This window comes from Gastrolobium bilobum, unplaced genomic scaffold (genome assembly GCF_033153095.1).
Source record: "Gastrolobium bilobum isolate Gb01-03AN ecotype WA unplaced genomic scaffold, APGP_CSIRO_Gbil_v1 utg47561, whole genome shotgun sequence".
NCBI classification, from domain to species: domain Eukaryota; kingdom Viridiplantae; phylum Streptophyta; class Magnoliopsida; order Fabales; family Fabaceae; genus Gastrolobium; species Gastrolobium bilobum.
The window spans coordinates 55513-127601 of record NW_026899971.1 but is presented as its reverse complement, the minus strand read 5'-3'; the positions used below and the strand labels follow the sequence as shown (position 1 = coordinate 127601).

General features: G+C 36.9%; 6 protein-coding genes across 8 annotated transcripts; 2 read left to right on the top strand and 4 right to left on the bottom strand.

Annotated features, from left to right (window-relative positions):
• Positions 1 to 17028: 17028 nt before the first annotated feature.
• LOC133294590 (thioredoxin-like 3-2, chloroplastic) lies at positions 17029 to 25099 on the bottom strand. Of its 3 annotated transcripts, none has more exons than XM_061493291.1 (5): positions 24605 to 25099; positions 23644 to 23718; positions 19549 to 19615; positions 17481 to 17498; positions 17029 to 17404 (listed from the first exon to the last, which is right to left on the bottom strand). In XM_061493291.1, the coding sequence occupies exons 1-5, from the start codon at positions 24907 to 24909 to the stop codon at positions 17300 to 17302; spliced, it is 570 nt and encodes a 189-aa protein (XP_061349275.1). In that variant the 5' UTR covers positions 24910 to 25099; the 3' UTR covers positions 17029 to 17299. The 3 variants fall into 3 exon arrangements, with proteins under 3 accessions (XP_061349275.1, XP_061349277.1, XP_061349276.1); XM_061493293.1 differs by having other exon boundaries at positions 23644 to 23750; positions 24605 to 24741; XM_061493292.1 differs by lacking the exon at positions 17481 to 17498.
• A 1566-nt stretch (positions 25100 to 26665) lies between these two features.
• LOC133294591 (21 kDa protein-like) lies at positions 26666 to 27289 on the top strand. Its single transcript, XM_061493294.1, has one exon. The coding sequence runs from the start codon at positions 26666 to 26668 to the stop codon at positions 27287 to 27289; it is 624 nt and encodes a 207-aa protein (XP_061349278.1).
• A 3075-nt stretch (positions 27290 to 30364) lies between these two features.
• Positions 30365 to 30781, top strand: LOC133294589 (21 kDa protein-like). Its single transcript, XM_061493289.1, has one exon. It carries the CDS (start codon positions 30365 to 30367, stop codon positions 30779 to 30781), a length of 417 nt encoding a protein of 138 aa, XP_061349273.1.
• Positions 30782 to 40694: 9913 nt separating this feature from the next.
• On the bottom strand, positions 40695 to 42268 carry LOC133294588 (glycine-rich cell wall structural protein 1.8-like). Its single transcript, XM_061493288.1, has 3 exons — positions 42143 to 42268; positions 41910 to 42038; positions 40695 to 40850 (listed from the first exon to the last, which is right to left on the bottom strand). The coding sequence occupies exons 1-3, from the start codon at positions 42266 to 42268 to the stop codon at positions 40695 to 40697; spliced, it is 411 nt and encodes a 136-aa protein (XP_061349272.1).
• Positions 42269 to 50671: 8403 nt separating this feature from the next.
• On the bottom strand, positions 50672 to 54448 carry LOC133294587 (serine/threonine-protein phosphatase 7 long form homolog). Its single transcript, XM_061493287.1, has 6 exons — positions 54407 to 54448; positions 52343 to 52504; positions 51648 to 52252; positions 51471 to 51552; positions 51146 to 51388; positions 50672 to 50887 (listed from the first exon to the last, which is right to left on the bottom strand). Exons 1-6 carry the CDS (start codon positions 54446 to 54448, stop codon positions 50672 to 50674), a joined length of 1350 nt encoding a protein of 449 aa, XP_061349271.1.
• A 794-nt stretch (positions 54449 to 55242) lies between these two features.
• Positions 55243 to 56376, bottom strand: LOC133294586 (delta(12)-fatty-acid desaturase FAD2-like). Its single transcript, XM_061493286.1, has one exon. It carries the CDS (start codon positions 56374 to 56376, stop codon positions 55243 to 55245), a length of 1134 nt encoding a protein of 377 aa, XP_061349270.1.
• Positions 56377 to 72089: the final 15713 nt, after the last annotated feature.

The window sequence follows — 72089 nt, the reverse complement described above, 5'->3', positions numbered from 1 at the left end:
GACAGGGATGCTGATGCTGAGTACAACCCAATGCCTCATGCTGACCCAGGATCCGATCTGCTATTTTCTGATGATGAGGAGTCGACTGACTAGACTCCTCTTGTTGTTCTTTTTACATATTTTCTGTTTTTATGGTTTTATTTTGGGTTACTATAGCTACATTTTCATATTGTTTTTAATTTTGTAAATTGGTAAAGTACATTGGGATTTTCACTGTTTTTGATTGATGCACATTTTGGAATAGTACTGATGCTATTTGATGATATATGAATGTGTTTCAGTGCTCAACTGCTGTTTTAGATTTAAATTAGTTGCTGGGGACAACAACGTTTAAATCTGGGAATGGAGTGTGAATGAATGACATGCAAATATCATGGAGATGTCACACAGTTTGATGAGCCACAAACAGGGAAACATCTCAATCCTTTCTTTTAAGTTTCTTGTGTGATGTAGTTTAGGTAGTTGTTGTATGTAGAGAATTTGGATTTTGAGTTGATATGATGTGAAATTCCATGAGGATTGGATGATCAAAGTTTTACATGATTGATCAAATTTTAGGATACAATCTTGAATCTTTGCATGTGTTCTAAAATGATATGATTGCATGACTCATTCTATGTGAAGAGTAGAGAGATCAGTTTTGATGTATATAGAGGTAGTTAAGCATGCACTCTGAACTGTGAGGAATTGAGCCTATACAAATTTTTTTTTTTCAGAGAGCACTTCACTTTATGATTAACTCTAGAACTTGCCATGTTTCTTGCTTGAAATGGTTCATGATTTGTAGGGTAGAGTTGATTGAGGCATTCTCTTTTGAACCAAATGTTCCCATTGCATGAAAATCTTGAGCCTAAGTTTGTTGTTGATAAAATCAAGAGCCTGCATCTATCCCAGTTTTCAGATTACATGTTTCAGATAAAAGGTTAATGGATGAAAGTTCTGTATGGAGAAAGGTGTTTCTGCAATGTATAAAAACACAAAGTGTTGGAAATTTGGAGAAAAAGAAGAAGAAAAAGGGAAAAAGAAAGTAAAGGCACAAAGTGCTTGGTTGAGGAAAGGAAAAGAAAAGGAAACAAGGGAAAGGGGGAATTAAAAACACAAAGTGTTTGGAAGAAAAGGAGGAAGAAAATTCAAGAAAAAGAAAAGATGTAAAAAAGGTGGTGTAAAGAATGAATGAAAAGAAGAAGAAAATGGGAAGAATTAAGGAGCACATAGATAAACTCAATTGTGATCCTCCTCTTATCTGAATCTGATTCATCTAATCTGAACCTTTCTGCAACATTAAATCCTACCTTTAGCCAAACCACATGCCAAGCCATGTTCCTCTTCCTATACAGAATCCTATCCCTAGCCAAGCCATACCACCAAAATCTCTTTTGATCTACTCTATGGATTGTTATCACTGTGAAAAGTGAGAAGATGGGCAAGTTTATGGTAGTTTAAGTACAATGAAGATTGAGTGATGAGTACACCCTTAGACACTAGAGTGCAAGAGAGTTTAATTCTCACAATTTTTGAGAAGTTCCTAGTGAGGGGGTGTTTTGTGTTGAAAGTATCTGTATTTCATCTTTACTGATATGTTGAAAGTCATATGATGAGGTTGGGCAAGTCATGGGAAATGATAGATTGCTTGGTTGTAAGATTGTATCGTGGAATGTTGATCTGTCATAATTCAAATCAATCCTCATAAGTTTCATTTGTAAGGAATCTCAAGTCCTTCTCTGTTTTTAAAGTTATTGCTGAGGACAGCAATATTCAAATCTGAGAATTGTGATAAACCCTTAGTTCATCAGGTTTTTCAGCATGAATTAGTATCAATTTGTGTGATTAAATGATGGAAAAAGAGGTTAATGTCCTAGAATATCCTCAACTACAAGTTCAAGAAGCTTTATTGAAAATTTGCATTATTCTTGTAGGAAAAGCAAGCCTAAAAGGCAGCTGGGAGAAGGAAGAAGATTTTGAAGAAGAGAAAAATTCTAAGTGTTGAGCGCTAAAACGTTTATCCAGAACGTTTTAGCGCCCTGCTGCAGAAAGAAGCCAAAACTTGATGGTGCTGAGCACTAAAACGTCCACACAGAACGTTTTAGCGCGCTGCTGCAATCCGAGGACAAAACGTTGCTGGTCTTGGGCGCTAATCCTGATCAAGCGTTTTAGCACCCTACTATTGGAAAAAGACTATGGTCTCCAACACTAAAACGTCCAAACCAAGTGTTTTAGCGTTGGAGTCAGTTGGAGACAGTTAAGCTTTCACCGGACATGGACGCTAAAACGGCCATTCATGAACGTTTTAGCGTTCAAGTTAGTTAAAAGCAGTTGGGCATCCGTCAAGCATGGACGTTAAAACGCTCACTCATGAACGTTTTAGCGCCCATGTTAGTTTTTCTGTTTGAATTTGTAAAACTATATAAGGCAAGGGCCTTCACATTTTCAGATATCTGGATTTTTGTCTCTCTCTCTTAGATCAGATTCTCTGATCTGACTTCTCTCTAAATTTCTTTAGGACTTAGTTCTTGTATTAGTTAGTTTCTTATGTAATTGTACTTGGAGATTGAAGACTCGCTACATGGCAATGGAGTTTGATATTTCTTCTCTTGTGTATTCTTTAGTTATGTCTGAGTAGAGTCATTGTAGTCTGAATTCAATGGAACTTAATGATAATCTTATGTATGTTTGATTAATATGATGAATTATTTTTCATGTGTTGATATGAGATTTTCTTATTCAATTCTTTCTACTAAGGGAGTAGTGTAGAACAGGAATGTTTACACTACTCCTATATCTGGCAATCTCATCATTAGGATTCTAGTACTCAAGGGATTGATGCTAGAGTTCTGATGTAATCTTAAGACCTTAGTGTTTAATGTATGTATTAAGAAAGGAATTACCAAGGGATTGAGGTTTCTGATTAATGTATCTATCAGGGTAGTAAGGGATTACATCTTGATGATAAGTAAAAGGTTGATTAACATCACATGAAAAATACTTCATCATATTAATCAAACATACATAAGATTATCATTAAGTTCCATTGAATTCAGACTACAATGACTCTACTCAGATATAACTAAAGAATACACAAGAGAAGAAAGAGTAAACTCCATTGCCATGTAGTGAGTCTTCAATCTCCAAGTACAATTACATAAAAAACTAACTAATACAAGAACTAAGTCCTAAAGAAATTTAGAGAGAAGTCAGATCAGAGAATCTGATGTAAGAGAGAAAGAGAGAAAAATCCAGATATCTGAAAATGTGAAGGCCCTTGCCTTATATAGTTTTACAAATTCAAACAGAAAAACTAACATGGGCGCTAAAACATTCATGAGTGAGCGTTTTAGCGTCCATGCTTGACGGATGCCCAACTGCTTTTAACTAACTTGAACGCTAGGACTTTCATGAATGGCAGTTTTAGCGTCCATGTCCGGTGAGAGCTCAACTGTCTCCAACTGACTCCAACGCTAAAACACTTGGTTTGGACGTTTTAGAGTTGGAGACCAGAGTCTTTTTCCAACTGCAGGGCGCTAAAACGCTTGATCAGGAAGTTTTAGCGCCCAAGACCAGCAACGGTTTGTCCTCAGGTTGCAGCAGCGCGCTAAAATGTTCTGTTGGATGTTTTAGCGCTCAGCACCAGCAAGTTTTGGCTTCTTTCTGCAGCAGGGCGCTAAAACGTTCTGGATAAACATTTTAGCACTCAACACTTAGAATTTTTCTCTTCTTCAGAATCTTCTTCCTTCTCCCAGTTGCCTTTTAGGCTTGCTTTTCCTACAAGAATAATGCAAATTTTCAATAAAGCTTTTTGAACTTGTAGTTGAGGACATTCTAGGACATTAACCTCTTTTTCCATCATTTAATCACACAAATTGATACTAATTCATGCTGAAAAACCTGATGAACTAAGGGTTTATCACTCTTCTGACGATCCTGAGCTTTCTTTAATCTATCTCTAATCTTCTTAACCTGATCTGTGATTTCTTGAACCATATCTGGTCCATACAACTCTTTATCTCCAACATCTGACCAACAAGTAGATGTACGACATCTTCGACCATACAAGGCCTCCTACGGAACCATACCCAAACTAGCATGAAAAACATTGTTATATGAAAATTCTACCAAAGATAGATACTTGTCCTATGATGTACTATGTTCTAAGGAACATGCCTGCAACATGTCCTCTAGAGTCTAAATAATCCTTTCAGTCTGACCATCAGTCTAGGGATGGTAAGTTGTACTCAATCTCAATTGCATATCGAAAGCATCCTGTAATGCACCCCAAAATCAAGAAGTAAACTTTGGATCCCGATCACTAACTATTCTCTCAGGCACACCATGAAATCTCACTATCTCTTTCACATAAAGTCGAGCTAACTGCTTTGTAGAAAAAATAGTTTTCACTAGTGAAAGTGAGAAGACTTAGTTAATCTGTCCACTATAACCTATATTGAATCAAATCATGCCTAAGTCCTTGGCAAACATAATACAAAATCCATTGAAAAACTGACCCATTTTTATTCTGAAATATCCAATGATTGAAGTTTACCAGAAGGTTTCTGATATTCAATTTTCACCTTCTGATAGATAAAACACTTATTTATATATTTTGCTATGTCTTTCTTCATACCCTTCCACCAAAAAATTCTTTTCAGATCTTCATACATCTTAGTGGCTCCTGGATGGATAATGTACCGACCTTTATGGGCTTCAGTCATCACTTCCTTCACTAATTGACCCTTAGGCACTACAATCCTGTTTTGATATAACATTAAACCATGTCTATTCCAATGTATACCACTCTGACCTTTCAAAGTCTTTAGATATCCACTGGGTTCCTGAGCCTTTTGAATCCTTTAAAGCAACTCATTACTCACATTCACCGTTTCTTTTTCAAGTAGTCTATCACTAACCAAATTACTTAGTCATAAATCTCTGTAATTTTTGATCAGATCATAATCTATCATCATCATACTAGATAAATTCACAGTTTTCCTACTTAAAGCATCAACTACTACATTAGCTTTACCTGGATTATATTGCAATTCAAAATCATAACCCTTCAGATATTCCATCCATTTCCTTTGTCTCATATTCAGTTCTTTATGGTCAAAAAGATACTTCAAACTTTTATGATCACACTACAAAGCTAACACCATATAAAAAAAGTCGCCATATTTTTAAGGCAAGCATTATGGCTGCTAACTCTAAATCATGAGTAAGATAATTCTCCTCATGTGGCTTCAATTGTCTCCAAGCATATGCAACTACCTGCTTGTTCTACATCAGAACCAACCTAAACTAATCTTTAAAGCATCACAATATATCTCAAATTCACCCTCAAGATTAGGTAAAATCAAGACTGGAATCGTGTTTAATTTCGTTTTCAAATCTTCAAAACATTTTTCACACTCATGAGTCCAAATAAATGGAATACCCTTTCTAGTAAGACATGTTAATGGTAACACCATCCGTGAGAAATCCTTAATAAACCTCCTCCAATAACCAGCTAACCCACAAAAACTTTGAATTTCAGTGATATTCTTAGGTCGTTCCTAATTCATTACAACTTCTATTTTACTTGGATAAATTGTCACTCCTTCAGAAAAGATGACATGACCCAAAAATTGCACTTCAGAAAGCCAAAACTCACACTTTGATGGTCTGGCATACAATGGTTTCTCTCTTAAAACCCATAACACGATTTTCAAACGATCTGCATGTTCTTCTTCACTTTTTCAATATATCAGTATATCATCGACGAAGACTACAACGAACTAATCTAAGTAAAGTATAAAGATCTTGCTCATATAATCCATGAAAATTGATGAGTCCGAACGGAATCACCAAATATTCATAATGGAAATATAACACCTCGGATTTCTATATTGTATGTTAATATATTAAAATTGAATTAAAGGGAAGGATTAGTGAAAATTCTAAAAATCAGGTCAAAATACAAAGGAAGGGTAAAACGGTAATTAGCCAAACACGCAACCCTAGGAAGGTAAAATTGAGTAGGAGATCTCAGATGATAAAAATAACCCTGGAAAAGGATTCAGAACGAAAAATTGAGTGGTTAGGCAAGTTTCAGAAAAATTGGTAAATAGTATTTTTACCGGGTAAAACTACCGCGGTACAGTTGCACCGTAAAACGTGCTGATTGAATTTTGAGCTCTAGGTTTTGAATACAAGTTATAAATGGTATATAGGACTAGGAAATATGATTTCTGATGAAAATTGATGGAAATTAGTAAGTTTGCAGAAGCGTGCCTACAACACTCGTAACAGCTTAAAACAGCATTTTCTTCGAACGACCGGAAAACTCAGTATTCATCTGATCAAGGATAATTAAAGGACAATGGTTAATGTTACAAATTAGAGTTTCTAAGTAGGTTGTGAATTTGTGGACATTTAGTGGAATCGGAAGAAAATTTGAATCCGTTTGAAATCGCGTGAGGTAGCAGTGGGGCCCACCTCACTTAAGTTAAAAGGTGTCAACTAAGCCTAGTCACTATTCACTCATCCCCTCCCCCTCTCTCTCTCCCTAACCCGTGGCCCCCATGGTTGGTGTGCAAGTTTTTGCACAAAACTACTCAAGCTTCTAACTCACACAATACTCCACCAAATCAAGTAAAATTTGTCACCAAACTTGTGGTAAATCATCATCCAAACACATTGGTAGTAGTCTTAAGCCATAAATCCCTCTATATTTTGAGAAAAACCCTCCCAAAAGTCGCGGCCCTTTTTCTTAGATTTGTGTTCATGGTGTTGATTGATTCTCCAATGGTTTAGTATGTCTTGGAGGAGCCTTGTGCCAAGCTATTGAGTAAGTTTCCTTGCATTTTAATGGTTTGATTCATGAATTTGGTTTCATGAGCCCTAAGCTTGTTTTGGTTGATTTGTGTTGTTAAAGAGCTCAAATAGAAAATGTGTATTAGATGATTATGTCTTAGAATGATGTGTTAGAGCTATAAATGCAACAAAAATTATTGGTGAAAATGTGATTTTAACTTAGGAAATTTTGGATGATGCTATGACTTTGTGTTAGGATTGTGTTGGTGAGTTGTTGTATGGTTGTATGATGTTATAATAGAATTGTATGGGGTGTGGAATAGTTAAATTGGATTGAAAATCTTTTGAGGTGTGCCTATGTACAATTCGGCCTTAATGGAAGAAATGGGGAATTGATATTGTTAAAATTATTTGGATGATGTGTTGTATGTTAAATGGTAATTAGTAGGATTGTGTGATGGATGGAAGGTTGGAAAAGCAATGGAAATATTGGGTAGTGTGAAATGGTGGAATTGGACCTAGAGCAAATTATTAGGCAAAATGATGTTTGAATGATGTAGGATGCAAATTGGTACATAAAATGGTGTTTTGGTAGCCTAAGGATGCTTAAGAAAATTAGAAAGAAAATAAAGAAAAATAATTTGTAAAATTACATTATTATGGCCGAACCTACCTAGGTGTGAGGGAGGATTCTGACGTTTTTATTTTTTGATAGATTTGTCGTGTTCTGACGATCCGTATATGGTCGTTGTAGGTTACCGTACGTGGATTTGAACCTCGAACCGTGAGCTTGGTGGGTTTCCCTTGGTCTCGAACCAAAGGGATTGTGGTGAGTATTTTAAATCATGCATTTATGCTTGATGATGGACATGTAATTGTTGAATGGGAGTTGATTGGGAATGTCCTCTGTGTAGGCATTTATGTTGTGTAACGAGCTCGGAATATATATTGCATTGGAGCCACGTGGAAAGGATTATACAGGTAACCTCTTGGTACTGGGGCTTGATCCCCTTGTGTGTTCCACCATGCCCGTTGAGGGTGATGGTAGGAAGTGTATGTAAGTAATGTAGGATAACATGTTCATGTATATAGTATGCATGTTGGTACATAGGATGTACCGTGTCTCTAGCCAGTAGACGTGTTGCCTTCAGACGTTACGGACTTCCACTGGATAGGTCTCCGTGAGGGAGTTCCAGTTGACCTGGGGTCGTGGTGTGTGATCTGGATAGGAAGTTTCGGGTGGTATTGGATGAAGGGTGCCTTGGTTTAATGTTCTGGGAACACACCTTGGTTGAGACCCGTAGGCTTATATGCCGAGGCCAATAGGCTGGACGTTGCGTGGTTTTGGCATCGACCAATCCAGCTTCGTCGTATTTTGTATCCCTATGCTCTCATATTTCTCTAAATCCCTTGTTTTATCCCATTTTACTGATGTTATGTTATGTTATTTATATGCATCGAAGTGAACCATTGGGCAGAGTATTCTCCAGAACCTCTGGGTTACTGAGATATATTCGTATATCTCACCCCTCTTTGGGGACTTTATTTCAGGAGGTAGTAGTGGTGCTAGAGCGGTGGGCAAGAACCCCGTAGGGTGATTTGGACTTAGGATTTCATATTTTGTATTTTGTTGGCTATTAGGCCTAGGCTAGACTTAGCTCATGAAAAATGCATGTGATTAGGATTATAAGTATCATTTTGTTCATGATGCATTTTGCCTAAGTTTAGTCTCGATTTATCATGTTTATTTTGGAGTATGTATTATGTCATTTGAAGGTTATGATTTGTAAAGTGTAATATGTTATTTGAAAGATTTGTAATTTGTACATGAATTGATGTAATATGGAAGTATGTAATATAATGAAAGGGCAATAAGTCTATTCTAGGCTTGATATATGTTTTATGATGTAAAGAATGCATGCAAATGGATTATGGTGATTGAAATATGTTAAGTTTGAAAATATAAGTAAAGTGATGGAAATTGAGTGGTTTGATATAAACTGTGATGGGTTGTAAGAGCCTCAAGGCATTGCTGGACCTTGTGTGTTCCACCCAATGATTATTAGGTACAATTTGAGGTCGTAGATCACTTTTGCAAACTTGGGGATTATTGGAAAAACAAAGGAAACTCTGGCGAATTTTCTAGAAATTGACATAATTTAGGCGAATTGTTGGAGAGCATATCTCCCTCCACAGAGGTCCGATAGGGACGTTCCATACTCCGTTTTGAAGCTTGGGATATCCTCTATCTTGTGTCAAAATTTGAGGAAATTCTAGGTTAGGTGTCAGCCAGTAGGAGGCAGAGAACACGGACTGTTTAGTGGACTACTACACATTGGGCAGTTCTGAACCGAAATTGGGAAATTTATTCCCACTTCGTTTCTTGGTCAAATTAGTTGTACGATATATCAAATTGAATTTTGAGGTGTCTAGTTTGTTGTATAAAACTTTGAGAGAAATTGGTTGAGCGGAGTTTCTGCAGTAACTGATTTAGTGAAGGATGTTTGGAGCTGTTTTGGGGTTGGCTGGCAGATTTGCTTGTCCAACTTCAAACAGCGATATTCGGAGAAAATAAGAACTTTATAACTCGTGTGATAGCTTTCTAGGAAGTTAATTGAGTCTAGAATAACATAATAAAATATGAGAGACTTGTTATATGCGGTTTGACCGCATAAAGTTAAGGAGCGAACCATGTTCGGATAGGTAGAAAACGTAAAAGTGAGATTTTGGCTATGTGGGTTTATGGGAACCCCTTAGTGACTTCAGAGATGTAAAATAAGTTATAAAAGTAGTTTAAATAGTTATTCCGCAAAGAGTTTACAGTTACGGTCACAACTTTTATTTATTACGCTTTTTATTGTTTTAAACGCTCGCGTAATAAACGAAAAAAGTTTACTCGCATTTTATAAATGAACGACTGTGATTGTAACTGTGCTTAATATCATAAATAATGTTAACAATACCGGTGTACAACGGGCTGTTACAGCCATAACAAGATCTAAACGTAGTTTTAGGCACATCCTCCGATTTAATTCGAATCAGATGATACCCAAATCGAAGATCAATCTTTGAGAATATTGAAGCACCCCTTAGTTGATCTACCAAATCATATATACGCGATAAAGGGTACCTATTTTTGACAGTCACTTTGTTTAGCTGTCGATAGTCAGTGCATAATCTCATACTTCCATATTTCTTTTTCACAAATAATATCGTTGCTCCCCATGAGGATACACTTGGCTTAATAAAATTATTACTTGAAAGATCTTCAATTTGCTTTTTCAATTCTGCTAACTCTAGAGGTGACATTCTGTGTGGAGCTATAGAGATAGACCCTACACTAAGAAACAAGTCGATAGTAAATCAAATCTCCTTCTCTGGCGAAAATTGAGGAAGTTCATCAGAAAAACGTATTCGAAATCACAAATAATAGGAATATCTATAATCGACTTTCTATTGTTACCTACCAAACCTCCCAACAATAAATAACCTAGATCTCCTTAATTCAAGGCGTTTTTAACCTGAAGTACTGACAGATAAGGAGAACTTTTCAAACTATCATTTGAAGATACGATAGCCTTCTTACTATAGCAATCGATCATCACATTATTTTTCATCATCCAATCCATACCTAGGATAATCTCCAGACTTATGTTTTCCAAAATAATCAAGTCAACAACATAGTTATGATCTTCATATATAAACTCAACATCTTTCTACATCATAGAGCTAGAACATTTCTCACCAGTAGCAGTCTTAAGCACCATTGGAGGAGACACTTTATACAATGGCATATTGAGTCCAATTGCAACCAAACTCGAAACAAAAGAATGAATAGCTCCTGAGTCAAACAAGAAACTTATATCATAATTATCAATATAAATCGTACCTTTCACAAGGTTAGGGGCTGTTCTAGATTGTTGAGGATCAAGAGTAAAAACTCGACCCATAGTTAGAGTATTTATTCTGTACTATAGATGGATTTTGAATTCCCCGCAAATGAGCGGCCTGAAAAGGAATAGCCTGAAGAAGAACAACTTGTAAAGGAGTAGCATGTATCACTTTCTGAGGACAATCTTTAATAAAATGGCTAGGCTGACTATATTTGAAACATACGTTCTGAGATTTCCAGCAAACACCAAAATGATTCTTACCATACTTGGTACATTTTGGAAGATTTATCACAGACGATTTCACTTGAAGATTCTTGCCTTTATTCCTCTTCCATAAAGGAACCTTACTAGTATTAGCTTTAGTATCAGCTTCCTTCACATTAGTTGGTTTCTTATACGAACCATAAACTTCTTCCACGAACTTGCATTGCTTAGTTAGAAGAGGAAAATCTCTAGATGCATAACCTGAAACTCTTTTTACTAACTTCTCTTACAAACCCCATTGAAACTTCACTGCTTGTTCAGCAGGAGTAAGCAATGTCTTCCTATAATGAGCAAATTTCACCAATTCATTAAACTTTGCTAGATACTGGTCAACGATCATTGTTCCTTGCTTCAGCTCAAGACACATTTTCTCTTTACTTTCCCTAGCCTCCCTAGGAAAATACCTGTCTAAGAAAAGACCTTCAAATAGCGTCCAAGTAATATGCTAATCTTGTTGCTCCAAGGTTTGTGAAATATTCTCCACCAATCATTAGCATTGTCCTGTAGCATGTAAGTAGCAAATGCTAACTTCTATGGGTCTCTGCACCTCACAACCCTGAAAATCTTATCCATAGCTTGTAACCATCTAGCAGCCTTAGTCAAATCATAGCCTCCCTTAAAAGTGGAGGTTTATGCTTTCTAAAAGCATTCAACCTTCTTTCTAAAGTTTCATTATCTTCTATTTCTTGATATACATGTGGTTGTACAGTACCAGCATGATGACTAGATTATTCATGATATACACTGCACTTTTAATTTTTTTAATATTAGTCTTTTCTATCAGTATTCTAAATTTCCAATATAATGACCCACACCATTAAATCTTGAAATGATAAGATGATTTTGATGATGATCTGTAAGTTTTGTACAAGTTAAGTAAACTTTTGATATGAGTTTTTATGAGTTAATCGTGTGATTGACATGATAATAAGAATCAAGATACAATTTATGCCAAACAAGTCAATTAGTACCCAAATGATGTTAGTATAAAAGTTTGTGGTTCAAAGAATAAATATGTGAAAATTTAGAGACTGTTTTACAATTTGGCAACTTGGCCTAAACTTGATTTTGATGATGTAATTAAATTCTTTAGCAAATTTATGAGTTATAAATGGTCTTAATTTATGTTAATTATGATTAGACTAATTAAGAAATTTGAGTCAAAGTTAGGAAAATTATTAGCCAATAAGAATAGTTATAATTGATTACAGTCAACAAAAGATTTTCTCAGCAATTAAGCTACCTTTTCTTCTTCTCCAAGTTGGTCTTGCTCTTTTTATATCTTCTCCATGCAGCTCTTGTTTTCTTCTTTCTTCTTCATGACCGAACTCCATCTCAGAAAAAGAGCAAGCTTGATTCTTCAATTTCTAGTCACTCTTTGCACTAAGTCTATTTCACAAAACTTGAAGCTTATGATCTTGTGATCATAACCTATGCCTTAGATTTTGTTGAGGAGTTGATTCCTCTTTTGAGCTTCGACCTAGGATCTGCCTTAGTGAAGAAGAAGAGTTGTTTTCATGGTTCAAGGTTTCAAGAATGATTTCTAGGTCTTTGTGAACCTATTCAAGGTATGAAACCCTAATTTCTATGGTTAAAATTCATGATTTAATCTTTGTTCTTCTTGATTTTTGATGATTTTTCAAGGAGTTTATATGAACTTGTTTGATGGAGATTGATGATGTCTTAGTCTTAATGTTGGTTAAAAATGTTAAACTATCAAAGAAAAATGTTGAAAACTTTGAAAAGGATGACCTAATTCTTATGTGTATATTCAGCTATATCATGGGAAAATCATGTAGCTCATGTTTGATGTAAAGTGATAATGGATTGTTTAACTTAGATGATGATATTAATGGTGATAATTAGTTGAAGATTGAAGAGAACTCATGAGACTTCCAAAGAGGCCATTCGGCCTTCATTAGTTGAAATGGCTTAAATGTGTTGTTTTGTTATGTTTAAAGGTATTTGATGTCTCTTGAATAGGATGAAGATAAATGAAATGTGAAGTTGTCATAAGAATTTTGAAAAGCTTATGTTTCCTCTATGAATGCCAATCGGCCATATTGGAGAAAATAATGCAAGAAGTAAATTGATGATGTGATGAATGATGGAAGTTTGTTTGAAGGTTATTGCAAGTATATTAGAGTGATTTAACCTCACTTTGTATGAAGTTTCTTTGGTGAATCACTAGGTCACATATTTGGCCATTATAGAGTTAATGGGTTTGAAATATGTTAGACTTTTATTTGTATTTTGTAAGTTATTCTGTTGGCCTTGTGAGTCTTTATGAGGTTCTAAATGCCAACTTTTAGTTGGTGGGTTAAGTAAATTAAGCTAAGGGTATAATTCTTGACTTGTGGTAAAATTGTTAAAGACTTGTGTTTTGGCTTGAATTGATACTTGAAAGTGTTACATTAGTGATGTGTATCACCATTCTTAAATTTGGAATTAACATGTTAAAGTGTTGATTTCTTGAAGTTCAAGTTAAGTATGCTTGGTAATTTATGGTGATTGTGTTCATTTGTACTAGTGAACAATCAAGTGAGCAAATGAAAGGAAGTCAATCAATGGATCTTGATTTTAAATCTTTGATGGATCAGGATTAGGAAGTCAATCAACGGATCCAAGGTGTATTGCGGGTGCATGGATCCTAGTGTACTGTTTACACATTTACAATCATTTCTATTTGTCTTTAGATATATGTTACTCTTATGCCATGTGTAACCTTTTCATGCAGGAAGTGAATTCATAGGAGGAAGAATCCTCTCAAACCCTACGTTTATTGAGATGTTTATCTCACCCTGTTTGAGTTTCATATTTCAAGTACTCCAGTTGAAAGAGGTGGGACCTCACAGGGCAAGAAGCCCGTATAGAGCATGATGACTCTTTGGTGTGAAAATCTGATTATATGATATTGTGTTTGAGGATTATATTGCATTGCCATGCACACTTTTATAGCCAAGTATTTTTGGACAAATTTGTATTATTTGATTCAAGGTTTTGAAATGATGGCATGTATGTCCTTTATGTATTTGAATATTTACTTATATAATTTGGATAGTCAAATAATGTACTTATAAATCGTATGACATGTTCATGAAAATGTATGTATAAATAAGTAATTGATGTAACGTGATTGCTCGGAACCTCTTATGAAAATCTATGTATGAATTCTAAGTTTAAGCTGGTGAATAGCTTGAATTATTCATGAACTTAATAAATTGTCAATAAGTTATTATATGAAATTGGGAAGCATTCCAAATCCTTAAAATGCAGCTAGGTGTTGTCCATTTTGTTTCTAACCAAGGTGGTAGGTGATTACCATGCTTCGGTAATTAATTACCATCACTTATGGGTGGTAAAGTACGAAATGTAAAAAATGTGAGGTATTAGAAGACATAGTATATGTTGAGTAAACATGAAATAAATGAATTGTAACGCAATACATAAGAAAGGGAAAAAAAATTATTACGTATTTTCACGAGACTAATTGTGATACTACAAATGTAGTTTCCGCTTTATTATTAATTATGTTGCGCTTAGTACCATATGCATGATAATTGATAATGGATATTTTATTACATTTATTTACCACTCTTGATTAATGTTTTAGGATTATTTGAAATGAAAATAATGATCTTTTGGGTTAAATTAGATTTTTGATTGTTTATTGGGTTTAATTTATTTTTGTCATTAATTTCCAGCTTTACGTTACTTTAGTATTTTAACTATATCTCACTCCACAGGTATCTGCTTGACTCCGTTCTTGTTGCGTTTTAAAGATAATTCAAAGGGCTACAAATGTTGTGCAGACTTGAAAGCCCATTTCAGACAAGCAGATGGTTGAAATTAGAGCCTAAGTCAGAAACGAGTTGCTGGAATTTTATTGATTTAAATTTGTAATTAGAACTTAATTATGTTGAGGCCCAAGGCCATTGTTTTGTTTTAATTCTGTTTTTATTTTTTATTATTGTGGGCCGAAATCAGTTAAACCCTAACCCGGTTTGGATGTGGGTTAAAAGGGTTCGTTTATGAAACTTGTCGGCAATCTTCGTTTGAGAGTTTGTACGACCGACAAATTGTCTCTGGAGATTTCAATTCAATTTTCTGTTCTTCTTCTTCATCTTTTCTTTTTAATTTTTTGAATTATGTTTACCTTAGCCATGTAAGGCTAAGAACCCTTTAATCAACCTAAGGGTAATGGATCCTATGGAAGAGTCTAGAGGATCTGCGTTTTTCCTTTGAATCAAATTTGTTTCTCTTCCAAACTCATATTGATATCGTGCGATTGTGGATATCAATCTCAGATTCACGATTGCGATTATGGAAAGAGATTGATCATCATATTTGATAATTAGATTGATTAACCCTATGACCTTAAGACAAAAGGGCTAATACTCTGCGATTGTATGAGTAGAAGCACCGTATTTGACCAAAGGCTAGGCTAGGGTCGGCAAAACAGACCAACCCGACTCGACCCGGCCCAACCCGTTTGCAACCTAAAAAAATGAGTCGGGTTAGGGTTGGCTAAAAAAAAAAATGAGCCAGAAAATCCAACCCAACCCGACCTGAGCCGGGTTAGGGTTGGCTCGCGAGTTAGCTCGAAAAAATTTGGGAAAAAAAATAACATAGTCGTGAGGAAGCTATGGGTTTTGATTTCGGTGGTGAGTCGAATAGTGGCCAAGGAGAGAGATTGGCAAAATGGTCTTAAAAGGAAAAGGGCTTAGTGGTGAAGGAAGGCGGACCAGGGGTATCGAGCGGTTTCCATGGACTTTGAGTGTTGTGGTGGCCTGTGGTGTTAGATGATAATGGAGGAAGGGGTTTGGAATGGTGAGGGTATTTGTGACTATCGGTGGGTGGAGTTTGTGAGAAAGTATAGTTCAATATGAGTGAATGAGTTTGGTGGCTGGGTATGGACTGGTTATGGTGATTGGGAGAAGGATGCGGTGGTGCTCTTTTGTGAGAAGATGACAAGTTGGTGTGGGGTTTCGTTTGCTATTCGACGGTGAGGATGTGTCTTCGCCGATGGTGGTTTCCAAGATTTGTTGGATCGGTGATGGTGGTGGTCCCGCGGTGGTTGTTGGCCGAAGAAGGTGGTGGAGCCGGGGTTTTGAAGCTTATGGGTCTTGGTGGTGGTGCAATGGCTGGTCAGTGGGTGTGGAGATGGTGGGCAGCGACGGCTCAATAATGGTGTTTTTTAAATTAAAAAAAAAAAGATAACTCGCGAGCTGACCCATTTGACCCGCAGGTTAACTTATTTTTTTCGAGCTGACTCGGGTCGGGCTGGCTCGGGTTGTCAGTTCATTTTTGCCAACCCAACCCGGCTCATTTTATGTGAGTTACGAGCCAACCCGACGGGTTGGCTCATTTTTGCCATCCCTACGTTAGGCGATCGCTTAGAGAGGGGTCTCAATTGAATAGAAGGATTCCGATTCGATTGAGATCAATCATGATTGGTATCTTTTTCTCTGAGAAAAGATGTCCTAGGAATCCTAACCTTAGGTTGGTTATTTCCATTACAAAAGTTCAATTTCAATTTTCACATTCTGTTTTATTTTAATTTAAGCGAACAAAATTTCCCCCTCTTATTTTCTGTTTTTAATCTGCGATTTTAATCCTTGCAATTTCCGTGTGAGACGACTCAAGTTTGCACTATATTACAAATTTTTTATAAACCTGATTTATTTATTTATGCTAGTTCGACAGCTCATGTCAATAATACACCGACAACAAACGAGATGTTACAATATTTATTTAATATTTATCCTCTCTTTTTTGCAATTATTAGGCAGCCTTTGTTTCAGTACTTTTGTGTGCGTTTCCTCTATAGTTTGCATATTCTCTTTTCTGATATACATGTTCAAGTTTCTGGAAGAATCATAACACAATCACTTACCAAAATAAACAGAAACAGTTGAGGAGATGAAATAAGAGGCTAGGAAGAGATAAGAAAGTATAGTAAAAGGTATCTGATTGTTTAATGTGCAAAATATTTCATTGAAATACATTTCTGTCATTTGCATGCAATTCTCACTCATTCCAAAATGAATAAACCATGTATAAACCAAAAGAAAAAGAAAGAACCAAGTTTTAGAAGATTATTTGTAACCTCAATTTTTACATTCTCCAATCCTCAGCTCCGTGGGAATATACAGAAGAATGGAAGTAGACTACAGAATAATATTTGCCAAGATGCAAAGTGTTAGTGGAAGTCAGGTTCTTTGGTTGCTTTAAGGGAACTAACTCCTCAAACTAGCAATTACCACACGTGTGAAGTGTAAACTTTTAGATCAAATATATTACAACCATTTAATAAGATATATTAAAGTAGAGGAGAATTTGTTTGCTGCACTAAAAACTCACATATTGCACTCATTCTCAATCATCTCCTGAACCTCATTTATTACCAAATATGCTTTATGGCCACCGATGACTTCAGCTTGTTTCTTGCCATCTTTCCATAGCTGCAATAGGAACATTTAAATCACTGGCTGGAGAAGAATATAACAAATTTATCAAATCAAATACAATGGTGCTTACTTGTATGGTTGGCATTTTCTGCAATGATTCCCAGACCATACAAATACATGTAAAAATTACAGATAATAAGTGTCAAGCAAAAATGTCTAAATAGTTAATTTAATTGAAGAAAATACAACAATCAGAATAACAGGGAAGTCGAGAGAAATGGTTGAATATTTACAGAGACTCATCAAGTAGTGGTATAATTCAATTATCACATATGCCTTTGCTAGAGGTTTATAAAACCAGCAAATCATTCAGATGTTACTAATATTCCGTGCCCCTCCAGTAAAAAATTCCAATAACATCAAAAACCAATCCCCATCTGCCCAATCACAACAAACAATAACAAAAGCTTTTTTTTACTAGGTGGTATTGGTTACAAGGATCAAACAACATCATTGTGCTGTGTCAAAAAACAAAAGTTTATGGACATGCCAGTTAGATCAAAGTCTTTTAGTGATTTCTCCTATTAGAATTTTCCCTGATCTTCATCTCTCTCTCTTATTATGTTCCATTTGATCAACTCTTCTTACTGAGGACCCTATTGGTCTTTTGCAAATCATACACCAAATAAAAGATACCAGTACCATTTTCACAAGGCGCAAGCCACATATGATGTGAAGACATACCATATAATACATCTATCCTTAGTTCTTATACAATTTTCTATATTATTTCTGATACATTCAGGGAAATAAGGGTTCCAAAGCCTTTTAAAGTCTATACTAGAGGCTTAGGACAATTGAAAACTAAGAAGATAATTATTATGTCAGTATATTGGTGTATTAATTAGTCAGTTATGCAGTTACTGTTCTGTATGACAATTACCGGTAGTTATTGCTGTGTAATAAGAGGATCTCTCCTGTTATTACATAGTAATAACGAGACCCTCTTATTACATAGCAATGACTTCCAGCAAGTGCAACACATAATACCAATTGTCTCCTCTTATTACATGGTAATAACTCCCAGTAAGTGCAATACAGAACAATTGTTTAATAAGGAAATTATGTTTAATAAGACAGTTACTGGCAGTCATTTCTATGTCACAATAAATTTTCAATTGTCGTAAGCTTCCTATTATAGACTTTGAAAGGCTTTAGGTCCCTTATTTCCCTGAACGTATCAATTTCTTTCATTTCAACTTCTTCAGTCATTTTTTGTACTCTCTTTCTTATGGGACTTAGGACAGAAGAATAAAGGAAAATGAGGAAAAGAAGGAAAGGAGCCTCTTATATCTCATTTTAATATGATCAGGTCATATGAGAAGATCTCAGTCATTCATAACTTTTAATGACAAATCAATGGTTTACCATGTGAGAAGATCCCTCTCCTTTTTTAATATTTTACTTTTTTTTATTTTGTCTTGTTTCACGAGAATCAATAACTGCAATTTGATCATCTTCATCAACTTTTGGGCTATATCTTTAATGGAAAACATTGATTTGTTTTTAAAAATTATGAATGACTGAGATAATTCCATATGACCTGATCAAGTTAAAATGAGACATTAGAGGATCCATTTTTGAGGCTAATCCGTTAGAGTAGTTACAGAATTGTTTAGGTAATTAAAGGTAGTTAGAATTGGTTAAGTGGTTGAAGTTATCGAGAGCACGAGCTTAGCAAAAAATAGGAGACAGGTAGAAGAGGATTACTGCGGAATTGTTAGTGTTGGGAACCAAAGCAGTAGCTCAGTTGTAGAAGGGAAAACTCTTGAAAGGAGAATTCTCTCCATTGTTCTGTTTGTCCTCCAATCTACAATCACAGCACTGTTCTTTCTTTTTCTCTCCTTTATCTCTCAGCTCTCTTTCTCTTGGGTCTATAACACTTTACCATTCTCAAGTCAATATTTATAAAATTTAGATGGTGACTTCTGTTTAAGAAAAAGAAATGTGACACGCATAAATGAAGTACTTATTGCTGAAGTACCCCCATGGCTACATCGGCTTGTGAAAGAGACACTGATACGTTAGAGATGTGATAACATACAAATTTCAATATATTTTGCACACATTACTGTCATTACATTAAGATAGCAAATGAAAAAGAACGAAAAATAATGTGTAAGCCATGAGGAACTTACAGTCACACCGGCACGAGCAACAAGTTTGTGTGGAACTGTATTTACATCAACACTGTAGAACCGCAATCTACATGAAACCCACATAAAACATATCCATTATTACAAAATTAACAAACCGATTAATATATTAACTGAAATCTGAACTAAAATATCATGACACATAAAACAATTACACGTGAGATGTCCAAACTATGCTCTAAAATCATTTAGCTTCACTAATATATTATAAGTTAGTTGAAAGTATTAGGATACTAGTCTACATTCATTAGCTTATTAGTAGCCTAGAATCATTGGCACATGTCAAAATATTAGTCAACTATAATTATGTTATGGTTCATAGCTGTTTATTAGCTCTATAATCAATACTGTCTTAGTTCCTTTACTTAATGCACTCATAGTGTAAATTGGACTGTGTGTACACAATACACCCAATTTCTCCCGGTTGCTCTCTATATCACTAAGGTATTAGAGCCTCACCATCCACCATGATCGGTCAATTGTCTCCCCTGCAGAGTTCCCATGGAACTCCATTGTTGATTGCTTCCTTGGTTTTCCCTTTGTTTCTAAGTCTAAGTCAGAATCAGTTTTGTGCATACTCCATAGTTGTTTTCTGTTTGTGTATGTTCGGTTGCATTTTGGCTAGTTCGTGGCCTGGTCTCTGCTAACCCATAGAGCTTGCTGCTTAGGCAAGTGAGAGTGTTGTAAATAATAATATTTGTTTATTTATTTTCATTCTAGAATCTTCTTTGGGCTTAGCCCATTAGGTTATTTAGTTTCTTTAAATAGAGAGCAATTATACCGATGTTATACACAATTTTATCAATAAGACTATCTCCTTTTTCAACTTGGTATCAGAGCTCCCGATTCTGAGAGCTCTGCTTCTGCAAATCACCGCCTTTAAAAATCAAACCCTATTTACCTCTCGCCGCCACCGGAAAAAAAATTTCCGGGGACCTTTTGAACCGTGAGGACCCCTGTTTCACTCTGTTTTCTCAGATCTATTATTCTACGGAGGTTTCTTTTTCATCAGACGACCGGAACAGCTCCCAACAAAAAAAACACTGTTCACGGTATTGTTCACCAGTACTGTTCACGAGTACTGTTCACGCAAAAAAAAAAAAAAAAACTTTTCCTGCTTGGTTTTGTCTCCTCTTTCCAGATCTGTGTTTTCTCTTCGGTCAGACATCATTTGGATTTGCGTTTGTGTGATTTTCACCTCAATATTATGGCGGGTTCAAATGGTGCATCTTCGGAATTTATTTCTATTCGCCGAGATGAGTTGGAGCAGATTCATACTATGCTTGATTTTCTGAGTAAGCCATCTAATACTAGTGCTTGGACCATGACTGGTATAAGCTCCACTACTCATTCTTTTCTTTCTTCTTGTACTGATTTTAAACATTCTTGGATTATCGATTCTGGTGCTACTGATCATATGACTTGTTGTGCTGACTCCTTTTTTTCTTATAACCCTACTATTGGCACCCATACAATAGCTGTAGCTGATGACTCACACACATCAGTTGCGGGTTCCGGTAACATATATTTACAACCTTCCTTACATCTCCAAAATGTTCTTCATGTTTCCAAACTCTCCACAAATCTTCTTTCTATCTATAAAATTACCAAAGATTTGAATTGCACTGCAACTTTCTTCCCTACTCACTGTGTTTTTCAGGATCTCGCTACGGGGAAGACGATTGGGGGTGCTAAAGAGCAAGGTGGGTTGTACTATCTGGTGCCAGAATCTTCTGCAAAGTATGCTAAAGATCACACCTTGTTGACTCAATCTCAGTCTACTGCCGACTCTTTGATTTGGCTCCATCATAAACGCTTGCGGCATCCTCCATTTCGTTTGCTTAAGTCTTTATTTCCATCATTATTTTTGTCTAAGTCTGTTGAGTGTTTTCATTGTGATGTTTGTGAGTTTGCTAAACACCATCGTGTCTCTTTTCCTTCTAGTACCATTAAAAGTGTTGAGCCTTTTGATCTTGTTCATTCTGATGTTTGGGGTCCTTCTAAAGTTCCTCATGCTTCTGGTAATAAATGGTTTGTTTCTTTCATTGATGATTACACTCGGGTAACCTGGGTATTTTAATGCATGAAAAATCTAAGGTATCACAGTTATTCTTTCGATTTTATAAAATGATTGAGACCCAATTTGGAAAAAGAATTAAAAGACTAAGGTCTGACAATGGTACCGAATATGTCACCTTAGAAATTTTCTCTTACACATTTAAATTTAGGAAAAATTGACATTTTGCCTTATGACAACAATATGGCCGCGATTTGCGATCGCAATGGCCGTTGTTGCGTTCCGATGCGGCGCGGAGCGGTTTCTTGCAGTGAGGCACCACAACGCCCATACGGCGCGGCTCGCGGCGCTATTGCGGCGCAATTAACTACTATCGCTGACCATTGTTAAATGCAAGCTAAGGAGAAGAATTTCCTTTCTCCATTAGGTACAAATCATAGTCAAAGAGAAGAAAAAAGATCCTCTAGCACTTACCTTGCTCTTAAATACTAAAAGCAGGGCTCTTCCAATTCTTTTTCCCCTACAATTTTGGTCAGATTTCCCTCCCTTGAACAGAGACCAAAACAAGTACGCAACAGCTCCAACACTGTCCCTTGCACGGCTGGAGCTCCATGCAACCCAGGAAATTCATGGTGAACAACCTTTCTCTCAAATTCTTGCTGGTATGGCTGAAGCTTTAGAGTGCAAATTGAGGGGACTTTATTGGTCGAACAAGGTTGATGGTTCTCAAATTTCGATGGGTGCTGGTGATTGTAATAGATTTCTAACTCTCCTAACCAAGCTCCTAATGGTTGAAAGTTAAGAGGGGTCTTTGGGCAGAATTTTCATCAAGCAAACACAGGTTGGGATTTTCTCTCTGAAGTCTTCAGCCTTCAGACATATATTATTATAGTTCAGAATTCTGTCTGGGCAAGTTCATTGTAGGAGCTACGGGCCTGGCACATGTAGTCCTTGATTTCTCATCACACAGTGATGGAAAAATGGGTGCAAACAATTTGTGTGAGCTGTTCCACACCTAAGCAAGGCCCTAATCAGATTTAAATTCCATCTTTGACCCTAAGTTTTCCCAATTTTACCAAATTGGCACATTGATTAATTATAATTTAATTACACTAACACTTACACCTAATCCTAGTAGCATTATATTTTTGGGATGTTATACCTACATCTACAGATGAGAAGATATCAAATTCACTGTGGCTAACATTATATTACAATTTTTGAACGGAAAAGCAGCAAACCATTTCCCATTGGTCTTACAACTTTTTTAGACAATGATGCAAACCTTCAACAACAATACTCGCAATTTCATCTCTCTCATTCTCATACCTCAAACAAATCCCTAATACAAGTATTTATATCTCACAAGAACTTGCTTGATAAACAACCACCCTTCTACTCTCTTTATCAATTAAGGACTTCCCTAGTTTCCTATTTAAAAAAAAAAAAAAAAATCTCACATATCTCTCAATCATCATATATAATGATTACATTTAGAATTCGAATTTACCAATAAAATAGCAAACTATCAATATTTGTCAAAATAGGCATTTGGGTCAAGCCCAAATTTTTGTTGCGTGTTTACTTATTTGTAAAAGTTAAGAATTGACAAGCTTTAGCTTGAAGGGTAGTGTTAGAATATTGGTCTAGATTCATTACAATATTTAGCACATGTTAGAATATTAGTCAACTAGACAAGTTCTTGATTAGTTCTTACGCTTGATGCACTCCTAGTAGTATAAATTATTTGGAATGCATGAACACATGACAGAGTTTCTCCCAACTACTCTCTATTTCAACAGAAAGAACACCAAATAAGAAATTTACGAGGATTTTTACTGGAATAGACCACATTAAAGCCAGAGAAAAATTTCAATCAATATTGAATGGATGTTAAGGGATTATAAAGGAAAAGTCCCACATATCAAATGGCTCAAGGAAAGTACCAGTATGGATTTTCCATTGGTTCAAGGACAAGAGAGCGAATCTGCGAATCACTGATATGCTCTGAAGTTATTCTAGTTGTGCTTGACAGTCATAAAAACAAAATGGAATCTCACCTTGGATAATAGTCTTCTGCCAACTTTTCCAATTTTGGTTTTAAATATATACATTTCCTGCACCAAGTTGCCATCCTACAAACCACGTAATCTCACCTCAAATCCCACTAGGTAAAAGAGTTATTCACTAATTAGATAAAAGAAAGAAATAAAAGTTTTTCATGAAGTATCATGGACAAAATAAGATATCCAAATGCTTAAGCAAGCCATCAAACTCAAATTACCATAATATAAAAAACAGTGTTCTGATCATATCAGGGCCTTCATCCCACGGTGTCACTAAATAATTTCTAGGAGGTCAAAACGCTCAATAGCTACAAAAAAAGCTTGTGTACTCTTACTTCCAAAAAAAAAAGTTGCCATTAATGACAAATTTGATAATTTGGACTGCATAAACCACAATTTGGCTACCTCAAAAACATTGCAAAAATCATGATAATGAAGTTTTCATTGATGAATTCACTTACACCAAAATAAAATAAATTAAAACTAGAGTCATGCTCAATCAAGATGATGAAAATTTTCTTTTAAGGCCACAGACATTAGGATAGGCCAGAGTGAAAGGGAACCTTGTGTCATGTTCATTTTTCCATTTTGATCAAAACAAATCTATCTACATATAGGGAAGTATCAACTTACACTGACGCAGTTATAAGAAACGTTATTTTCAATCTTAATTCACTAACAAACAAAAATTAATAACACAGGCTGGTAAAAGAGAAAAACAAGTGAGAGAAACAAATTTCCATATAATTTTTTTTTTGGAAATAAAGGATGTTATAGATTCGTCCTTTATAAAAACAATTTTGCTTACAAGAATTACTTCCACCACAAGTTCGCTAGTCGAGTTTAACGAGGAGTGGTTTTTTGTTTTTTGTAAAAGATGTTATAAATTCTCCTAAATTTTGTTCTATTTATTTCAATTTGGAAATAAACACAAACGGTCAAAAACGAAACCTACCAAACAATAAGAAGAGAATGACGGAGCTGCTGAGCCTCGGCAACGACACGATCGAAGTGGGTTTCGCTGAGGATGGGTTGAATGTGAAGGAAAACAGGGTCATCCTCCAAGAACCCTTGCTGTCTCAACGGAATAGCTCCTCCTATTGAAGGGGTTTCGTTGGCACAGTCACAAGAAATTGAAATTAACGGTGAGTTAGGGAAAGGGAAACTGGATCTGAAACAGCAGAGAGAGAGAGATTTTGATTTGGTTGTTGGAGATTTTAAAGAGAATGGTGCAGTGTGAATGCTAAGATGTTGTGACATTGCTGGGTGTCGTAGAAAAACTAACCAATATTCCAAAGAGTATGAAAAAAGTGAGCGTGTTTACGAGTCAAACCAAAACACAGTACTGGTTTGTTGAAGGGTGAACGAACTACCAAGGGATTTTCCGATTCTTAATTCTAAACGTGTTAATTTGGTTAGCTTCTTTTCCTCTTTGAGAATTTTGTTGATGGTCATCATGTTACTTTTTATTCCCAATCATTCGTTTGTGTTTTGTTAGTTATATACTTTTAAAAACATTTTCTATTACTTTTCGGCTCGCTCCCATTATATTCATTTTCAGATTTTTTGTGATTTATCATTTGAGGTGATTTTAAATTTATCATTTAGATCTACTTTACTGAAATAATTTATCATTTAACTCTCTGTGATTTTAAATTTTCACTTAAATCCTTTGTGGTGGTTACAATTTTTTTCATTTAAACCGCAATGGTATCAAATTTTCACTTAGATCTTTTGTGGTTACAAACATTTTCACTTAAACCCCTTGTGATTTAAGAAACAAAACTTTTAAAACAATATTTAAAATAAATTTTCTGTCTCTTTTATTTTATATCCTCATATAATACATTCAGGATTTGAAAAATATTTTAAATTATTTATTCTGAAATTAATTTATAAATTATCTTAACTTTTTTTATTTTAAAAATATATTTGAAATTAGAAAGATTATTTAAGATGAAATTAAAAAAATATTATTTATGATAAATTAAATATGTATTATCTAAGATGTTTACTTTCTTTAAATAGATAAAATAAAAATATTTGATTTGAAATTATTTTCTTGATAAAAATAAGTTAATTTTTTTAGATTTTATTTTTATTTTTTAAACTTTAAATGCATTAGCTGAGGATATAAAATAAAAAAGAGAGAAAATTTATTATCCTCTTATTTATTTTTTAAAAATTTTATTTTCGTAACTAGGGGTCTAAGTGAAAATATTTTTAACCACAAAGAATCTAAGTGAAAATTTGAAACCACGATGGGTTAAATGATAAATTATTTAAACACAATAGATCTAAGTGATAAATTTAAAACCATAGGATCAAATGATAAATCACAAAAACACAATGAGTGAAAATGAAATTTTCCCTAAAAAATATACCGATAAATTAAAATACAATAAAATCTCCCTTCAACTTCAATAGAGTTTTTTTTTTAAAATTTATATGGCTGTAACAAACTTGCAACTCATGGCATTGAAACAAATCGTATAAAATATCTTCTATATTTGCAAATAAGGTCTGCGTTCCTAATATGAAACAAGAATATACTCAACAATGAAAAAGGAGAAATGAAATATTAATTTTTTGATCTCTATTACTTTAATAATAATATACATTAATAGAACGATCTAGTTGGCTTTAACAAACCTACATCTCATTGCACTATATAACAGAATAGTTGGTAACAAATCATGTAAAGTCTTCAATATTTACGGCGTATTACAACTCAATCTTCATAAACCGTGAGAATTTTTTGCATGCGTACTGGAGGCTAAATTTAGACTACGCAAAACTTGTAAGTTTAGAAATTCACGTTGTTAAATTTTTAACTGCATGATATTTTTCTAAAACAAACTATTTCAAACAGAAAAGGTAGGATGGCATTCTCGTTGTTACAGCCAAAGACAGCGTACATATAGTAGTTTCACGCGAATCTGTTGCCTACATAAACCGCTCTCACTTGCACAAACAGACAAATCGTAACACAACGGAACCAAACCCAAACCAAAAAATGAGAACCCAACGACCTCTCCATCTCCTACTGTCCCTCGTCTTCTTAGCAGCCGCATTCTCAGCGGCCACCGCCATAGAAAACGGCCGAACCACCGGCAGTGACGGTAACACTGATTTCATCCGGACGAGTTGCAACACCACGCTCTACCCGAAAATATGCTACAGTTCCCTCTCTCGGCACGCCAACGCTGTCCAACAGAACCCTGGCCAGCTGGCTCGCGTCGCCATAGCCGTTAGCCTCTTGAAGGTCCAAAGCACGACCTCCTACCTCTCTAACCTCACGCGCGAAGCCGGTAACTCGCCCGCAGTCGAGGCAGTCCATGACTGCTTCTCGAAATTAGACGATGCCGTCGACCAAATCCGCGACTCACTGGAGCAGATGCGGCAAATAGGATCCTCCGGCGCCGGCGATGGCACCAGCTCGTTCCGATTCCAGATGAGCAACGTGCTGACGTGGATGAGCGCAGCGCTCACCAACGAGGGGACGTGTATGGACGGATTCAACGACGTATCAGATGGTCTGGTGAAGACGGATGTATCCCGTCGGGTGACGAAGGTGAAGAAGATAACAAGCAACGCTTTGGCGCTTGCGAATAGCTATAGCAACAAGGGAATGCCTTGAAGTTTCAGATTCTTCGGTCTTATGTGATGTTGCACAGAAGATTAACATTTATAACGATGATCAAACTAACTAACTGATTAACATTTATTTTTCAAACAATTCACCAAACTCGTGTATTGATTGAATTAATGCAACATTTTCAGGATTTAATTTTGCTACAATGTTAATGTACTTTTTTATTATTATTATCATTTAATCTTGTATGGACAGGACACTATATATAACAAGGTTTTATTTTTTTTAGAAATTTTATTTCCTACTCTCACTTGGATTTTCGTGTTCTGTTTTTTTCTCGGATCACATCATTTGTTGTGAGAGTAGGAGAGAAAATTTATCTTATGTGACATAAAAAAATAAAACTCATATAATAAATGATTTAATGTTTCTACAAAGAATGTAGATAAATTATCTACATTCACTTCCAAAATGATGTCGTTTTGGGTTAAAAATTAAAAAATTATAATAAGAAAGACTATTATAACCCTGAAATAAATTATAATTACAAAAATACCTTGATTTTCGTTCCAAAATGACGTCGTTTTGGACTCAATATAGATAACTTATCTACATTAAGTATAGAAAAAATGAACCCTATAATAAAATTGACTACATTAATAATTGCATAAAATCTCAAATCATTAAAAATGTGACAGTATATCTTTCTTTTTATCTTAACTTTTAAATTTTATTGGACCAACTTATTTTATTCACTAACTCGAACGAATTAGAGGGAGGATTGAATCGTTGATTTGCATTTATTTCTTGATTCTGTGAGTTCGTCTAAAATGACGTTTGTATTTACTATTGAATGGATGAGTACAATCTGTTCGAAGTATATCCTTAACTTAATGATTTTGCTCTCTTTATGTTTAGTATAATATTTCTGTGAATGATCATATTTTACTTCTACTTCTCACCTGTTTCTCCCATTATATTTTTGCGCAGAAAAAGAGCAGCATATATGTTATTCACTATTCATCCTCTCTTGATGAGCTTAAATTACATTGATAGGAATGGTATACATTTTTTTTATAGTTTTTAAATATTAATCAACAGCCTTTCATAATGCTCATTTATTAAATATGGTGAATATGGTTTGCTATGATAGTTTGTGGGCTGCTATGGATTTATGTTTTAACATATTGCAACTAAGAGAACTACCCTCTGGCTGGCCTCATGCACGCTAGTGAATTGAAGTTATTTTTGTCTTGGAAAAAGTGTATATCATTTTAAATGACATAAGTTATGTCATTTCATAGGTAGAGTGGGATCCACACCTCTTTGTATCTATGAAATGACATAACTTATGTCATTTAAAATGACATACAATTTTCCTTTTTGTTTTCTATCTAGGGACTAATTCTCTTTTATTTACATATGCATGTAATAGCGAGTCGGCACTTTGGTCATCAACAAATTTATCATACTTTAATTTCAAGATACAAACATTGTGCAAACAATTTTAGGATTTAATATTTCACATTAAATCTTAGTCCCATCGGCACCTAGTTCATGAATATTGTCTTAAGGTTGTTAGGAAAATTGATGTTAAAATCAATGAGAGAGGATAATCTATGTTAGAGACATCAATTCAACAATATTCACATTTCCATGAAATACACACCAGAAAGTTAAAGCGTACCATACGAAAATATATGAATGAAATAAGGGAAAATCCCAAACCAGTGTTAGACGTTGTGTCTTTAAGACAACTTTGCCCTCTCTATGGTGCCCAAGATTCATGGATAATTGTCTCCCACAATAGAATGTATTACCTTTATTCTTATGGCGACACTTCCATATTAAATAGCTCCATCGAACTCAACGTATGTCTGACCAATCGCACTGGAGTATAATAATGCAAATGCAAAGAATGTGTATAAACCAATATGGAAAACCATTCTCAAAAATCCTAATTCTCTATATATATATTTATAGGAAACGTAAGATCATGATTCAAAAGTCACTTATTCGTCAATGAAACAACACATCTGTTCAACATGAAAATACACATCCGTTCAACGAATTCATAAACATAATTAATTCAAAATTAATTCCAACAAGTTTAAAAAAGGAAAAGAGGGTACAATGAAAGATGTTGGTTGGTAATTACTATGTTATATCCAATTGATGTTAATGATGCTTGATTTAGAAATAAAAATTTCATAAGAAAATTTACTTTCTTGCTTCTTGCTATACTTCTGTACAATATGTCATAACATTTATATTAACTTGTGATTCAACCGATGTTTTGAAAGTGTGGCAGAGCCTATCTAGTAGGGCTTATATGAAATAATGCGATTACATATTGCTTATTAGAAAATCATAAGTAATGTCAGAAATGATGAGGATAAATGGAAAATGTCTAAATTATTTAGTGTTTAAGCAGCATATTGCTCCAATGGTGCATTTGGTTAGACACATTGTAAAATTATGGTTTTTTATGTCAGGCATTGAAGAAGCATGATTCTCTCTTTGCTGGACACAAATGTCACATACATTAGGCTTAGACAACGCGATCTCATTGGCTTTTGAGCAATGTAAGATCCAACATTTTTATCTTTCTTGAAGTGGTTTAAGGCCAGCATAAGTTTTGCATGGGATGTCAAGTTGTCTCTATGTTTGGTATGAAGCCTAATATTATAAAGGAAAAGGTTAAATATTCCTTATGTTCTGACTCATATGCAATAACATATCGTTTTGAAATGACGGTGCTATTAACATATTATATCGTTAGCATATTTCCCCTGATATATTTGTGTCTCTGATCCTCCAGAACGAGTGAAGTTCTCTCATTTTCCCTGAATTTCTCATTGAATTCCTTATTTGACTAGAGGCTATATTAGTCAGGTTTCTTTGTTGGATATCTTGATAGATTTTGGAAGCTTTGCTTACTTATATGCCTTTATTTAGGTGTTTGGGTGGTTTCTGTAGAGAAAAAAGAGACGAAAGGAACATTAAAATAAATCTATACATTGAATTCATTCAGGAGAGTACAATATATAAGGAAACATTACTGCGCTTAGCCCATACCTAAACTAAATCCTAATGAAATAAAGAAATAGATCTTTACAAATGATAAAAATATTCTTTCCAACACTCCCTTTCTCTCGGCATGCCAATGCTGTCCGACAGAACCCAGGCCAGCTGACTCGCATTGCCATAGTTGTTAGCCTCTTAAAGGTCCAAAGCGCGACCTCCTACCTCTCCAACCTCGCGCGCGAAACCGACAACTCTCCTGCTACCAAGGTGGTTCATGACTGCTTCTCGAAATTAGACGACGCCATCAACCAAATTCGTGACTCACTCGAGCAGATGCAGCACATAGGATCCTTCGGCGCCAGCGATGGCACCAGCTCCTTCCGATTCCAGATGAGCAACGTGCTGACGTGGATGAGTGCGGTGATCAACAACGAAGGGACATGTATGGACGGATTCAACGACGTATCGGAGGGTCTGGTGAAGACGGATGTATCCCGTCGGGGTGACTGATAAGGGCTTATCAACAGAAGAAGAGGAGAAGAACGTTTATGGGGGAACAGAGGAAGAAAACGGACATCAAACAACAGAGGAAGCACCACGTCGAAGGGGGAGTAGGATCAGGGTGCCAGCTAAGTGGGCAAAGGACTATCTAGTCGAGACACGTGGCCCTTAGGTGTCGGTAAGCAGAAGAGAGCACATGGGTGCAATAAGGAGAGCACATGGGTGCTGAAGATTACAATTGGGCCAACAGGCCTGAAACCTTTTGAGTCTAATTTTCTTTCTTTCTTGTAAATGGGCCAGTAGCCTTAAGCCCATCACTTTCATTCTGTTTCAGTATATTAGGAAAGAGAGGTGTGAGAGGGGATTAGCTGATATCTGTAACAAACTTGTCTTCTTCTTGAACCTTCATTTCTGGAGTAATCAGCAAACTCGAATTGCTGAGCTATAATATCGCTACTTGAATTTTCCATTTCTTGTGAATCAATAGCTTAAGGCTATCATTTTGGTGCTTTCGTTGAGATGCAACTTCTGAAATTGTAATGGCAGAAGGAACTCGCAGCTCTGTTAAACACACAGCAATGGACGAATGTCTGACTCGGTTAGCACATCATGATGATCAGTTCAACTCGTTGAGCAATCTGCTGAAGGAGATGAACTTGAAGTTAACTATGGTGGAAGCAAAATTAGATCAAACCCAGAAAAGTAAGGGGAAAACAGTAGGTGCATCGCACGGAGGATTGGGTGATCTATTTGGAACAAATGCATTCAAATCAGTGAAACTTACCATACCACGCTTTGCTGGCAGCAACCCCGAGCCATGGATCCACAAAATCCAGCAGTTCTATGGGTTTCATAATCTCACTGATGTAGAGAAATTCACTCTGACTTCGTTCCACATGGATGGACCAGCGGAGGAATGGTACCATTGGATGGATCGCAATGGCAGATTACGCACGTGGGACCAATTTTTGGTAGCACTCCGCGCAAGATTTGGGCCTTCCCGCTACCGTGATCTGAGAGGAGAGCTTGGGCGACTAGCTCAGGTGGCTACGGTGACGGAGTATCAAACGCAGTTTGAGCAATTAGCGAATCAGGTAATTGGGATTGATGACATCAGTCTTCAAAGTTTTTTTGAGTCAGGTCTTAAACCTGAAATACGTAAAGAAGTCCGTTTACACTTACCTGCATCGTTAGAACAGGCCATTGATTTAGCCAAGTTAATAGAAGATAAAATAAATGACAAAAGTACTGTGAGGTCCTACTATAACAGAAACACAGTGGGATCTACTAGTGTTAACCAACCTGGACTTTTACCAGCCCCACCACGGTCGACTACTTCGGGCATGATGCCAAAAAAAGAGAACATTCCCATCAAAAGATTGTCCTCAGCAGAAATGGCAGATAGGAGGGAGAAAGGGTTGTGCTTCTATTGTGATGAGAAATACAACAGGAATCATATATGCAAGGGGAAGATGTTTATTTTGATAGTACAGAACGAAGGGGATGACAACATAGAATCCAATGGGAATGAACTGGAACTGGAACACGAAGTCAGTAATGAAAAAATTGGGGGTGATGACAACTCCATGCCTGAGATTAGCCTGCATGCCATGGCTGGTCAACACTCAACAAGTACCCTGCGGGTCAAGGGGAGGATCAACAAGACAGTGGCTCAAATTTTGGTGGATGGGGGTTCAACTCATAATTTTATACAGGAACGCTTGGTGAATTTTATGGGATTGGAAACTAAACCCACACAGAAATTCCAGGTACTGGTGGGGAATGGGGAGGTAATGAACTGCTTGGGGGTATGCTCACATGTGCCACTCGACATACAGGGCCATGTTTTTTATCCAGATTTGTATGTATTACCAATTCAAGGGGCTGAAGTCGTTCTTGGTGTGCAATGGCTATCTGAATGGGGGGATGTTACCATCAACTATAAACAGCTGCTGATGAAGTTTGAGAGGGATGGTCAGTTGATAGAAATACAAGGAGAGTCTAATATAGCTGTGGAGGCTATCCAATTAAATCAATTATGCAGGCTGACTTCTTCACACTCGGTTGCATACCTCTATCAGTTACAAGCTATTGAGCAATATATAGAGCATCCACCTCAGGGAACCGAGAAGTTAGACATCCAAGTGCAGCAGCTTCTGCATGACTTTGCAAATATTTTTGAGAAGCCCTTGCATCTACCACCCTTTCGAGAAGAAGATCATCGTATACACCTTGCACCTACAACCACAGCAATTAATGTCAGACCATACAGATACCCACATTTTCAGAAATCAGAAATAGAGAAAATGGTAAAGGAGATGTTAGAAACAGGGGTGATCCGCCACAGCCTTAGTCCGTTCTCATCCCCAGTGTTGCTGGTCAAGAAGAAGGATGGGACCTGGAGATTTTGTGTAGACTATAGGGCTCTTAACCAAGTAACCATAGCAAATCGATTTCCAATTCCAACAGTGGACGAGATGCTTGATGAACTTGCAGGGGCCACTGTGTTCTCCAAAATAGACTTAAGGTCTGGAAACCATCAAATCCGTATGGCTGAACCAGATATCTACAAAATCGCCTTTCGCACTCACGAAGGTCACTATGAGTTTGTGGTTATGCCATTCGGCCTCACCAACGCACCAGCCACTTTCCAGGGAATCATGAACTCAGTCCTTAAACCCTTCTTGCGAAAATTTGTAATTGTTTTTTTTGATGATATTTTAGTGTATAGCAGGACCCTAGAGGATCACTTGGAGCATCTCCGGAGGGTGCTACAATGTTTACAGGACAATCAGCTCTATGCCAAAAGAGAGAAATGTTCCTTTGCCCAATCTGAAGTGGAATATTTGGGACATGTGGTGGGAGAAAATGGAGTACGTCCGGATACTAAAAAAATTCAAGCCATCAGGGACTGGAAAACACCCATGACAGTGAAACAACTAAGGGGCTTTTTGGGACTGGCTGGGTATTATAGGAAGTTTGTCAAAGGGTTTTCTCAACTGGCAGCCCCTCTCACCAACCTTCTTCAGAAAGATGGATTCCAGTGGAATGATGCTGCTTCCCAGGCCATGGACCAACTGAAAGAGGTGTTGTCCAACCCTCCAGTTCTGGCCTTACCGAATTTCAGTGAGCCCTTTGTGCTGACGACTGATGCACCGGAATTGGTATTGGATCTGTGCTTAGTCAGAATAACCAACCCGTTGCCTATTTCAGCCGGAAACTATCACCCAAAATGCAGCAATCATCAACTTATGTTAGAGAACTGTTTGCCATCACTGAGAGTGTTACAAAGTTTCGCCAGTATCTGTTGGGCAGCAAGTTCACCATCCGGACGGATCAACACAGCATCCGAGAGTTGATGGCCCAGGTGATTCAGACACCAGAGCAACAACGTTTCCTTGTCAAGTTGTTGGGCTTTGATTATACCATCGAGTATTTCCCAGGAGCTGTCAACAAGGTGGCCGACGCATTGTCCAGGGTGCATGAGGGTGAGAAGAAGGATATTTCTGAGCAAACTGTACTATTTACGTTGTCCACATTAGTTAACCCTCTGCTGGATTCCATAAAAGCCGAAGTTAACAGTAAGTCAGAATTAATAAAATTAAAGAAAGCCATAGAAGAACAAACCGAAGGGTACGAGCATTACTCTCTCAAAGATGACTTGCTCTTTTACAAAGGGAGAATCATTTTATCCAGCACCTCCGATCTACGCGCTGCCTTGCTTCATGCATTCCACTCCACAGTTATAGGAGGACATGGAGGTAACCGTAAGACCCTGCATAGGCTTTCCACCCATTACTACTGGGTTAATATGAAACATGATGTTCAGGAGTTTGTTCGTACTTGCCCTGTGTGCCAAGTCACGAAGTACCAACCCTTATCCCCAGCGGGCCTACTGCAGCCTCTAGCCATTCCTCAAGCGGTGTGGGAGGACCTCTCGATGGATTTCATAGTTGGGTTACCTCCATCAGAGGGAAAGACGGCCATCATGGTTGTTGTCGACAGGCTTTCTAAGTATTCTCACTTCTCAGCTTTACCGAGCAATTTTACCGCTACAAAGGTGGCAACCGTGTTTGTTGCAGACATCTGCAAACATCATGGCGTCCCTAAATCGGTTGTCTCAGATAGAGACCGTATCTTCATCAGCAAATTCTGGCAAGAATTATCTCGTCTAAGTGGAACCCGCCTTCACTTCAGTACAACCAATCATCCTGAGAGTGATGGTCAAACAGAGGTCACCAACAGGGGATTAGAACAATATTTACGCTGCTATACAATGGACAATCCACAGAGCTGGGTTCAGTACCTACCATGGGCTGAGTTCTCCTATAACTCTTCCTACCATTCAGCCATCGGAGCAACTCCCTTCCAGATCCTCTACGGACGTTTACCCCCAGCGTTGCAACCCTATGATGGAGAGGCTTCACCCATTGAAGCTGTGGATGCCCTGTTAACAAAAAGAGATGTTGTCATCAGAAATCTCCGCGAAACATTACATCGCACACAACAGAGAATGAAAACCCAAGCGGACAAGCACCGCCGCGACATCCACTTCGCTGTCGGTGACCAAGTATTGGTCAAACTTCAACCCTACCGGCAGAAATCAGTTCGGAATCAGTCTTACTCCAAACTGAGACGCAGATACTATGGGCCTTTTTCCATCACGGCACGCATCGGAGCTGTTGCATATCGCTTGGCTCTACCGGACGGCTCACGCATCCACCCAGTCTTCCATGTGTCTCTACTGAAAGATTTTCGCCAAAATGGCTCCTTTCATCACCAACCACTACCCACAGTAACCTGGGACGGTCACCCTGTGACAGATCCGGTGGCGATTTTGCGTTCCCGTACCCTAGCAAGTGGCAAAGGTTCGGACTTGCAAGTCCTTGTGCAGTGGCGCGGCTTGCCCTTGGAGGACGCATCGTGGATCTCCGCCTCGGAGTTTTGCTAGGCCTTTTCTCAGTTTGATCTTGAGGACAAGATCGATCTTTTAAGGGTGGAGGAAATTGATAAGGGCTTATCAACAGAAGAAGAGGAGAAGAACGTTTATGGGGGAACAGAGGAAGAAAACGGACATCAAACAACAGAGGAAGCACCACGTCGAAGGGGGAGTAGGATCAGGGTGCCAGCTAAGTGGGCAAAGGACTATCTGGTCGAGACACGTGGCCCTTAGGTGTCGGTAAGCAGAAGAGAGCACATGGGTGCAACAAGGAGAGCACATGGGTGCTGAAGATTACAATTGGGCCAACAGGCCTGAAACCTTTTGAGTCTAATTTTCTTTCTTTCTTGTAAATGGGCCAGTAGCCTTAAGCCCATCACTTTCATTCTGTTTCAGTATATTAGGAAAGAGAGGTGTGAGAGGGGATTAGCTGATATCTGTAACAAACTTGTCTTCTTTTTGAACCTTCATTTCTGGAGTAATTAGCAAACTCGAATTGCTGAGCTATAATATCGCTACTTGAATTTTCCATTTCTTGTGAATCAATAGCTTAAGGCTATCAGTGACGAAGGTGAAGAAGATAACAAGCAATGTTTTGGCGCTTGCGAATAGCTATAACAACAAGGGAATGTCATGAACTTTGACAATTATGATTTTCATATTGTGATGTTGCACCCAAGCCTTCAATGTAAAACCCATTTATAGGGATCATCAAACTAACTAACTGATTAACATTTATTTTTCAAACAATTCACCAAACTCGTTTATTAATGGAATTAATGCAACTTTTTCAAGATTTAATTTTGCTACAATGTTAATGTATTTTTTTTGGGAAAACTTAATTTTCACTCATTGTGGTTTTGTGATTTATCATTTGACCCCCCGTGATTTTAAACTTATAACTGTGACCCATTGTAAGAACTCGCATCATTAAATTAGGAATTTAAATAATTTAATTATGAATTTAAGAAAGAGATAAACTATTCTTATGCTACATGTGATAAATTTCTCTCCTACACACTCTTCGATAATTGTGCCACCTTTTTCTTTTCTTTTCTTTTTATTTTTCAGGTCATGGAGCCCACAAGTTTATCTCTATGACATGAGATAACTTATCTCCTTTAACATGAGATTAATAACACCCTTTATGAAATAATTCCATAATTGAATTTGGATAAATATAGAAAGATTATAATAATTACCGAGAACGTCAAATAACGCTTAAATCTCTTTCTGATGAAAAGTGCGGATATCGGTTCTGCTTCATGGTATAAATGCGTACCAGTGAAGTGTTCCGAAAAATTATAATAAAAAAATAAATATTCCTAGAAAAATATCTAGGCCAAGGATATCAATTTTGGAGTAAAGATAATGAGCGGTGATGTCTGAACTAATACTGACTATGTGTAAAAAGCATACAAGTAAAGTGTCTCGAAAATATAATGCAAAAATATGATAATTCCTAAAAAAATGTCTACGTTAAGAATATAAAATCTTAGAGTTAAATGAAGAGCGGAACTAATTAAACTAATATTGTTAGTTTAAGTGAGTGCACCTATGAATAGCTAATGGCACTAAACCTTAGGTCAAAATTTATAACACCCATGTAGATACAGCATCTCATCCTCTTATTTCTGCTACCCTTTGTTCTTCATGAAAGACAAAGCCTTTCTTCAAGAAAAAGTACCTAGGTTCATTATTTCTTCATCATTGATCATTCCACCCATGTAAACACCTTGAGTTGGTGAAGTTAGTGAAGAAAATGAGCATCTTAAAATAGTGTGCTTGCTGCCTTAGTGGATGAGGAGTGTATCCTTGTGTGTTTTGTGGAGTTGGAGCCATTTCCACCTACTTTCAAGCTTCAAGATTTAACTTTTGTAAAGAAAGAACCAACCTTGTGATTTTCGTGCACCATTTGGGCAGTGGCTTGTAGCATCTTCAAAGCCCTCAAAGTTCCCTTATTTATCTATTTTTGAAATTCCTAAGGTAACCTATCATCATTTCCTTTGTAATTTCATGAACAAATCTTGTTTTGAGTCTTTTAAAAAGGGAAACTTTTATGATTCAAGTAAAATGTTGTTAAATTAAGTGTAAAATGGTAGTTTGAACTTCTGTTTGTGAGTAAATCGAAGGTGGGAACCTTGGGACGCCATTGGAGCTCAAATTATGTAGAAAAAACCTGCATGTTTGTGTTCTGCACAGGTGGTAATCGATTACCTTATAGTGGTAATCGATTACCATGAATGGTAATCGGTTACCGCCTGTATGGTAATTGATTACCTAGTGCAATTGTGACAGCAACACACTATTTTAGTAAAATCGCGATATCTCAAGCTACAGAGCTCCAAATTGAGTGAGGTTTGGACCTATGTGAAGCTAGCACGTAGTACTACAAATCTGTAAAATTTAGTATCCATTGGATAAGTGGTTTGATCACAGTATTAGTTTGAAGTCGCATCTTGGTTGTTGGAAATTTAGTTTGCAGCAGTCACTTTGCAAAAATCATAATCAGAGTTATACAACTCCGATTGAGACATAAAATATGTCGTTGGAAAGATGGAGATGTCCAGTTTAACATATTAAAATCTTAGAATTTTTGGTAAATATATCCAACTGAAATTTTAAAAATGGTAAAGACAGTTTGTGCTTAGGGGCTTTGGGAGAAGCCTGCAGTACGCTAAATGAGAAAGGAAACGTATTCCTTTTGACTTGAAATTATAGAGCATAAGTGTTGATGATATTTATGTTATGAACAGACCTTGATCCTTCTATTTTGTGATCTGTGAGTTGCTGTTTGGATTTTGAGCTTGATTATACTACTTGACAGGTAAGTTTCGTATTCTCAGGGTTAATCCCTTTTTGTTCCACCATACTCCAAGAGGGGGATGGTAGTTTTATGTGGTATATGTGCTTATCTGTTATTTGAGATTATGAAATGATGCACTCTTATATATGTATGTTATGTGGTGTATTACACTCAAGATGGTAATCCCTGAGTGTAGTGTGGAGCTGCACAAGATGGTAATCCCTGAGTGTGGATATAAGGTAGATGCCTTATGCTTCTTATACGTGTAGTAGACGTGCGTAAATCATTCTTTCTCCGGCTAGTAGACTTGTTAGCACACATGCATGATATATATATGTTGCTGCATCATGTGAATATGCTATTACTGTTGAAATGTTATATTTGAACTGTTATACCGAAGTGAGCTTGGGGCGGAGGAACTCTTCGAGAACCCTTACTTACTGAGATTTTTGTTTAGAGATCTCACCCCGTGTGGGGCATATTTTCAGGTACAAATGTCCATGAGATGGATGCTTCCTGAGGCAAGAGGCCGGAGTAGAGTTTATTTGAGATGCATGTTTTATTCAGAGTATTATGAATATGATTATTGTACCGTGGCATGATTATTATGACGTTATGTTTTTACCAGACTATGTATGTTTTATTTGTTTGTGAGCATGTGGGTTGTCCATGCCTTTGATTTATTTGTGTTATTGTTGAACATGTGTACTTTGTTACGCCATGAGATATGGACGTTGGTCATGACTACGCGATGTAGCTTCATGACTTAGTATTTTATTTATGATATTTGAGGCATTTCAGGAACTCTAGTTTGGTTTGGCAATTACATAAGGATATAGATGGATTTTATATTGCCATGTTAATAAAGAAAAAGTGATCTTGCATGCCTAATAACTGGTTTTATTTTAGCTTCCACATTTAATTGAGCTGTGCTTAATACCGTAATATGACAACAATTCGGGTATACACAGGGTGTTACACTCATTGTGCTTAAATAATTTATCATTTAACCCCTCGTGGTTTCAAATTTTCACTTAGACTCCTTGTGGTTAAAATATTTTCACTTAGACCCCTTATTACAAAAATAAAAAATTTTAAAAAATAAATAAGAGGAAAATAAATTTTGCCTCTTTTTTATTTTATATCCTTACCTAATGCATTTAAGGTTTAAAAAATAAAAATAAATTCTAAAAAAATTCACTTACTTTTATCAAGAAAATAAATTCAAATCAAATATTTTTATTTTATCTATTTAAAGAAAGTAAATACCTTATTTTGATAATACATATTTAATTTATCATAAATAATATTATTTTTATTTCATCTTAAATAATCTTTTTAATTTCAAATATATTTTTAAAATAAAAAAATAAAATAATTTATAAATTAGATTCAGAATAAATAATTTAAAATATTTTTCAAACCCTAAATGCATTACATGAGGATATAAAATAAAAAAGAGAGAAAATTTATTTTAAATATGTTTTTAAAATATTTATTTTTTAAACAACAAGGGGTTTAAGTAAAAATTGTATCCATAAGGGGTCAAAGTGAAAGTTTGAAACCATAGGGGGTTAAATGATAAATTATTTCAGCACAGCGGGTCTAAGTGATAAGTTTAAAACCAAAGGGAGTCAAATAACAAATCACAAAATCACAATGGATGAAAATGAAGTTTTCCCTTATATATATATATATATATATATATATATATATATATATGAGAAAAATATTTCTCAAGTTGCTTGAGATATATTTATCTTCGACCAGCCCAAAACTACGTCGTTTTGTTTATTTATTTCCTTATATTTATTGATTCACCTTTGAATTGTTATGATTTCATTTTTCTCTCTCTTCCTTTATCACCATTGATCCATCTTTGTACAGTTATGATTTAGGGTGTGCATGACAACCTTTCCAGAATCTTTTTTTTTTAATTTCTGCTCCCGGGAACGAAAATGGATAGAAAACTCATTTGGTAAAATCGATTTATTTTTTTGTTCCCAGGATGAACCGGTTTAATTTTTGTGCTGGGGAACAGAAAAAAGAATCAAAAATAATTCTGCTTTTTTGTTCCCGGGCACAAAATAAGAAACACTTATATCTCCTAATTACTCTCCACCACTACCATCATCACCACCGCCACCACCATCCCGACACGACCACCGCCACCATCGTCATACCACCTCCACGTCACCACCACCCCTACCGTCACTGTCACCACCATTATCACTACCACCATCACCATCATCGTAGCCCACCACCACTATTACCGCCATCGCCGTCACTACACCACCGCTACCATTAAAGGTGGCAAAATGGGTCGGCTCGCCCTGACCCGCCGCCAATCTGCCAAAAACGAGTTGGCCTGCCCCGCCCCGTATTAAAATATGGGTTGAAAATCCCAACTCACCCCGTTTTGTGGTGGGTTGGCGGGTCAACCTGCATAAAAAATGAAAAATAATTTAAAATTAAAAATAAATTATATTTTATTAATTTTATAATATTTTTCACTTCACAATCCTTTTAATTTTTTTCCAATCTCAAACCTAAATGTATACTAATATTCAGTCAAATATATTTTTGGAACTTATTTTTGTCTCAATATACGGATAACCTTTGTAATAAATAAAGCTTTTCTTCTTTATTTTTTCTAGGGGAGTACTAAGATAAAAAAAAATTCATATCACAAAAGCATAGTGACAAATAAAATACTACCTATTAGTAAAAAAAATGACCCGCAGGCCAACCCTCCACGACCCATCGCCAACCCGTTTTGACCCACAACTAAGCGGGACGGGTTGAGGTGGGTTGGTGGGTGGAAAAGTATAACCCAACCCACCCCGTTTTGGCGGGTTGGCGGGTTGCCCGTCGTGTTCAACCCAAATTGCCACCTCTAGCTGCCACCATGTCATCACCATCATCATTGTTGCAGTCACTGCTGTCACCACCACCACCACCACTACCGTTGCCGCCACCGACGCCACCACCACGTCATCATCATCAACATTGTCGCAGCCACTGCCGTCACCACCACCACCACCATTACTGTTGTTTCTGCCGCCACTATGCCACCGTTACCACCACTACACCATTGCCACCGCCACCATAATGTCATCACCATCACCACCACCACTATCGCCACCATTATCACCACCATCACTGCGGCCACTGCTGTCACCACCGCCACCTCTACGTCACAACCACCATGACCATCATCACCACCACCACCACTACTATCACCATCACCACCATTATCACTACAACCATCACCAACCACCACCACCATCATTGTAGCCACTACTACTATCACCACGACGCCACCACTACTACCATCATCGCCATTACCGCCTCCACCATGTCATCACCATCATCATCGTCGCAGCCACTACTGTCACCACCACCACCATGACCATCGTCGTCGCCGCCACCGCCGCCGCCACCATGTCATAATCATCACCATTGTTGCAGCCACTATCGTCACCACCACCACTACCGACGTCGCCGCCGCCACAATGCCACTGTTACCACCACTATACCATTGCCACCGCCACCACCATGTCATCACCATCACCACCACCTTCGCCACCATTATCACCACCATCGCTGCGGCCACTGCTGTCACCACTGCCATCTCTATGTCACCGCCACCATTACTATCACCATCGCCGTAGCCACTACCGTCACCACCACCACTACTACCACCTTCGCCGCTACCATGCCATACTATTGCCACCGCTGCCACCACCATACCATCATCTCCACCACCACCACCACCACGGCGGCACTATTACAAACACCGTTGCCGCCGCCACCACCACCACCACCACCACACCATATGAAAAGGAAAGTGATGATCTGAAATTTTTTTATGCTTAATAGGAATGATTTTTGATTCTATTATTTATTGTATTATCAAACACAATTCTCATTCTCGGAATAAAAATAAAACATATTTTTCTCAGAAACTGTTCCAAGGTACAAAAATAGAAAAGAATTTTTCTTTTCATAAACAGTGTCAGGGAACAGAATGGTTGTCATGTCAACCTTATGCACAACCTATATATATATATATATATATATATATATATATATATATATATAGATAAAGTTATCTCAACGCAACTATATATATATATATATATATATATATATATACATAGGTTTTATTAATCTCATGTTAAAGGAGATAAGTTATCTCATGTTATAGAGACAAATCTGTGGACTCCACCACTTGGAAAAAAAAAGGTGGCACAGTTATCAAAGGGTGTGTAGGAGGAAAAACTTATCTCATGTGGCATGAGAATAGTTTTTCCCTATATATATATATTGATTTTTTTTATTCTGTCTTCTTTACAATATTCTCCTTTTCTCTCATCATAATATTATGGAGGAGGAAAAATATAAAAAATAAATACCAAAGCACGAAGGTTTCACTTGAAATGATATAAAATTGTGCCCTTTAAAATAATAATGTTTTTTTGTTTTTATTTTTTGGTAAACAACATTTTTTCCTTTTTTATTTAGTATTTAGGATAATTATTAAAAACAAAAACATAATATCCAATATAAGAATGTCCATGAGATTAAGAGTATACTGCAATAGTGTTGGTAGTAATTTTCCGAAGATAGAGTTATCATTCTCAGGGAACAGGTTGAATTATTTTTCTTTGTATTTGTTTGAAATAAGAATTCTTGAATTGAAACTTAATTATTTTTATAACAAGAAATTTTTTTATAGTTTTTATCAATTATTAAAACAGATCTGAAAAGTAAAGAAAAGGTTTGTCAAAATTAAGGGCTTCTGGGTATATCTCAAATCATGGATGATAAAAAATCTTTGCATTGCAATCTGCCCCATTTGTGTCTCTAAGCTCTTTAAAATTTCTCAATGACTTCGAAGCATGGCCTCATGATTTTGCAGCATTCGATTTGCCCACTGGTCATTTGGAAGAGGTTGAGTTTCTGCATTAGATTGCCTTTGCTGATCTTGAGGATTTCGTGAGTTAAAACTAGGTGGAAAAGGAACTTTTTACTGATAAGATTGCTGCCCCCCTTGGAAAGACTGGTGTTGATTTCTATTTCCAACATTTCGATGGTAATTTTGGCCCTGATTCTGGCCAAAATTTCCACCTTGTTGCTTCCATCTACCTTGGTTGTAATTCCCTTTATTATTGTAGTTTCTGTTGTAGTCACCAACATAGACGGCTGAAGAGGGGCTGCTTGGGCACTCCTCAAACAAATGGGAACCGTAACAAAGTGAGAATATTGGTGTGGCTACAGCTACTTGGGCAGGTGGTTGCTGTTTGGTTTCAACCATTTGCTTGACTAAAACCTGGACAGTGTTATGCAGTTCTGCCATCTCAGCTGCCATGGAAGTGGCTTCACTCACCTCATAAAGTCCAGTTTCCTTCTTTGGAGCTTCATCTCTCTGTTTAGGCCATTGGCAACTGTTCTGGCTTATTATCTCAAGTGTCTCAAAAGCCTGTGGATACCTTTTCAACAAAAATGCTCCATTGGCAGTAGAATCCAAATGAGTTTTGCCTTGGTGACTCAATCCTCTATAGAAAATTTGAATGGTGGCCCACTTAGGAAGACCATGTGTAGGACACCTTCTGATCAACCTCTTAAACCTAGTCCAGCTCTCAGGGATTGACTCATCAACATACTATCTAAACCCTGTGATGTCATCCCTTAAATCACACACCTTTGTGGGTGGGGAAAACTACATAAGGAAGGCTTCCCCAAGCTCCTTCCACGTGGTGATGGACTGCGCAGGCAGATCTTTGATCCATTCTTCTGCTGCCCCAGTTAGAGAAAAAGAGAACATCCCCAGCCTCATATCTTCTGTGGATACTCCATGAACAGCAGAAGTATCGGAAATTTTCATGAATTTTGTGATGTGCTTGTGGGGGTCTTCCTTGGGCAATCCATGATATTAAGTCATGGATTGCAGCAGCTGTATCATTTGTGGTTTGAGATCAAAATTCCTTTCCAGTCCTGGCTAGACTATGCCAAGAATCACCCCATCGAATGATGGAATAGCATTTTCAGCAATGGGAAGCTCTTCATCCACCATAACTTGAGCATGGTTGCCATTCCCATTGCTATTGAAGTTTTCTCCATTAACAGATCCATGGTTCGATCCTACCATCTTCAAGAATTCAGCAACAAATATGTGTAATACTGCTGGTTGCTGTAATTAGAATTGAATTCTGCAAGAATCTATCAGGAACTTGAAATTGGAGTTAGCAGATAACAAGAAAAATATGTGAAAAAGAAAAGAAGAAAAGCAAAAAATTTAAGAATTCTAAAACAGAATCACAAAAAGAAAATAAAATCAAACACCTCTCCCCAGAAACGGCGCCATTTTGTTGGTAGTAATTTTCCGAAGATAGAGTTATCGTTCTCAAGGAACAGGTTGAATTATTTTTCTTTGTATTTGTTTGAAATAAGAATTCTTGATTGAAACTTAATTGTTTTTATAACAAGAAATTTTTTTATAGTTTTTATCAATTATTAAAACTGATCTAAAAAGTAAAGAAATGGTTTGTCAAAATTAAGGGCTTCTGGGTATATCTCAAATCATGGGTGATAGAAAATCTTTGCATTCCTGCAAAATCGCACATTGCTATAGCATCTATATCTCAATTTCTGAGTTACTATGGCAAGTTTAGCTAAAGCTTTCCAGGTTCAACAATAAGATTCAAGAAATTCTTTTTCCAATGTTTCCTGATTCTTTATAGAAATTTTTATCAGAAAACACTTACAATTATTCCTAACCAAAAGGGTTCATTTAACACTTAACAAAAGTCCATTTCCCAATTTTCTTTTGTTTAAATAGTCAAGTCCCATTCCCATGGATTTTTTGAGTTAAAAAGATAAAAGTACCAAACGAATGAGGATGAAAGAAACAATAACAATGCGCATCAAAGAATTTCACCCAATCATTTTGAATACCCAGAAAAAGAAAGGATTTAGAAACCCATTTTCAGAAACAACAATTCAGAGATTAAAGAAAAAGAAACATGCATTCAGAAATAAAAATCAAAGTTAATCATTCAAACCAAGGTACCGATTCCTAAACTAAGGCTAGGATCTTTGAACTTCACTTGCATGCACCCTTGATTCTTCCTTCCGCAGCATTGTTAGTGCTTTGAAATTTTTGAATCTTGTAGAGTTTCACACAAGTATTTTTGTATTCAGAAAACTAAAACTATGACGAATTGAAAACACGATTACCCACGTTCAAAAGTTTTGAGTTTCTTTTTTAAAACTAAACTTAACAATCACAATCCTAATCTATGGTCCTCCTTCGTCCATACTAATCCACTGTCCAAAATAGCTTTCATCTCCAGCTTAACAAGTTCATCCACGTGGTTGCTTCCAAAAAATACCTAAAAAAATGAATAATTACAATTATCAGCAAAAATAAATTAACTTGGGCTTGGTTACTTCCTTTTTTGAATTGGGCCATATTTCATATTCTTTCAGCCCATTTTCCTGTAATTGTCAACCCAAAAAGATTTAAAATAATATAAAATAAAACAATAATTATATAAATAATTTAGTGCTAAAAATTTCCCTAAACTTAGGCAATTGCTTGCCCTCATGCAATCAGACAAACATTCACTCAGGAAGTAGTCTGTTAGCTCGAAATAAATAGTCACATAACAACAAATTTTTAATTTTAATAATTTAGTTAAATTTATCAACCATCTATGCAAAACATAACACTTCTTAAAGCATTGACCAGGCTTAATGTTAACCAATTCCTACATCAAATTAATTATCCAACTCCAGTCAATCAGCAATTATAGAAGCATTCAATAAAAAATTCATGCACACTCAAACAGTTGCAACCCTTAACTTAAACTGATTCCATTGACATTCCACTGAATTCCTTTCCAGACATATTTAATCAATCACACTCTTTTTTTTTTTTTAAGGAAGTTCACTCATTATCATCATGCATCAATGCTTCCAACCTACACCACCATTTAGAAACTTGAAGTCCAATATGCTACCTCCATCAAAGGGTCTTTAAGGCTTGTAATGAGGCAGGACTAGGATCTTTGTTTTTCTGGTCACTTGGCTAATTAAGCTGACCCTTAGTGTCTAACTAATCCTCATTACCTTTTTTTGATATTTTTTTGCCTAAACAAGACAAAGGGAAACTACCGACTCTCTCCTTCCTTTTGTATAACTTCGTTCTCTTTTTTATTGATCACCTTCACAATTTTTACTTTTGCCTCTCTTTTTTTCTTTTTCTTTTTACTTCAGCAAGCTCAGAGATCTCTTTTTATTCACCTTCTTTCCTCTTTCTTTTTATAATTATAATTATTTAATTTTTCAATTCCAAAATGACATCGTTTTAAGAATAAATGCAGATAACTTATATGCAATAACTGCAGAAATATTATTTTGTGTAACTATATACTGTTCGGAGTATATAGTTATAATCCTATTGTCGCACCGAAAATGCTGTACGACCGTCTAATCAAAAATGCTCTCCAAGCAGTGGGTCAGTGTGATCCTTTCAAAAAAAAAAAAAAGAAGCAGTGGGTCAGTGTTTTATAATGAGAATGAGAACGATATATAATATAAAAATAAAAAAAATGAGAAGCTTACGGTCTTTATCTAGTAAACGAAGTAGATCGAGTATAATTGTGTGCAAGTTAGACAAGGATGATAGTTGGCTTGGCCACGAACTAGGTGAAAAATATCCTGATGATCGACTCCTATCAGTGGTGCAGCAACAATGGTAGGATGATGGTTTGTTATGGGGTATCTCTTTGGCAAGAGTGAGAACCAGGTTTTAGAAGTTACAAATTTCCTCTCCTTTCATTATGTTAGGTTCCTTTTTAGCAAAAAGGATAAGCTTGAGGAAAGGAAAAAATAAATTAAATGGTGCAATTTTCTGATGTCTTTACATTCTTAATTGGTCTTTAAATAAAAATTTCAACTGAATCAGAAACAGTAAAAACATAATGGAAAGTAACTACCCAACTAAACAACTCAAAAAACATAGGAGTGCAATTACATATTCACGGGATCAAGGGTTTGTATCACATGTGTTGTGTCTTTAGAGACTTCTCAAGTTTCTTGCTTTTTCTTGTCTCTGTTACTATATGTTTCGAGGAGGGATATTCTTACTACCAAAATTTTCTACTACCAACTCACTACCTATCAAATCACCATTGGATCAACATTTTCTCTTTTTTAAAAAACTTTTTAGCATTCTCTCTTTGATTCAATGGTGATTAGATAGATAGTAAGTTAGTAGTAGAAAATTTGGGTAGTAAGAATATCCTCCCTCGTATTTTTCTTCCTTAATCTTACACTCTTTCTTTGTCTACCTCATGGCTGAAGTCGTCCCCCCTTGGTGTCTGTATTACTCTTCTTTTATATGCACACCGTCCATTCCTATTAAAGGAATCCCAGAAAATTTTGTTATCACGACGGAGCATGTCTTCCAAATTTGTCATCATGTGGAGCATGTTACTTAGTAGAGACGTCTTGCCATGTGCTGCCAAGCCTGAACTGTCTGTAGGAGAATTTCTTATTCTGCAGAGTATATGTAGTCTTTGCGCATGCATTTGAGGTTATATCAAAGAGTCAATTCTGCATATGAACTTTCTATAGGGAACGTATTTTTTAAGAAATCTTTTACATTTGATCTTAGCATGCTCTTTTTTTTATCATCTGATATCAAGGGGATCTTAAAAGGGCCGCAAATTTTGACAAAATGGAAGATAAAATCAGCCAAAATGGGTTTGTAATAGTGACTACAGACTACTCTTTTATCTTATTTTATTTTTGTTTTTTTAACAAGACAAAAAATGTACTCGGATAAAATAGGGTGTTCACGTAAAGGAAGAGAGAATGATGAGAGTGTGTGTTTAGTTTTTAGTAGAGAATATCTTTAGGGTGTAAGGCCTACTTTGGCCTCCACTTCTCTCATTGTTCAATCTCATCACTTGGGTCACTTAAATAAAGTTTTTGAATTTGTAGGGTTCAAATGGGCAAAAATTTCGTACTACTGTTAATTTGCAAAAGTATCTCCACGCTGAAACACATCTGTAAAGATTGATGAGAGTAGAGCAGTCAAACATGTAGGGTTGACTGACGTGACCAGTCCCGCCACATACAACGACGAGATCAGCAGCCACATAGGATCCAACTCACGTGTCTGCATGAATCCCGCCACCTGCTCTGACTCATTTGAGTCCCGCCATATCAGTTTGCGAGACTAAGCCACGTGTACAAAACCTCCGCCAGGTAATGTGACGCGTTCTAGCCACGTGTACCTACTCCCGCCACATTGGGTGACGGTTTACATTGTCCTTCTACATTCCCCACGCAATACTCGTGGGGTAGCGTCCCGTACACTACAAAATTAATCTCGCCACTGACACTTACGGAAATATCTGCCTGGTTATATATAGGGTCTTCCGGTGTTACTTAGTATGGGACATTTTGAAAGTTCGGGATGTTTGCTATTTTTGTATATGATTTTGACTGACGGGTTCTTTACTTCTAGTAATTTTGTTTGTATCAGTTGTTTTGCTTGTAATGTTAAAATTTTTGTTGTATCACCTTGCTGTAATGTCGTAATTTTTTTTGTATGAGTTGCTGTAATGCGTATTTAATGTTTTTTATTTACTTTTTTTTAATCTCTACTTTTATCTGATCTCCTTTTGTGTTATTTGCATAAATACACAGTACAATGGAACAATATCGGTCTTTTGTATATTATAATGGTTCTAAAATTAACAGTGTAGGCGGGTTGAGATTCGAAGGGGAAAAAAGAGCAATGTATATTGTCCGAGGCTTGTCCATTGAAGATCTACTTCAGAAGATTCGTCAGAAGTTGAAGTTGCAACAAAATCAGGTAATTTCTTCAGTCACGGGTCGAGTCCCATGTGGAAATCGGAAATATGCAGGTTTTGAAATAACTGATGATGAGGACATTGACATTTTTCTTGGAACATTTGTCCAAAACTCTACTACGTCTCAATTTGTTGAGTTATATGTCGATATTGAGACATCAGACGACATGTCAATACCGACACGTGGGTTGGACCTTAACAGTCAGACACAAATGCCGTCATCATCGGTACCCCAGCCCACACAATCAACTATTGCAAGTGGAGATGAAAGCGACTATATGGTAGATGTTGAACCTGACAATGAAGAGGAGGAGGAAGATGAAGACACTCTACTGGAAAATGACTATGATCAGAATGATAGTGATGGAGGTGATGATGAACATCATGATAATCCCATAAAACAGGAGACTGTTATCCCTACGTCCAATAATGCGGTTATTCCACCATCATCAGGTTAGCCATTGAACGTCTTGTATGATTAATTTTTTATATAATCGCTTTAATATTTGCCAAATCTATTTTTTTATTTTTTTGTAGATATGACACCATTTTGGGATGACATCTCACACTATGAGGCTGTTAATTTTGATTATCCGAACGAAGACATACTGGATGTTGAAGGCTTAGGTCGTGGTCCGTGGACAAGAGGAGACGAAATGTATGTGAAACAAGAGTTCTGGTCGAAGAGCGATGTTCAAGCTGCTATAAAACATTACTGCATGAATGAGCATCAAGAAGCTGTAGTGGTTGAAAGTACTACCACGAAGTTGTCTATGAAATGCCATAAGCATGAAGAAGGCTGCAATTGGCGAGTAAGGACAATTAAACCGAAGAATACCAACAGTTGGGTAGTCAGTAAATGGGTTAGAAAACATTCTTGTGTCAGCACAACCCTTTCTTAAGATCACAAACAACTTGATTCACATTTTATATCTGAGGCCATTCTAGGTACTATACATTGTTGAAGTTTTCGTACTGCGACAATTTATGAGTTTATTATGTGAAGGCAGATATTATTACTAATTACAAATGTGCTCTATATCTGTATGCAGACATGGTGAAGGCTTCGCCGTCGGTGGCCGTTATCTTGATACAAGAACGGGTTACTGCCCTTTTTGGATATAATGTTTCTTACAGGAAGGCGTGGATGGAAAACAGAAAGCAATTGCTAAGATTTACGGAGATTGGGACGAGTCATACGCGTTCTTGCCAAGATGGTTCGCACACATGTTGAATTTTTCTCCAGGGTCAGTTTACCATATTCAACATGGACCGTGTGTCATGAATGGACAAGTTATCTCTGGATCAGGTACCTCAGCTAATAGCCCGGATGGTGCAATTGGGCCAGGCTCTGCAACACGGCTGAATTCTCCCTCTACACGCAGTAACTGCTCACACACCTCTTGCACCTGACGTTCATCGCGCTGAGCACTCATCTGGGGAGTTTGCATCCACCATATCCACTCTACTCCATCAACCTGTGTCACGAAACATAGTAATTTATTAAATTTAACATGACTACACAATACCATTAATCAAAATTACGAAACTACGATTGCAAGAACAACAACAATACGTACAACATGGCCTAACTTTGCGACCTGCCTTGTCATGAACCGTCGAGTGTGACTGAAGTACCAGGTCATGTACTCAGAGTTTGGGGACATGATACCCTCCTATGCTTCGCCTGTCTCAATACGCTCATGTCTAGTGTTCCATAAATGTATGTGGGGGGCCATCTTCGCTTCCCAATTTTCAGTGATCTTACCACGTAACGTAAGATCATGTGCACCTCTCAACCGACCAGCAGGTCTAGGGATGTGTTGATGCATGCCAAATTGCCGCATGCAACGGTCAGGCTGGTGCATCTCGACAATGTGGAAGGCGAGTACAGGTGTAACAGCCCTCCACAAGTTCTGCATGTGAGGATTTGCCCCGAGAAACTCATAGCCAACCTCCTTATATGGCTCCCACACAACCTATAAGAAGCAAATATTTGTAAGCCACAGAACACGATATAATAGGATGCAAATAAAAACCAACAAAATTAATCATTCGTACCGTGTTTCTTCCCATTTGATCAAGCTCAATCCGATAATCCTTCAGGTGAAATTGGTGTCGCCGCGATACGACATTGTTAAACCTACAAAACATAATACAACAAACCACACAAATGAATGATAGGCAAATGATACAAAAAAAATTAAAATGATGGTGAAAACAAATGTTATAGTGTACCGTCGTCCATAGTGATCGGCTGGGTCACTTGGTAGGGGAATAAGCGGTGCTATGGTAGGAAATCTGCTCCACGCCCATATCTGCAACAACAACGTACATCCCCCAATATCATTGGCCCCTGAAGATGTTGCCTGACATAGTTCACGAAAAAGTACTGCGAGTACCGCAGATCCCCAACTGTACATACTGGTATCCTCAAAGTCCCCATCTAATAATTGAATGTACCGACAAGCGACTACTGAACTTGACTTGTCACACAGCAAAAAACCTCTGAAGAGACGCATAAGATAGGCACGAGTGTACCTAATTTGTCCCTCGTGTGTAGCTGAATGCGCAGCCCATTGACCCCAATGTTGAGTCAACCAACCCATCTTAAGGTTCCCATGTTGTAAATCAGCTGCAAGTGGAGATATTCCCATGTACTGCGTGATTACGTCCGCCCAGTTCCCATGGGTGTAGCCAGAAACCACCCGACCCTCAGTGCGTAAACCTAAAATGGCCTCAACATCCTGTAAAGTGACAGTCATCTCTCCAACAGGCATGTGAAATGTGTGAGTCTCTGGCCGCCACCTCTCAACCAGTGCAGTAATCAGCCTATGGTCAATCTGCCAACAATCATTTAAGTAAAAAAATATAAAGGTTGTTATTATTGGTAACTTGTAATAAACAAAATAAAATTCATAACTGAAACATACCGGTAATCTTCTCATGCGAGCCGCATGCCAAAAACCTGCACGCATCAAATGCTGCTGCAGGTCTTGGGGGATGTCATCTGGGTTATGCACATCCCTAATTCCCCTACCCTCTGAGGCTCGTCTAACTCTCAGAGACTTTAAATGTCCCTCATTCCACACCACCTGCGATCTGTAACATTGCTGCACATCTTCATCCAATACACCCTACTCTTTCGGACCGGGGTCAATGCGAGGTTGATGACTAGCCATTTAACTAACAACAATTTGCAAAATTTATCAATAAATATAGGGACTACATAATTAAGCTACTATTACAATTACTATTTAATAAAATATGACTGCAAATATAATTACAACAACATATCGGAAATAATTACAATGTATTTACTACTATATATTGTCGAAGTTATTAATTTTGGCAAATATACAGTAATTAAATGACTGGAACATTGTAATGTTAATAAATAATTTTGTATAAAGGATTTAATTGCATGTATTTAACTAATTCAATAAATTGTAATGACTATTTAATTACTTTTTTAGTTGTTATTAATTTAACTTAATATATTTTTTTTGAAGGTTTTATTTATTAACATGTAAACTGCAATTATATATTTATTCAAACAATTATTACGATTCCCATAAATAAAAATTGTAATGATTATAAATATATTAAATCAAAATTACTATTTCAGATTCATGTTTATAATTTTCAATGTTAAAAACTTAGTTTCCTAACATGGATTATAAAGCATTATAAATTTAAATATGATTACTATTAATTAAAACACTAATTAAAATTACTACATAATTATTACATTAATTACTGTTTTCCAAAAGCCAAATTACATTGATTACTAATTATGTTAGGAATAATTTTTTGATGCCTAAGGTTTCCAAAAATATTTTTCCTCATTAATGCAAAATATTTGAAAAGGGAATTAATAACATTACAACAATACTACTAATTACATAATTTGCTTAATATTAGTAATTAATTTATTAATTAGGCAAAACAAATGATCCAGTTTTTACTAATTAAATTTTTTTTACTAATTACTAAAACAACCATTTCATTTTATTTTATTTTTAATTTGTTGGGGCTACATCGGTTTCCTTTCATACCACCCTGTTTTTGTCTTAATTATCAAAACAATTTCAGAACACATGTATCTCTCCAAATGAATACACCACATGCAACATTCATTAATTAAAAAACACATGCAAAAAAAATACCACATGCAACACCAAAAAGTGGTCCCCGAAAAAAAAAACCACCAAACCTGTTGTCCCTGAAAAAAAAAAACTAGATCCACCTATAATTAATGCAGATACACAACACCATAACCCCTAAAAAATAATACTACACAGATATAAAAAAATCAAGGTAATATAAGCAACACTCTACCTGTGGTCTAGAGAGTACTAAACGGGGAAGGGGAAAAGATGGAAACATGCACACTTTGCTCCGGTTGAGGTGCCAACGGACTGGAGAAGGAAATTTGGCCAACGAAAATTTGTTTCCCACAATTGCTCCACAACCGAGTTACGAAAATGGAGGAACCGGGTAAGAGAGCAGAAGAAGACGGTTTGAAGGGGTGCGCAGAAGTGAGCGGATAAGATGCAAATGAATGAGAGACGTCAAGGCACGTGGCGGATGACAGTGTTTGTCTCGCCAACTGATATGGCGGGACTGAAATAGCCAGAGCAGGTGGCGGGATACATGCAGACACGTGAGTTGATCCTATGTGGCTGTTGATCTCGTCGTTGTAAGTGGCGGGACTAGTCTCGTCAGTCCACCCTACGTGTTTGACTGCTCTACTCTCATCAATTTTTACAAATGTGTTTCAGCATGGAGATACTTTTGCAAATTAACAGTAGTACGAAATTTTTGCCGGCTCAAATGGGTACAAAATATACTTTATTTATTTTAGGTTTCACCTTTTTTTTTTTTTGTGCATAATTGCACCTAACGCTATAAATACATGACTCCTCCATCATGGAGTTATCTTCTTCATCACACTCATTATCGGTTTTATTCGGCTAAGATTCAGCCACACACACAGCAAAACATTGCCCTTCTCCTCTCCCTTCATTTTGTGTCATTTTTACGATTTACGTCTCTATCAGAGGCGGACCTAGTTGGTCGCTTATGTCCGCACTTGTGGACATGAATTTCTGATTTTTTTTTATTTTTTTTTTTAAGTATAGTAGTCAAATATGATGTTGGTTAGATTAGATTTTGCTTGTATATATAATGAGGGATGGAATGGAAATGAATGGAATACAATGGGATGACATATATTTTATTGGATATTTTATGATGTCATACAACAAATCAGCTTGATTAAAAAAAAAGGTGTTGGGAATAATTTTTTATGTTAAGTTGAAGTTTTTTTTATATTTATATTTTTTGTTTTTTAATGCATTTGAAATTTTCTTTAAAAAAAAAATTTGGGAGCGCTGCCCGTGATCCCCGTCACTAAATGTGCGGACATAAAAAATCTTTTCTGGGTTCTCTATCATTCCTTTCCTTTTTTACATAAAAATTTAATTTTGACAACATTGGTCATATCAAAGAAAGATAATTTTTTTTAGGAAAAAATTATACTTAGTACCTTTATTTTTAACAATCAGTGTATCCAAATCCTATATAGAGTACCAAATTGTATGGTAGAAGTAGCTAAAATAAACAGGGAAACATCTGTTTCCTCCTTTTATTACATTGCTTCTACTAAGCTTCTTTGTACAAGGTTCTGAACAGAACTAAGCAAACATATGCTCCATACTTTGATTAGCTTAAGCTTAAATAAACACTGACCTTAGATATTCAAGACTTATAAAACCATTAAAATACTTGGTAACATGTTATCATATATACTAGAAAATACATTTCTTCATCAAAACTTGTTCCTGTACCAGTAAACACCTTTAACTGAGGTATCCTCCTCTGGCTCCACATAAATGCACTCTTTTGCCTCCCTCCACAGTGCCTTATAGAAAGGTGTACCATCATAATGGTAGTAATCACCCAAAACAGGTTTCAGTGCTTTAGTTGCCTCCATTGCATGGTAATGAGGTATAGTAGAGAAGAGATGGTGTGCTACATGGGTATTGGTTATATTATGGAAAACCTTATTCAGCACTCCATAATCTCTATCCACTGTTGACAAGGCTCCCCTGAGCCAATCCCACTCTGTTGAGTCATAGTGTGGCACTGCAATATGTGTGTGATTCAGGTATGTGATTAAGATAAGAAAGCCATTTACAATAAGCAAGGGAACCCCATAAACACAAACAAGCCATGCTAGCCCTTTTGACAAAGCAATGTGATAGAGCACATAAGTCACAGCAAGAATTCCAGCATCTGAAGCATAAACTTGCAACCTTTCACTCTTGGAGAAAATGGGGCTATAAGGGTCAAAATGGCTTGTGAAACGATCATAGGGTTGGCCTGAAGCATTGAAAGCCAAGTACAAGGGCCACCCTAGAGTGAGAGTGGCAAGAAGAGTAAGTGTTCTTCCTGGTGGGTTGTTCAAGTATTTGAGATACCATTGAACTTCTGACTTTGGTTTTGGGATAAAAGCTTCATCATGTTCTAGAGAACATGTGTTGGAGTGGTGTCTTCTGTGACTGTGCTTCCATGAGAAGTATGGAACATAAAGTGCTGAGTGGAGAATGAAACCAAACATGTCATCTACTAATTGGTAATCACTAAAGGCATGGTGACCACACTCATGTGCTATTACCCAAATACCAGTGGAAATGCAACCTTGGAAAACCCAATAAATAGGCCATGCAATGAAGCAAAGAGGGTAAGGTAGGTAGTGGAAATAAGTGGTGGTTTTGAAGAAGAGGAAGGCTAGTGTGAGATCAAAGACAAGGTGGGAAATAGAGCGAAGGAGGGAGCGATTGAAGCAATGGGGTGGGATGGTTTTCTTAAGTTGGTTAACTGTGAATGGAGGCTTTGTTGCTGGTGTTCTGTGATTAGGCTGCTTCATCTTCCCTTGAAGGTTGGTTTTGGGGACTGCCATGGTTTCAAGCTTCTGTATCGCCTTCATTCAAACACAAGGGGACATTTTAATTCAATGATCATAAAGAGAGCAACCAGTACTCTAGCCATTTGTTACAGAGTAAATCTTGATGAGTTATTAAAGTTTTATTGAATGTGAAGTTTTAAGACAATACTTCTATATTAACATACTAGACTAGAGGGTTTCTTGTATGTTAAGAGTATGTAAATTGTGTTAAATAAACTAATAATCATAACAAAATATGTGGATTAGCTGGTGAGTTGTTTAAGCTAAGCTATTTAGAATTGGTTCAGTGACGAGGAATTTTGATAGTTTGCATGAGGTCATAGGTTAAAATTTCAGTGCCACCATTGTATCCAAAAAAAAAAAAGGTTGCTTAAGCTTAACCAATAGTCTTAGGTATGGAGTTATATTATATACATATAAAAATGAACACTTTATGAATTAATTTACATATAATAATTTCATAAATTTATTTGACTCTCCGTTATTTCATATTTAAACTAAATTTATATAATATTATAGTTTACATGCAACTTCAATAAAATAAATTTAGATACATTTTTTTTCTATTCGGTGTATTATAAGCTAAAGATATGCTCATGTCTTAACTATCTTAAACTAAAGATATTCGGTGTATTTATTTATTTATTTTTTAATGTATGGTTAAAGAAAATAATGACTCGTGTATTATATGTGGCACATATTAAGTGGTATTGTATAAAGTTTTAATTTTACATATCTAACACGTTATTTGTTATGAATAAATATTTAACGATACAAGAAGTTACTGTTTTGTTAAAAAAGAATACATAATTACCATAATAACTTCAATTTCATAAGTATACTAATGAACAAAAAGAGTGAAGGGAAATAAGGATTACTTCTACGCCTTGTGTACGTCAAATGGCCTTGATTATCCTCTGACTTCAAGTTCTCAACCAGTGGACGTAGTCGATCTATGTATTTTTTTCATTTGTTATCATCACAAAGCAAGGCCCTCTATATATAAGATTAATGGTTAACATAATGGATGCATGGACGACGTGAAAATCATAGCATGCGAATAGGTTCCATCGGTTGATTATTTCTTACTTTGTTAATATTACTATGGACATTAGCCACATTTTAATTTGTTTCAAATATTTATTTGGGGACCAAAGCTCTCGATATTCTCGTTCAAGGTAATAATTTGTCTATTATAGTTGCTGGGGACAAAAGATACTCGACAGAACTTTTTATTTTTAAAATTTTCATTGTAAAATCACAAATGTATAAATGACATTTTCCCTCTAATTTATTTATTATGTTGCTAATTATGCCATCTAATATATAAAATATAATGAGTGACAGTGACAATATTCATTGGTTTAAATGACAAATAATTTATTCTTCCATTAAGAAATAAAATAATATTGAAATTAAGAGTCACACCAATATGAGTCAGTCAACCGTCTTCGAACCAAATTAATTAGACATGTGGACATTCCACATGTGTACGACTCTTTTATTATGATAAATTATTTGCTTATTGTTTTTTACTATAAAATATTTTAATTCTTGTTTGATTTCTTTAACGGAAATTTTGTTTGGTGTGACGTACGGGGTAGGTATTTCAATGTGTAAAGAACATTTTCAAAAACTTCAAACATAGATAACCCTTTGTAGTTGCAGTTTGATGTGACATTTCCATATTACTATTTCATTCACTTATTTAACTCATCATTCTGCCAACATTTTGAAACCATCCCAAAGATATTTTATTTATCGGATGCACGGCATTGACAACTGCAAAAATACAAAACGAATGTAGAAAGAATTTATTTTTCTTAGGTAGTAGAAAATAAATTATATTATATTATGAGATAAATAAAGTGAGGTTTTTCAATTCTGTTTTTTTTTTTAAAGACACATTTTTTTATTTGAATATAATATAAAAGATGAATCTCATACAACATAAGAATATAATTTTTCATTTAAAAAAGGAGAAAGCATAAGTAGGGACGAAGTTTATGAAATCATATACCTCTAAACTCATATAGCAATAAGGGGGTGTTTGGTTCAAGTTTTTGGAGAGGATTACCGGTAATTCTTCTTTGGTAAATGTAATTACCACGTTTGGTAGAAGGAATAAATTACGATTCCCGGATATCCAAGGATTACCGGTAATTTGATTTATAAAAAAAAGTCACTATTCAGATTACCAAAAATAATATGGTAATTCGGAATACCAATCAGAATACCAAGTAAAGGGAAAGCACAACAATAAATTTTGAGACAAAAATACCCCAATACACATAAAAATCTAGACCCAATCTATCAATTACAAAAGTAAAAATAGTTTGAGGTTATTTTTGTAAAATAACCTCATATTCCAAGTCATATTTCGTTCTAAACCAAATATGGAATCAGTAATCTTTACCCAATATTCCCGGTAATATTTTGGCGAACCAAACACATCTTTCGTAAGATTCCAAGTAAACTCAATTTCTACTGAATTCCCATTAATCATGATTCCCGGTCACCAAAAAATTTCTCTTGTACCAAACACACCCTAAGGGAAATCTAATTCTCCCGTTGTTGGAGAAAGAAAATTGTTCCTGTTGACTTTTAGAAAGTTGTGCTAACTTTTTTATGAATTTGTATCAACAGGAAAATTAGATCCATCCATTATTGTAAGAGAAAAATAATGCCCTAGCAATAATTTTAGAGTAAATATCATTTTTGATCCTTAGCAAATTTTACGATACCCGCTTTAGTCTCTAACAAATAAAAAGGTCCATCGTGATTCCTAAGAAATTCAAAATAGACTCATTTTAGTCTTTTTTGGGACTAATATGGATCATTTTTAAATTTGTGAGGGACCACGATTTCAACTAAATGGGTCTATTTTGAATTTCTTAAGGACCACGATAGGCCTTTTTATTTGCTAGGGACTAAAATGGGCATCGTGAAATTTGCTGAGGACCAAAAAGGGTATTTACTCATAATTTTATCAAACTACTTCGATATACCATAGTCGTATAGCTCAAAGTAGCCTTGTAATTGGATCAAGCAGCCTATGGCATGATTTTATCATATTAGATTTGATCTATTATATCTTGTTGTTCTGTCTTTGAGACAGAGATGTCTACCCCAATGGATTAGTGTGTTAATATTGGATTTAAGTGCCCTCTCCAAGGTACTATGAATGAGATACCCTTGAGTCAAACAGATCACTGTGCACAAAGAAACTATAAACGGCTTTGCCAAAGGGGTGTGTGTGTGCGCATAGTGACAACATAACAGTAAGAGAGAGCGTAATGTAACTGTAGGTTTTACCTCTTATTTATAGAGTTTACCTGTGGGTAGTGGATTCTGGACCTTTAGTGCCTCTGAAGACGGCCCCAGCCCATATGTCATGTCGTATTAGGATTGATATCTTGACGAATATCCTTCCATAGATATATTTGATTAATATCTTGGATTGCCCCTTGTTGGGCTTGTCAATTAATGGGCCTAATATATGAGTCCATAAAGTTGCCCCTCAGCCAGGCAGTTTGGGTGTCCGGATTGCCTGGGTGAAATATTTGCATTTATCCGAATTTCTTCAGAGAATACCCGAATTCTTATGACTTCTTTATGCCTATATTCTGACTTCTTCCATACGAGGTAGAGGTCGTCCTTTTAAGAATAGACGTATTCCCCAGTATTTTCCCCAAATCGAGTTAAACCCCTCTAATGTCGCTTGTAATATGAGTTCTGATGTATCGTCCACTTCACGTGTTCTTCTCAAACCCTCCAAGCCTAAGCAAGTTGGCCCATGTTATTCTTGTGTCTTTCTGAGTTCTAAACTCATTGAGAAAGGGTGGGACTCTCTAGTCGAGTCTGCCTTGGCGAGTTATCGTAATGGAGATGTTCTGGGATCTACCTCGGCTTCTGATGAGGAAGATAACCTGATTGATCTTGGAGAAATCCACATCTTCATCCACTAGTGATTCTTTTACTAGTAGCTTTTTTGATTTCGGTATGTCTATTCACTTCTTCTGATTATGCTTCTCCTGGTTTTAGGTATTTATGGCATCATCTCCATCAGAGATTGTAAAGGAGTCTCGTTCTGCTGAGTCGGAATCTGAGTCTCCTCCTACCGCCTTAATAGCCCGGTTTCTCTAGGTAACTTATGAAGTTTTGAGTACTACCTTCAAGATGAGCGTGGAGGACGTGTCTAGGCTCAGTGTAGGAAAGTTGGAAAATTATGACATAGTTCCTCCTCGAGAAGACGAACCGGTTTGTTCGGGGAGGAACTCAGATGAACCTTCCTTTTTCTTTTTCCACCGAGACCTAGTGACTCAACTCGGCATTCAATTTCCCTTAATCGAGTTTCAAATTTGCATTTTGAATCATCTTCATATAGCCCCTTCTCAACTTCACCCCAACGGATGGGGTTTTGTCAAAGCGTTTGAACGCTTTTGTGCTTACCTTGCACCGTTTCTGTCTTCTCTTTCTTTTTCCAGGCCATTACACCTCATACTAGCCGCGAGCCACTAGAGAGGAAGGGTTGGGTCACTCTTCGTGGTGCCCCTTTGTGAAAGCTCTTTAATGTTTATTCTGATTCTTCTAAGAACTTTAAAGAGAAGTTCTTTAAAGTTGTTTCACAACTCAAAAAAGAACCTTGGTTCCTTCGATCATCTGATTCAGAGGATGCAGAAGGAAAATTTTCCTTGTACTGGTCTCCTGACCATTACAACTTTGCTCTAGCAAGCTATTGGTTCAAGGAAACCGAGTTGAGTGCTGATGATGTTGATACGGTTATCGACATGGGCGAATATGTTCAATTGCATGGTTCTGCTGTGTTGCCTCCTTTATTTTCAAATCTCATGAGGAACTTGATTAAAAAATAAGTATGATTTTTATTTACTCACTTACACATTTGTCATATAATGTTTGATTATAACCCGGTTCCATTTTTTTATTCGAAGTTCCAGATGGAGAGCCAAGAAAATGAGCAACCAAGCTTTTTGGATGCCCTGAGCCGGGGTAAGAAGGTCGTGGTTGTCGACTTGACAACACGGAAGAAACAACTCTTGAGCCCAAGGCCAAGAAGCTTACTGCCAGGGAGAAAAACAAAGGGATCTCGACTTATAAGGGTTCCCCTGCCTCCACCCGGGTTCTAGCCATAACTCTTCCTCCTCATTCTCCTACCATTGGCCTCGCGAAGAATGCTTTGTGGCAATCCGGGGTAAGTGGTGATTCTCGAGATGTCATTTGTCCACCAGACCATTTCTTTAATTCTACTCCTTTTACTCCTTCTGAGGTGAGGGAGTTAGAAAAAATTGAGGTGAACTGCATGAAGATGGCTTCGCTAGCAAGACCTTGTTGTCTCTAAGGAACAAGTATGTTCGCACTTTGACCGAGATGAGCGCAGCCCAGGAGGAGAAGGGTAAGACTTATGCTGAGCTGTTGAAGGTGAAGGAAGACCTGAAAACTCTCCAACAGAAACATGATTCCCTTAAGCTTCTTTATGTCGGCAATGTCCAATCCTTGAAGGATTTTAAAATTATTCATTAACGTACTGAGGGTAAGTTGAAGGAAGCCGAGAACGATGCTCAATTCTACCGAGGTGAGCTGGAGAAGTCGATTTTGGGCTCTTTCAACAATGCCCTGCAGCAGATTAAAGTTCTCAACCCTGGCCTTGAGTTTAACACCATTGGGTTGCATCACAAAGCCTATGTTAGCTGTGGTCAAATTGTTCCTCCTCCTCTGGATTCTCCTACTGGCGATTCACCAACACGAGTTGAAGGTGACCGAGTTGAAGAAGAGAAAGAGGTCACTACTCGAGATGATGTCGCAGTAGGTGATGCACAGATTGGTCAGGTTGAGATGCCTGCAGAATGAAGGGTCGGGATGCCGATTTTACTTGTAACCTTTTTCTTTTCTTGGGGCTCTTAAGCTCCTTTTTAATTTGTAACGAATATTGTCGGGTTTCCACCCAGTCCTTTGCATTTGATATTTCTTACATATTTTATTTTCCTCGTGCCTTTTGATAACTCCATTTTTATACTGATATTTTGCATTCTTATGCTTTATGCTTGTTTGGTAACTTAGATATATTTCTAAGTATTTGGAGCTATTTTGAGTACGATATATTGCCGGGTTCTTTGACATATTCTATCTGATCTTTAGTTTTTATCATTTATTGACACGTCTTTTCCTGAACAATTTCGTGCCTTCTTGACTTGATAAGCAGGCTTCGCATACCTATTTCTTAGGTGTGTGACTTAGATATATTTCTAAGTACTTCAAACCTTATCAAGATTTTTCTTCCATCCGAGATGGATTATATTATTAACTCGAATATACATCTCAAGTACTATTTATTGACCTAGTCGAGGTTAAAATATATTGTACATATTTCGTGTTTTTCTTTGTCATTTTCCATGACGTTTTTTTATTTTAACTTAACTTTTCGTTAAGTTACTATTGATGAAGGTGGGCATTGTTTCCTTCAATCACGACCCAGGTCTTTGCAACCCGGTCTTATCCAAGGTAAAGGTAATGTTGTCACATGTCCTTTTCTGGTTTTTTAACCATAATACGGAGCATTTCGACTTGATCAGAGTCAGCATGACAGATTACACTTATATCTCGGATTCATAATATGTTGATGCATCATAATCATATAAGGATAAATTTCAAAAAAGAAAAATTCCTCATTTATTGATATCAAATGCACTGATTACATGAATTTGCCGATATAGTCAGCTTTAGTCAATCCCTACAAAGCAAGATAGTTCGCCTAGAAATTGAAAAAGCCTTAACAATAGCCAGTCCATGGAACTCAGATTTAACTATAATACATCTTCAGTTTATCCGTGTTTCATGTCCTCTTGATAGGCTTTCCTTCTGTCACTTCCAGGATATATGCTCTTTTTTCGAGTTTTTCTTTAACCCGGTAAGGGCCTTCTCAGTTTGCAAATAGCTTTCCATCTTTGGCATTCTTGTTGTCGATATTTGCTCTTCTAAGTACCAGGTCATCTTTTTTAAATGCCCTTGGTCTTAATTTTCTCTTGTATCTAGCTACTACCAATTGTTTGGTTGCCATATCCCGGCAATGTGTCGTAACCCTGACTTCATCTATCAGGTCTAGTTCGGTTGCAAGAACCTTACTATTCTCTTCTTCTTTCTGCTTGATAGTGTTCATCCTTCTCCAAGAAGGTTCCCCTATCTCAACTAGGATCATAGCCTCACATCTATAAATAAGTCTGAATGGAATTTCTCCCGTTGCTATTTGGGTGCTTGTTCTGTATCCCCATAAAACGAAGTATAGCTGATGAACCCAGCTATCTTTAGCATCCTCCATTCATTTTCTGTGTCCATCCACAATTACTTTGTTTGCAGCTTCGGCTTGCCCATTTGATTGAGGATGTTCCACAAATGCAAAATGGTGCTTAATCTTTAAGTCTTTCATTAACTCTTTGAACTTTTTGTCAATGAACTGGGTTCCATTATCAATCACCACCTCGGCTGGTATTCCAAATCTGGAAACAATATTTCTTTCAAAAAGGCCTAGAATTAATAATGGCAGGTTCAGCTTCTATCCACTTGGTGAAGTAGTCAATAACTACAATTAGTCATTTCAGTTGTCCTTCAGCAACCTTGAAAGGTCCCAGTAGATCCATTCTCCATTTGTGAAAGCGCCATAGAGCTGATAACTCTCCCAAATGAGAGTTAATTTGTTATTTTTATGATGAATTTGCTGCATAAATTCCATATAAGTTGACCTCTTTGCATGTTAATTGAGTTAATTATTGCATATTCATGATTAAGTGCTTTGAGATGACTAAGTATGGAAAATGAGACAATATCCCTTGATTTTGTGTAAGAAAAGATGACTTGTTGAATGTTTGTCTTCGCAGGGAAAATTGACGTAGGAATGCTGTAGCAGAGAAGCTGACGAAGTAATGATATAGCAAGCGCTACAGCATGACAGCGTGGACAAAGGGACAACCGAACTTTTGAATTTCAAAAGTTAGTTATTCCCCAACAATGCACCAGCAAGCAAGGGAAGTTTCTGAAGATTTAATTCAGAAATCACAAGAGTCAAAGACAAATTCAAAGATTGAATCTTATCCAAATCCCAAAGAACAATGACAACAACCTTGATTCGGTCAACAACATTGGCACAAGAAATCCAAGAAGATAAAGATCTTATCCAATTAAGTGCCAACAAATCCAAAAATCCCAAGGAACAAGGACAACAAACTCAGCTCCTATTCGGTCAACAACAACATTGGCACAAAGATTCCAAGAAGATCAAGATTTTATCCAAGCAAGTGCCAACAGCCCAAGAATCTAGGGATACGATAAGGCTGCAGCAACAAGATTCTTGGATTTTCACTCCTAACCCTAAAGCCCAATTATCCAACCACTTTTCCTATTTAAAGAGGAGTTCCCCCACGGATTCAAAAAAAGCGAGAGAGAGGTCAGAAAGGTAAGAAAGAAGGGAGGGGAAGAATGTAGTACCCCTCCCACGTTTTAGAGAGAGAAAGTAAGGTTCTTGGAGAAGGAAGAGCTGCTGGAGCAAAGCAGTGACGACGTTTTCCTACAACATTCGTTTTCATCTTCTTTTCTGTTTTCCAATGAGTTCTTTCTTTCTTTTCTCTATTTTATTTAATTCGATTATGAGCTAAATTGCTCTATAGGTTAGGTGATAAAGTACCTATGTTGTAACATTGAGATGTATGCCTAAACTTTGTTTATGTTAATGTTTAATTAGTTATTCAACGAGTTTGCTTAATCTTATTCATGTGTGCATGTCGAGAGATACATATGTGATTTTGAGGAGGTTAGGGCCGAGAGGTTTCTGAATCCAGACCCTTGTTGAATTGTGTGGATTAATTAGGTTAATTATAACTTGATTAAGTTGTGGTAGAGAGATCATTCACACCACATAGCCTTGAACTTGAACTTGAACAATTCAGTGATTAGTTTGACCATAGAGATGTGGGAATTAGTTATTGGGTATATATGTTAGGTTGGTCAAAAGCCCCAGCATACCTTAGTGTTCGGTTACTAATTAAGCATTGATATAGCATCGTTAAAGCATCGTTTCAGTATTGCTGTATCAGGAAAATTGAACTTGACCTATATCTCATCCATCATTTTAATACCTATTATTTTAGTTTATTGTTTTCCTAGTTTCAATTGTCTTTTATTTTACAAACCCAACCCTAAAAATTAATACTTTTCTAGTTTCTTTACTTAAATAATCATTGCTTTATAAATCATCTATGTGGGAACGATGCTTGGACTCACACATCCCTTTATTACTTGTGACACGTGCACTTGCGTGTTTGTGTGGAAGATTTAATTGATTACAAATTGCACAACAAGAGCCAAGATATACTTTAATTCCTGTAGAGGTGAGAGCATTATCCTAGCATGTTTCTGGCAATTGCTACACTTTTTACATGATCTTTTGACTCAGCTTCCATGGTCAGCCAGTAATACCATGCCCGAAGATCTTTTCTAGCTAAGGCTTTAGCTCCCATGTGTTGGCCATTAATTCCTTCATGTATCTTGGCTATGATATATCCAACTTCCTCCGAGTTTAGACACTTTAGCATTGGGGTATGCAACCCCTTTCTATATAAGTGATCCTCCACGATTGTATACCACGTCACATCTCTGATTAATTTCTTGGACTCTATAGAGTCCTCTGGCACTATTCCTCTTTCAAGGTAAGCAATTATTGATTGCCTCCAATCATCAGCCGACGTGATCACCATCACAAAACTCGGCTCCGCAATGCTCTGTTGAACCATGATTCTGTGATTACCTGGGTTCTTAGTGCATGCCAACTTAGACAAGATGTTGGTTCTGCTATTTTTCCCTAGAGGAATATGAGTGAATATCGCTTCTTCAAATTCATTCATGATTTCTTTGACCTTGTTCAAATACTTCATCAACAGAGGACCTTTAGCTTGATATTTGTCGTTAATTTGGGAAGTGACGAGTTGGGAATCGCTAAAGACTTTCACTTTCCTAGCTCCATGCTCTTTGACCTGCGTCAATCCGGCTATCAGGGCTTCATACTCTGCTTGATTGTTCGAAGTTGGAAAGTTCAAACATAGGGAGTGTTCTATTAAAACTCCTTCTGGGCTTTCAAGTATCATCCGGCTCCACCTCCTTTGTTATTTGATGACCCATCAACGTATAGTTTCCAAACATCATTTGGTTCTGCACTTCCTTCTTCTGTCGGGATGAGCTCCATTATGAAGTCGGCCAAAGCTTGTGACTTAATGGCATGCTGACTTTTATATGTTATTGAAAATATAGTATTCAGAAAGTTCTATTGCCCAGTTAGTCATTCTCCCAGCCAAATTCGGCTTGTGCAAGACTTGTCATATCGGTTAGTTAGTTTTGACCACTATCTGATGTCCTTGAAAATATGGCTACAATTTTCTTGCCATGATAAGTAAGGTGAATGCCACTTTTTTAACTTTTGATAACTTAATTCAGGCCCTTGCAGAGCCCTGCTAACAAAATATATCGGCTTCTGGCCTTTACTTATTTCTTTTACTAGCACGACACTTATTACTTCCTCTTCAACAGCCAAGTATAAGATCAGGATTTCTCCTAGTTCTGGTTTTGAAAGTACTAGTGGGGCTGCCAAGCATCTCTTTATTTTCTCGAATGCAAATTTGCAATCCGAGTTCCATCTATGCTCCGTTTCTTTCTTTAGCAACTTGAAAAATGGGAGGGCATTTTCAGCCGACTTAGGCAGAAATCTGGTCAGGGCAGCCAGTCTACCTGTCAATTATTGAACCTCTTTTTTATTCTTGGGAGCTTTCATGTCCGACACCACTTTGCATTTATCTGGATTCACTTCAATTCCTCTATGGGTTAGCATAAAACCCAAGAATCTTCCAGCCGGGACTCCAAATGCGCACTTAACCGGGTTCAATCGAATACGGTGAGCTCTAAGCTTCTGAAACGTTTGGTTCAGAACTCGGACATGACTTATCATATCTAATATATACTTCAACATTTTTGCCGAGTTGATCTTCGAACACCTTGTTCATCATCCTCTGGTATGTGGCTCCAGAATTCTTGAGCACAAAAGGCATCACATTGTAACAGTAATTTGCCTTCTCAACAATAAAGGCTATTTTTTCTTGATCTTCCGGGTACATTGGTATTTGATTATAACCGGAATAAGCATCCATAAAGGATAAAAACTAAAACCCGGCTAAATTGTCTATCAGTTGGTCTATGTTGGGCATTGGATAAGAGTCCTTTGGACATACCTTATTGAGATCTGTATAGTCCGTACAAACCCTCCATTTCTCATTCGGCTTCTTCACCATGACTACATTAGCAAGCCATGTAGTATATTGGATTTCTCTTATGAACCCGACATCGAACAATTCTTTGACATGTTCTTCCAAGACTTGTCTTCTCTCTGGCCCCAGCTTTCTTTTCTTTTGTGCAACTGGCGCTGATCCCGGGTATATCGCCAGCTTGTGGCAGCAGAACTTGGGATCTCGGAGGATTTCCAAGCGAATACATCCTTGTTGTTCTTCAGAAATTCAATCAACTCAGCCTTAATATTGGGGTTGATGGTCTTACCAATTTTGGTAAATTGACCGGGTTCTTCCCCCAACATAAGATCTTCTAACTCACCATCTGGTTCTGGTCTTGGGACAACAGCTTCTTCTCTCATATCCATCTCAACCATATTAACTAGTTTACTTGAATGGTGAGGGGTTATCTTTTTCCCGACTTTATCTCTTGGATGAATCCGGGGTGGACTCAGGTGTCGACCTTCATTTTCTTTGACAGCCTCAAAGTAACATTCTCTTGATTCTCTTTAATCCCCCTAAATGGTGATGACTTCATTCTTATTGCTTACCATCTTCAACTTTTGATGTTTTATGGAGACCGACATGTCCCACTTATGCAAGGTTGGTCTTCCTAGGATCACATTATATGGAAAGGGGAAGTCGGCAACAATAAACCTTACTCGTTCTAATTTGAATGTTTCTCTCGTTCCCAGAGTAAGTCTGAGATCTATGTAGCCTTTAGGAGCTGTACTTTCTCCATTGAAGGCTATCAGGGTTGTCTTACAAGGCTTGAGATCTTCTTCATCTAGGTTCATTCTTTTGAAAGTATTCCAAAGGATGATATCTGCTCAGCTGCCTGCATTTACGAAGATCTTTTTAACTCGACAATTAACCAAGGTTCCTGTGATTACCAGACCATCTACATGCCCTGGTAGCACGCCTTGCATGTCCTCTTTAGTGAAATAGAGTAGAGGAGGATCTGGTTTACTGGGATCTTCCTTGAACTTTGGTCGGTCCCTGACGGAAAGCATTTCTCTTAGATATTTTCTTCTGGCACTTGCAGTATCTCCACCTCTGCCAAGAGATCCGCTAATCACGTTACAATCGAACTCAGCTTTCTGGAATTCATCATTGTTAGAACCATCATTTTTGTTTTTATCTTCTTTCTTTTTCTTTTCAGGAGCTGGGCTCTTGCTTCTACTTCGGCCCATAGATTTTCTCTTATTACTTTTCCATCCCTGCGTCTTGATAACATATTGACGCAGTTTTCCATCTCTGACAAATTTCTCTATGGCATCTCTGAGGTCCCATCATTGGTCAGTAGTATGCCCAGGTCCATTGTGGAAAGCACAAAATCTGGACCTATCCAAGCCTCCTCTGTCAAATATAGGTCAGGGTCTTTCTGCTTTTCATATAGGTCATTGCCACTTCCCTCCATATTTGAGATCGCGAAACATTTAATGGAACATTTAATGGAGTGTATTTTTCATACCTTCCAACCCGGTATCTGTCATCCGGGTTTCTCCTACAGGGATCCTTCTTTTTGTTGTCGGGTTATTCTTTTTCTCTTGGGGCAGGGCTTCTCCTCTTTGGGCTCATCCTCTTGTTTTTTTCACCCAATGCATTTTCTATCTCCATTTGCTCGAGCTCCAAGTATTTCTTTGACCGGGTTCTGAATTCATCTAACGTCCTTACAGGATCCTTGTAGATTGACTTTGTCAATCGAGATGTTCCATCTAACCCATCTATAATCAAATGCACATGACATTTTCGTGCAAACTTAGTACCTACAACGCAGCATCTTTAAACCGATTCAAATACTTTTGAAGAGTCTCTCCGGGTTTCTGTCGTATTTTTTCAAGTGCAAACTCGGACTTCGGATGTTTCTTGCTTGTTGCAAAGTTCAATAAGAACTTTTCTCCAAATTCTTCAAAAGATCCAATGGAATTAGCAGGCAGGGTTGAAAACCGTGCTTGCGCAGCTCCAGTCAAGGTCGTAGCAAATATCCGGGATATGATAGGTTCATCAATTCCCTGGATGTACATATCTGTGTCGAAGGCATCTATATGGACCTGAGGATCCTGACTTCCATCATATTTCGGTAAGTGTGCTGAGTCAAACTCCTTTGGGAACAGAGCATTACGTATCTCACCAGTAAAAGGGCTATTATTATACCGCCCCCTTCTGTACTTCCTCCTGTAAGGACCAGGTTCAACATGTCCTTGGACATTGTGTACAAGCTAGGTATCCCGGTTATAATGTGTTTTATCTCAGTTTCTTTCCACATTCCCCTTTGCCCTAGCATTTTGGGCAGGAGGAATCTTATTCGTATTCCGACTATCATTTCCAACATTACCCAGATTTGGGTCCACCGCTGCTCCCGTGTTTGGTATTCTTTGGATCTCATCCTCTCCAACCCGGGTTTGTCTCTCCGGGTTATTATTCATATTCTAATCACTATCATCTCGGATCCGAACTCTTTCTCAGCCTAATCCCCTCGCCTCCATTAAGCGTTGCTCCAAATCTTACATTCTTCTCGTATTTTCTTCTTGAAGTCTTCTCGTCGTTGGAGGTTGTTACGATTCTCCATATCCTCCATCCATCTTATAATTGTAGCGAATGCATTTTGAGCAAGGCGAGAATCAGAATCTGCTGCAAGTGCAACGCGGGAGCTGCATCAGCAGGATTCAGGGGAGGGGGATCCGCGGGGAGCTGGCGTCGAGGCAGTATCCGAGACATTCTTACTTACATGGATTACATCATAGTCCACCTCGTTTTCTAGTTGATTTTGAGGCTGATTCACTTCTTCCAACACATGATCCAATGGAGGATTAGGATGCTGTGGTTGTTGGTTGTTACTTCTTGTACGAACCGCCATTGTCAGTCATGATCGTGGGAATATCGAATTTACGGATTCCCCACAGATGGCGCCAATGTTCTGTCTTAGAGACAGAGACGTCTAGCCCAATGGACTAGTATATTGCTATTGGATCTAAGTGCCCTCTCCAAGGTATCTATGGATGAGATACCCTTGAGTCAAGCAAATCACTGTGCACAGAGGAACTATAAATGTCTTTGCCAAAAGGGGTGTGTGTATGCGCACAGTGACAACATAACAGTAAGAGAGAGTGTAACGTACCTGTAGGTTTTATCTCTTATTTATAGAGTTTACCTGTGGGTAGTGGATTCTGGATCTTTAGTGCCTCTGATGACGACCCAAGCCCATATGTCATGTTGTCATATTAGGATTGATATCTTGACGGATATCCTTCCATAGTTATATTTGATTAATATCTTGGATTGCCTATTGTTGGGCTTGTCAATTAATGGGTCTTATATATGAGTCCATAACACTTGTAAAATAGAATAGGCTCAAGCCATAAATAAATAAATAAATAAAACTATATTGAATGCAGCTCATAGGTTTTCTTTTATAAGGTCTGATCTATAAACTTACAAAGTGATCAATATTATATTATTTATTTTAAATAAAATAAATAAAGTTATTGTTTAAATAATTTTGAGTAATAATGTAAAATTATGTTATTTATTTTTTTATTCTTGAAGGCATAATAAGCTTAAACAGGCTAGCAAATTTAAGCCAGACCTTTTGTTTTTTATATATAGGTCAGGCTAGACTTATAATTTCATCTACATCAAGCTAACAGACTAAGTTAGATTTAAATATTTTACACAAACCTCACTTATTTAAGTCAAAGTCTAGCCTAACTCAGTCAATTTATACCCCTAATCTCAAGCACTACTCTTTACTTTGAAACATTTCTAGTTTGGACTGGTCGGCTGGGTTTGCATATGGCTCTCCATTGGGCCACCCTATAGGCCCAACTTTTTAACTTATCAAATGAAAAATGGTTTATACCTGATTCCCCTCGTTCTCATATACACGTGACCTTTACATGTGAAGAGTCATGTAACCTCTCAGTTAGTAGAGTCCAAAAGGACTAAATTGGTTATAGCATCACATTTCCCACCCTAGAGAATCTCTCTTCATGCTATATATATACCTCCACTCCTCTATTGAGGATTCATTTTCTTCATCATTGCCAACTTTAGTGTTACTTTGGAGAAATCACTCCTCAGCAATCATAACTGAGTCCTTCTCCTCTCCCCCTTATTTTCAACTCGCCACGATAACCTCCACTGATCTATAGCTCATACTATTGACTTACTTTGTCACTCTTACATTGATATAGTTTACCCTTCAAGTGATACATCACCTTTCCTATCACCTAACAATTTCAATTCCCTTCTAAATAACAAAGTGCCACATGCAACCAATTGCGGGTCAATATGAAACAAATGGAAATTCTTTCACTGACTAATATAACAAGTGAGGCAAATCCCATTTGAGTTCCCCTGTCTATAAAT

What these genes read in the sequence shown, in the direction of transcription:
- LOC133294590 (XM_061493291.1), bottom strand. Translation starts at nt 24,909, where the DNA reads ATGTCACAACATCTTAGCATTCACACTGCACCATTCTCTTTAAAATCT. An exon ending in CATTCTCTTCTTATTGTTTG is followed by an intron (nt 23,719 to 24,604) that starts GTAGGTTTCGTT and finishes CGTGGTTTGTAG; the next exon opens with GATGGCAACTTGGTGCAGGA. An exon ending in GCAGAAGACTATTATCCAAG is followed by an intron (nt 19,616 to 23,643) that starts GTGAGATTCCAT and finishes GGTTTCATGTAG; the next exon opens with ATTGCGGTTCTACAGTGTTG.
- LOC133294586 (XM_061493286.1), bottom strand. Translation starts at nt 56,376, where the DNA reads ATGGCAGTCCCCAAAACCAACCTTCAAGGGAAGATGAAGCAGCCTAAT.
- LOC133294589 (XM_061493289.1), top strand. Translation starts at nt 30,365, where the DNA reads ATGATAAAAATATTCTTTCCAACACTCCCTTTCTCTCGGCATGCCAAT.
- LOC133294588 (XM_061493288.1), bottom strand. Translation starts at nt 42,268, where the DNA reads ATGGTGGTGGCAGCGGTGGCAATAGTATGGCATGGTAGCGGCGAAGGT. An exon ending in GTGACATAGAGATGGCAGTG is followed by an intron (nt 42,039 to 42,142) that starts GTGACAGCAGTG and finishes TGGTGGTAACAG; the next exon opens with TGGCATTGTGGCGGCGGCGA. An exon ending in TCATGGTGGTGGTGGTGACA is followed by an intron (nt 40,851 to 41,909) that starts GTAGTGGCTGCG and finishes GCGGCGGGTCAG; the next exon opens with GGCGAGCCGACCCATTTTGC.
- LOC133294587 (XM_061493287.1), bottom strand. Translation starts at nt 54,448, where the DNA reads ATGACACAAAATGAAGGGAGAGGAGAAGGGCAATGTTTTGCT. An exon ending in GAGAAGGGCAATGTTTTGCT is followed by an intron (nt 52,505 to 54,406) that starts GTGTGTGTGGCT and finishes TACAGATCGCAG; the next exon opens with GTGGTGTGGAATGAGGGACA. An exon ending in ATCAAATGGGAAGAAACACG is followed by an intron (nt 51,389 to 51,470) that starts GTACGAATGATT and finishes TGCTTCTTATAG; the next exon opens with GTTGTGTGGGAGCCATATAA.
- LOC133294591 (XM_061493294.1), top strand. Translation starts at nt 26,666, where the DNA reads ATGAGAACCCAACGACCTCTCCATCTCCTACTGTCCCTCGTCTTCTTA.